This window comes from Poecilia mexicana, unplaced genomic scaffold (genome assembly GCF_051168715.1).
Source record: "Poecilia mexicana isolate PSO_F unplaced genomic scaffold, ASM5116871v1 scaffold_9, whole genome shotgun sequence".
Taxonomy (NCBI): domain Eukaryota; kingdom Metazoa; phylum Chordata; class Actinopteri; order Cyprinodontiformes; family Poeciliidae; genus Poecilia; species Poecilia mexicana.
In genome coordinates, this window is record NW_028263378.1 from 28,056,469 (window position 1) to 28,128,557 (window position 72,089).

The 72,089-nt window shown below is 38.9% G+C and overlaps 1 protein-coding gene across 1 annotated transcript; it reads left to right on the forward strand.

Annotated features, from left to right (window-relative positions):
• Positions 1 to 28,473: 28,473 nt before the first annotated feature.
• npffr1l2 (neuropeptide FF receptor 1 like 2) lies at positions 28,474 to 57,785 on the forward strand. Its single transcript, XM_088009086.1, has 3 exons — positions 28,474 to 28,936; positions 52,921 to 53,020; positions 56,609 to 57,785. The coding sequence occupies exons 1-3, from the start codon at positions 28,594 to 28,596 to the stop codon at positions 57,609 to 57,611; spliced, it is 1,446 nt and encodes a 481-aa protein (XP_087865212.1). The 5' UTR covers positions 28,474 to 28,593; the 3' UTR covers positions 57,612 to 57,785.
• The last annotated feature ends 14,304 nt before the right edge of the window (positions 57,786 to 72,089 follow it).

A 72,089-nucleotide genomic window follows, 5' to 3' on the forward strand; every position in this document is an offset into this window, starting at 1 on the left:
ATTTAACTCTAAGGCGTTTCAGGAATTAAATACACACTGAATTAAATACACAACGCAATATGACTGCAGCTGACGACAAAGGAATTGTAGAGGAGAAGGGAGCGCAACACTTGATCAGTATTCCACTAATGTCAAAAATAAAGTTTCCAATAAATAAGAAATGCAAATGAAATATGAATAAGTTTGCTCATGTGATAAATCACTAAAAAACCTGCCACGCCATGATCCTAAAACTACTTCCTGTCGTCGTCTTCTTCGTGGTTTGCACCATGTGGGAACATCTGGTTGTTGATCACGTGACTTGTGTGACGCGGGGAAAAAAAAGAGCTTCCACTGCAGTTTTGCAAAATTAACCAATTTCAATATGGCCAAAAAAAAACTACCTCCTCCTAGCGCTAAAATGTTTTATTAAAGGAACTGCTGATTTTTTTTAATTGATATTTGTCTTTGTGAAATGTCAAGTTGCACCATTCTGTGGTCAATGAGAACACAGCTGTAGATGCAGAAAGAAAGACGGGAGTCTGAGTAAAATGAGGGACTTTGACTTCAGATAAAGGAGAGAACTGTTTGAAATGACTGATTAAAGAAAACACAGTGGATGATCAGTGTGTGCGGGTAGAAAAGCAGGTGACCGATAAAAGCAGGGCTGCCTCAAAACATCTACTGCAACTTTTCTGCATCCCTTCTCCAAGACGCCTGAATCAAATGATTGAATTCCCTCATCAGCGTGTAATTTAGCTCGCTAGCGGCCTGGTAATGAGCCATTCGTTTCAGTCAGACTTGTTGGAGATGGGATGGATTTAAAAGTTTTCTGGAAGTTTGTTCCAGAAAACTACCTGTTGTTGTTCATAAAACAAACAACAACAACAACAACAACAACAGGTCTTTAATGTATTTTGGGAGAATTTATGAAGTCATCTGGGATAGAAAGTTATGGCTTTGACAGAGAAATTGCATGAAATTCTAACAACAACAAAAAATGACCCAATGGACAATGTAGTTTGGCTAAGAAGCAACATAGAAACAGCAGAAAAGTTGGTTAACGAGACTGAGATTCAGCAACGGTGATGAAAACGACAGAAAAGTGGATGAGGCGAGGAAGCAATGCCCAGAGCTGTCACAGCCGTAATGGAAATAACAAGAAGCTTTCAGAAGCGGGTGAGGTTAGATAACCAGTCTATTAAATCTGGATGCTACAGTAGCAGTGGAATAACTGAACCTATTTCTAAAAACAAAATTGGGACAAGCCAAGGACTTGCCATGTGTTATGTAGAATATTAGGTTTAATCTGAAATGACCTGCAGAAGAAATGCTGAATCAGAACCTGTAGAGGAATAAAGACATGGAAGGAAAACGAGGCAGGTTACTGGAACACAGCATGTCGTACTGGCAGCATCAGGATGTGGGGATACGACTCTCCAGAGAGGAGGAGGGAAAACTCTGTTAGGAGCTGGAACAGACCGGGTGATGGTTCACCTCAAACATAAAGCCAAAGCTTCATGTTAGAAAGGCTCAGATCTGAATCTGAGTCAGAACTTTGACTCAAAAATGTATCTTTACAGATTTTGTCCTTCCTATCAGAGTGAGCTGGAGTTATTGATGCAAAGACGATTGGACAAAAATGTATGTCTCCAAATCAGAAAATATGGTAGGAAGCAACTGTTTTGGAGTTTTACTCCACGAATCCAGAGCAAACTTCCAGAAAACCACAAATCAACACGAAACACTGACGTCCTTTAAATCACGGCTGGAGTCCCAGCTGCTTTCATCACTAGTGGAGCATCAATCAGAATATTTGAAGAGTATAGATGATTTTGATGTTCACACTCGACAAACTGTATGGTGTGTTTATGATGTGAAGCACTTTGAACTGCCTGTAATAAATTTACAGATAAATTTAATTGACTGTTAGGCTCAAAATGTCTGTAATCCGGCTAGAGGTAGATTCAAAGTTAATTTTGGTTTAACCAATAAATTTCTTTGTGATTTGAAAAATAAATTGGCAATCAATACTTCACAATCAGACACTTCTTATGAACACTGACCATATTTTTGCACCATATTTTCCATGCTACATGACGGCTAAATCGTGTTGTCTTAGGAGCCGGAAGGACCTTCTTGCCAACACTCTAATCTTTATCTCCTTGGTGCAAAACATAAATATTAACTTTGTGTTGGTAAATTTACTAAGTTGACTCTAAGCCTGTATCTGCCAGGGAGTATGACTGATTCTAGCCAAAGGGAATTATGAAAGAGCTGCAAATGAAGGAAGGTGGTTCAAGGAAAACTAAATACAAATGCATGCCACACTTTTCAGGTTTTTACTGTTTAAAACTGTGAAAGCCAATTTCATGGTTCTTTTTGTTGCTTGATTACTAATGAAAGAAGCAGAAGTTTGTAGTTGTATCGTGACAAAATGCAAACAGCTCCATGGGTGTGAATACTTTATCGGGGTGCGTCGTGTGTGTACCGAGTCCAAGCGCATGAATCAGACACACGGCCAGTTTCTGCGCTTCATCCGGTGCCGATTAGGATAAGTATTTGTCGAGATGCGATGACAGCCCATCATGAATATGAAATGAAACCGAACAGTGATTACTCAGACAGACACTCCTCGTCCTGACGTCTGGCCTCTTGGCACAGCAGAATTACTTTGAGAAACTCTTTTTTGTTTATAAAAAAAATCCAACATCTATTTGATTCACTTCATTATTTAAAGTGAAAATTAGACAGTTCGGTTCCTGGCGGTTCGGTGGTGTCATGCTTGACTTTTTTCCTCCTGAGTTTGACATTTCTGATTCCTTGAGGCAGAGCCGGTATTTGTCTGTCTGCTCTCGAGTGCCTTCAGGCAGACGCTTACTTCAACTCTGCTTCTCTGAATATCAACCAGCCCAAAGACGGCAGACGACGCGACCGCAGACGATGCCGTCGATTTGGACGTCGCGTTGGAAGAATGGTTTTTTTTTGCAGTAAACACACAGATTTCTTCTTCATGTAAATACAACTTTGAATCATCTGCTGGTCTTTGTTAATATTTCATCAGAGAAAATTTGATCGGCGGATAATTAAATTCTGAATCCAAGGTGCCGCTCCTCCTGGTTAGGAATGAAACAATTAAGAGCTTTTCATGATTGCCATGATAAAATCCCCCATGGCCAGTTTTAATCTAAAACACAATTAAAATCCCGTGTGATAACCACAACATTAATGTAAGTTTTGTGATTGTCTGTCTAACTCTGTGACAGACACTCTGTCATCTACCGAATGGACCCAGTGTGATATGAGGTTGTATTCTGAACTTTAAAACAGTAAGTTAACTTTTTCTGTGCCTATAAAAAGTAGCCACCCTCTTGGATGTTTTACACTTTGCATTGCTTTCTCAAATCTGTTACAAGCAACAAAATTGACTTTTTTGATCAAGAATACAAAAAAAACCAAAAAAAAAAAGATGTAATGTCAAAGTGAAAATGGGTTTCTACAAAATAATGACAAAAAAATTACATAAATAAAACAAGTGAATTAACTTACTTAATAAAACGGAGGTCTGGCCAACTGATGGTCGAAGTCTCACACTAGCTGTGATCACATTACAAATGTGCGTAAAACTTTGTCACTATTCCGCTAATGTAAAAAAACAACACAATTTCAGAATTGCATTGTTTCCATTGAACAAGAAATTCAGTTAAAATTACATGTGAATAAGTTTCTTCACATGATAAGTCGTTAAAATCACGATTCACCATCATCCGCCTGCCACTTCCTGAAGTCTTCTTTGTCGTTTTTGCCAGTGGTAACCTCCGGTTGCTGGTCATATGACTCCAGTGATGCAAAAAACAGTGTTTCCATTGAAACACGCACACAGAAAACCACTTGATCGGAGCGCAAGATGTTTTTCTCAAACAACTTTTTCGGGATTTCCTTGTTTTCAACACGTCATGTAGTTGTTGTAGCGTCTCTCATCGACCTACAATCAAAAGAAAATGTGCTCTGTTGTCTGAGACGTACTTCAATGTTTGACCATGAAGCCTTTGAGAAATTTAAGCTTAAAATATTAGAACTTAATAACTTTTTATGTCTTGATAAATGGAGTGCTTTTCTTTTAAAGACAAGAATAAATGAATGAAATAAAACGAACGTCTGGTGCCAGAAGATGCAACACAACTTCATCAGTTGACGAGACCTGAACCGTTCAGTGAAATATATAATTCTGCCAATTCTCTTGTGTTTTATCGATCACTTCATTTCCTGTTTCGTCTTTACAAGTTTTATATTTTTCAGAGTAATCAAACCAAAAAGCCCAGCAAAAAAAAAACAAAAAAAAAACTTACACCCACCAGGTCGGCTTTCTTCGTTGATGGTGGAGGACGGAAGTGAGCAGCCCCTGCCTGGGCCCTGTCTCCATGACAACACAAAATACAAAATACAGCCTGATTGAAAACGGAGCATGAAATCTTTCAACATTGATGACCAATTTAATACTTTTTTAATGAACTAACTGAATTACTTTAAATAATGTTTTACGAAAAATGTATTTCTTTATACGTTATGCTGTAAAATGGAAGTGAAACATTAACAGTGTACACTTGTAAAAGCAGTGTTTTATAGATCTACAGTGTTTGGCCCTCGTGCTGATATGCATTTGTTTTCCTTTCAAACTGACCTGTGGCCTCCTTTTAAACGTACGATGCAGCGGAAGATCAGCGTTGATGTTGCGTTCGGAGACATGCAAAGTTTCCCTCACGTGTCAGAACTGCAGCATGATGTTTAAGAGGACGAGGTAGGAGTGGGTCCTTTGTATAATTCAAAGAATGAACTTCCTGCATGGCCTCGTCATGCTCTGAAGATTTCCTCCTGTCACGCCGCCGTTTAATGGCTGGTCTCCACGGCGATGTGGACCTTGCTGACAGGCTGAATAGGTCATTAAGGGACAGAAAGTCTCCGGTTCTCAGTTCTTTTCCGACAGCCTGCACTCATTCCTGTGAGAAAATGACAATGTTAGGCTCTCTAGTGTGTTACATGCCATGCAGCGGAAGAGATCAGCAGAGTCTTTTCAGATGAAGTGACGATCAGGAAAATGGGCCTCAGGTATTTTTCTCTCCAGGTTTTGTGGTGTGAGTGTTTGCCTCATTCATTTTTCTCTCTTTTAAATTGTTTTGTACCAGTAAGCATACTTTACCCTTCAGTTCATTGCCTTCCTGTAGTGTCATTTAGTTATTTAGGGATTGAGACTTTGACTATGCTTTTGTTCTAGAAAAAGATGTGCATGTTCTCCCTCATATATATATATCTCGTATTCTAGCTTTCTTTCACAAAATATTTCAGGTTACTTGGACTGTCTAATTTACTCTTAGCAGTAGTTTGTCATGTCTCTGTGTTTTTCCTGTGTTGGGCGGGGAAACTTTTCCAACTTTCACCCACTAACCATTAGTCTTAAAACAGTTTAAATCTGTGCCTGTATGGGGGCTTTTCATTTTATTTTCTGCCTACAGACATTCGTTTTGTCCTGACCCCCTAATGGCAAAAGCAGAGTCTGTTGACAATCTTTTATGTGTTCCTGGACTTTGTTGAAGGAATTGGAGTCTATTTTCCCAAAAGCAGGATCGGTGGGATTTTCAGTTGCTATGAAATAAAATCTTTGTGTTCCAGGTTGAATCAATAGCTTCTGTGATGAGTTGCAGCTCGTGTATTCATACAAAACCAAGAATCGTAAATATCAGTCTGAATGTTGCCCTCCCTGTGCATTTATTCTTTATTTACAGAGGGGAAAATAAATGCTCACCTCATGCATCCAATCACAATCAATGTTTAACTCCACACCTTCTCCCCACTTCGCTTTCAGCTGAGATTATTATTACATGTTCCCCGGCATAATTATAGAAACACTCTCTTCTGAAATGTTGTTGAAGGCAAAGTCCTGCTGTGAAATCTCATAAGACGGAGCTGCAGCACAAAGAGAACCGTGCACACCGGTCTACACGGAGAGGAGAGCGCAGCAGGCTCAGGGAGAGAGTGAGATTATAGATTTGGAGATTTTCAAATGTAAAAAAAAAAAAAAAAAAAAAACACAATAGTGCCAACTTCAGGACGAGCCGCATCTGTCATGTGGACGGTAACAGACTGCTGGAACAAGAACGTCCAGCTTTACCAGAGGAAAGAAGGATTTCTCTTCTGGAGGTGGAGACAAAGTAAACCTGCTTCTATTAGGTATTTCAGAGTCTATGAAAAATATAATGGGACATAGAAAAATTCACTGACTAAAACACTGCATGCATTCTGCTATTTGTTGGGTCTGGCAGAAAAAATTAACTCAGAATAAAGCAATTTAAATATTTTTTATTTCAACTTGTGTTGCTTCGCTTAACGGCTTCAGTGCCAACAGCCTGAAGTAAAATTCTGTTAAATCACTAACTCATATAAAAGATGTTCTCACTTTTCTTGTAAACATGCTAAATGTGTCCCTGTTATCTGAGCTGCTAATGCTAATGCTAACGCTAAAAGCTGTGCTAACACTATGACAGCAACTACAACTAGCGCTTCTGTGATTACAACATAATTTCCTTTGTTAGTGCAGTGACTGACCCTACACCAGTGCTCATAAATACATTAATAATCATATAAATTGTGATTAAAGGTACATGTGGGACTTAAAGGGATTGCTGAATAGCCACTGTAGAGCTAATTCCTGATGTGACTGTCTGTTTTAGGCCGCCATCTTGGTAGTCTGTCACTCTATATAACCAGTCACTGTGACGGCTAATCAAAAGAACATTAAGAACCAATTGTCCAAAAGGTGTTCACGTTTCTGATTCAGCAGCTGATTTTTGAAATATTTCATCAAAACATTTTAGTTTTGCTCCTTTGCATTGTGAAGTCCAACATGTGAATTCACTCCATCTATTGGTTTATCATATCAAACCTAACCAGGAAGATGTTCATAAAACAATAATTCACAGAAACCATCCATCCATTTTCTGTACACCTTTGTCCCTTAATGGGGTCAATAGGATTGCTGGTGCCTCTCTAGCTAATGTTCCAGGTGAAGGGCAGGTACCATGCACATGGAGAACATGCAAACTCCATGCAGAAAGACCCCAGACAAGGAATTGAACCAGGACCTTCTTGCTGCAAGGCAGCAGCTCTACCCACTGCACCACTGATTCACAGAAACGAACAAACAAAACACTGTTTGGCTTTTATTTTCTGATAATCAGCTGGTACTTTTGATCTCAGTTCCTCGTTTCATTAAAAATGGCATTTGAGACTTATTAGTTATTCATGATCAAACCTATTGTTGCACAACAGCAGCACACCCATATGAAAACATAGGATGGTTCTGGGAGGATGGTCGCATCATTTGCTGCTGTCAATAATAATAACCAGATATTTGATATTTTGCTGTCAACTGTATAAAACTACATTACTTATTTAAATAACAGCAGTCAGTGTGAGAGGAAAAGCACAGACAGTGATTTAGATAGCTCATAAGCATTGGATAGATAAGTTCAATAAATCTCGCTTGTCTTCCTGTCCAAGACGTCGCAGCGTAAACAAACAAGTGGTCGTCACGTATTAATCACACAGCGTGAACCCGGTTAAATTAAAATGACTCGGAGATTACTGAATAATTTGCCAACATGAATAAATCTAACTCAGTTTGAATGAATGAGGGTGTAAATCAGGACGGTTTATTTACTGTACAATCATAAATAGAGCCAGGGGGCAGAAATGTATTCGGAGGAACTGCTGCTCTCTGTGGAGCAGCAGTTTGTTAAGAGCTACAGGATGCTGCAAGGATAACTGGGATTTCTTATGCAGCTCCAGTTAATGGGGATTAAATTGGATACAATCAGATTTATATTGTTGCAATATTAAGTCCTAAAGGCATCAGAAGAAATGATGTCCCTGCTAGACAGCTACAGGCATGCTGTCTTTTTACACTTAAAAAATATACATAATGTAAAGCGACTTGGATAAGTAGCTTAAATCTGATTACTGGATTGGAAATAGCACCTCGTCAGAATACACATCTCTGAAAAAATGTTGTTAAATTAGATCAAAGAAAAATAACTCATTAGAAAACCCTAATCCTCATCCAAAGAGTAAATACTTTTGACAGCAGTGCTGCTACATGCATACTAGGAGCAGACCTGTCATAATATGTAATAAAGCATGTGAGAAATTAAAACAAATCCGATAAATCCTTCATTTTCTCTTTCTACCAGAAACTGAATGACAGACGTCTTCAGTTTGGTGTGTTGGTCTCAATTAGACCCTTTTTTTTTTTTTTTTGAAGGACAATTTTGTTTCCAAAGAATTTATAATTAATTTTGCTTGTTTGTGTTGTTTTGATTTTGAAAATTTAAAATGTCTTCCAGTTCCAGGGTTAAATATTCATTAAAACTTAAAATTTGTTGATCTTTGAGAATCTTTCCTTGCATCATTATGCCACCGCCGTTATATTACTAGATGAGTAATGGTCTCAAAGCAACAATATTTATGGCAATGACTTCTATGACAATTTATCATCCAGGAAAAATGTGTTATTGCGACAGAGTAGGACTGTAACAGTGTCTCTTGGAACTATGAACAAAAAAAATCACAATATTTCTTATTGACAGGAAGCCTTTTCTGTTACTAGTTGGTCGTGAGCAACAAGAACATCAGCAGAAACTGCTGATCAGAAATACAAACACATCCAGTGTTGGAGGGACTTTTTTTTTAAAATAATCTTCTAACTTGTCTGAACCTGTTCCACTTCTCTGCCCTCCAGTAATGACAACGTGTTAATCCCCAACTAACAAGTCAGACTTTACCGATAAGTACTAGACTTGTCTGGACAGGAAAAGCTCAATAAAAGAACGAGGAAACACAGCAGGCAAACAGAATCGCTTAAAGATTAACTTTTTATTTAGAAAAAAAAAATCACTTTATATCATTTACTGGATTTGTGTTTACATCATCCTACTTTCACCCAGCTTTACTTATTTCCCTTTGGTGAAATAAGTGGAGCTCATATAAACGAGTGTCAAACAAACCAAAGCATAGAAAATAAATGAATACATTAGAAAAATATATTTCACTATGCAGTTATGTCAAAAAGCTTTAGCCCCTTCAGATTTCTTCTTTCTTGCTTTTAAACTGAGTGAATTATTCCAGTGACGATTTTAGTTTACAAGGGGAAAAAAAGCTATTCAAGCCAAACCGACTGCATGTGAAAAAGTAAGTGCCCCCTGGATCTGTCTGCAATCTGCAGCAAACATGTGGAATCACTGCTTCCTGTCAGTGGGGAGACAGAAATGTAACTGTTCATTGTATAATTAACAATTGTTTGGAGTTAAATGTGAACTTAAGGTTTTTGCCAGGTTGTTTTTCAGATTGCCTGGCAGGCCGGGCAGCTAGCTGTGCTTGTGACAGGAATGGTGAAAACAGGCTTTCTGCTGGACCGTCAGAGAACTTTGGAAACAGAGAGGAGGAAGAGAAAGCATCAGAGAAACAGTGCGATGTGTGATGCTGCACGCTTCCATCCGTTGTCTTTTGCTCGTCAGAAATCAGGAAGCAGCATGAGGGTTTGTTCCAGATCTACCGGCTTATTCTGGTGGATCCCTGGGTGTCATCAGGCTGGATGGACATCGTCCCTCCTGCGAGTTCTGGGTCTTGAGAAATTACCTAATAATTTTGGTAAAAAAAACAACATGTATTTTGGTTAAAAAAAGATGATGTAGATGTAGTTTGCAAACTGGAATGGAAACACTTTTTTTTTTTACATCCCAAGGATGAAAAAGACGACAGGAAGTAGTAGGAGGATGAGGGTTTGTTGGTTTTTTCAGACTGTGCAGCTCACAGAATCGCACATTTCATAAAAGCGTCGAGTCGTTGGAAAGTGTTCTGTAAAATGGCCGACTACAGTTTCCCCAAAACGCCGCTTAGGCAGCCACTCCAAAGAATAAGGGCTCGTCTCTCCAACGCCTGAATAAGACGCCGACGTCTCCTCTGATTGGCTGATACATGATGAGTGCTAACGTCATGGCTACATTATGAATATTTCTCATGCAACTGTTTTCATCTGCCATGACTTTTAATGACATTTTGAGAGAAGAGGCTTATTTTAAAGTAACTTCATATTTCACCAAAACACTGCAACTAGTGATATTTTTTGCTGTTTCGACATCAGCAAGGACATAGACAGATTTGAGCACATCTGTACTGGAAATCATAACTGCACCCATCAAAATAAACTCCATAACCTTAAAACTTCTCGTCACTTTTCTTGTCTTGTAACCAAACGCAGAGGGTTTCTCTGGTGAAACTGTGGGAAAGTCAGTAACCATCCCAATACGTTTTATATGCACACAAATAACTAACGCTTCATACGCACTCACAAGCGACACTGTGCAGGTATGGAGACCAGACTTTCTTTTGATTCCTTTCCAGATTTCAGGCATGTAAATTCTGCCTTCCTCAAGAAGCTGCTAACACAAAGTTAATTGGACAGCATGTTTTTGCATAATTGCAACCAAAAAAAAAAAGGGCATATGCTGCTGGCAAGTTTTGGAAAGGGATCAGTGGTACCAGCATCATTAATTCACTGTTCTGAGACAGCTGTTTATTTGGCCATAAATAAACAAGTAATTTAGAAACATCAATATCTTTGTGCAGATAATTTGAAGTCTGTCCAGCAACTATTTAAGGGTTATATTTGTTTAAAAAAATTAAATAATCAGTAGTTGGGAAGGAAATGTAAATATATTTACATATAAAATTCTATCAATCTGAGCCAAAAGAAAGATTTGAAAAAACGTGTGAAAAGAAAAAGACGTGTTAATATAATCACAAAAATTCCTCACAAATGTAGTCAAACCCATATAAGCAAGATACTCAGTAAAATACAGAATAAGTTATTTTTTCCCCCATAAGAGTTTATTCTGGTTTTTATTTGGTAAAACAAAGATAAAGATTACTTTGGTTAACATAAAAAGCATAAATCATGGCTCATACATTTTTATCAAAGTTGTTCAGGTCCTGAAGCAGCATCACAAGAACTACCACCATGTTCAAAGGGGCGATATTATTTTAAATCGACCTTGTTGAGATTTACAGTAATGATATGCTCTCATCAAAAACACGCCTGGAGTGTTGCTTTGATTCTTTCATGCATGTTTGAGAATTTTTTTAATCTCCCATAGCAACCATTCAGCTGTGCAAAACGCCTGGGTGGACCTAGCTCCACTTTCGAGGACAGAGCTCCTCCTCAGCTCCTTCAGACTAGCCAGCAGCAATTAGCAAACACCTGGTAAAACTGAGCATCAGGTGAGTTCATTATAGGAACTACTTCTCAATGCAACACTGGTGAAAGCATTATTAAAGGGTTAATAGAGGAGCCGTGCTGTGATGACTTCATGAAGGCGCAGATTTAGGAAAAACAGGAGTTCTTAAAGGCCCAATTTAAAGGTTTTAAATATCAAAGTCAATTTTAATTTAAGTCATGTTTGATGTATGTAGGATTTCTACAACAACTGAAGGTAAAATAGTTACTTGATTGTTCCACAAAATATATGCCTGGAAATACATAACACTGCCCCTTCACATCTAGACTTGTATTGAAACTGAGATTTCTTTTTCTAAAGTCCTGTGTTAGCTTTTCATTAGATGTGACAGGACACACACCTTCCCAATAAGACACACACCTTCCCAATAGGACACACACCTTCCCAATAGGACACACACCTTCGCAATAAGACACACACCTTCCCAATAGGACACACACCTTCCCAATAGGACACACACCTTCCCAATAAGACACACACCTTCCCAATAGGACACACACCTTCCCAATAGGACACACACCTTCCCAATAAGACACACACCTTCCCAATAGGACACACACCTTCCCAATAGGACACACACCTTCGCAATAGGACACACACATTCCCAATAGGACACACACATTCCCAATAAGACACACACCTTCCCAATAGGACACACACCTTCGCAATAGGACACACACATTCCCAATAGGACACACACATTCCCAATAGGACACACACCTTCCCAATGTCTTACTTCTGCAGGTCAATCAAGCAATCAGGTTGTAATGTAAACATGTGGTTTATCATGGCTGATTCTGGTGTTACTCTGTTTCCTGTTTCAATTCCCAAAACATCTTTGGCCAGAAAATGTATTTGTTGCTTTGTTTAATTCATAGAAAAAAACTTTTTGTTTGTATATATTTTTTTTCATGCAATGTTTCACAGGAAAAAGATATTCCAATTTCTTCTGTTCATAATAGGGGACATGGCAAAAGACCGCATGACTCCAAATGTTCTGAGAAAGCGAACAGTAACATAGCGTTAGCTTAGCTTAATGCTGCTGCTATGTTAGAAAAATATTTACCTTTTGGATTCATCAAACAGCTTCATCTGTGGACGTTATCTGTGCAACAAGCAGATACATCATCTCAAATTATAGTTAGAAACTGCAGAGCAGATTTGAGTTGGGAAATAATCAAATGAGTTCATGTAAATTAGCACCTCACAGATCAAACACTTCAATGTCTGTACACAACCTCTGGAAGTCAGGTTGTGTAATTTGCAGCCTCTCAATAGATTTAGTATCGAATGCAACAGAAAGGTTTGTGTCTGATTAGAGCTGACAAAGGCGCCTCCCAAAATATAATAAGACAATGTAGGAGAGACGATACCTTTGAACAAAAATGTATTTATCCCCTTCTGAGCAATCAGTGAAAGAGCTTTTGTTCTGGCGTTACAGCAATTACTTCAATAAAAGCTCTTGGCAACGGTTCCAGAGTCTTTGAGGGTGAGAGGCCTTCTCGTCATCACCCTAATCTTTAGCTGCAAAGTTGTTTCTTTCCACTAATACAAAGTGTGATGGTAAACTGAGAAAAAAAAAAAAAAAAAAATGTTACGCCTAAAAGCTGAACATGTTCAAAACGCTTTGGATCAACGCTGTTGTACTCAGAAATAACTAATGCTGAATTTTATGTTATTCTCTCTCTGCGTATGTTTGAGACGTTTTGAGAATAAACAGAAGTCACAGCTTTGGTGCAGAGTAGGGAACAGTGGAAATTCTTGTGATGGCGATAACGTTTGTGAATATGACAATGATGATTTTTAAGGGCTATAAACAATTACCTTCTTCTTTCTTCTTTTAATCATCTAAGTTTCCATCCCAGCCTTTAGCCTTTTGACCAGTAACATTTATGTCAGATGTGAGTAGCTGGTGTCATAACGCTTGAACTGGCTAAGCATTACATTAACATTTTAGTCAGCAACTCAAAACAGTCATTTGTGGTATGACAGTCGCTGCATCTCCAACACAAACGAGCACAAAACATTGTTGATATTCCGCTAATGCCAAAAAAACTAAATTTCACAATATCTGTGTTTCAGTTAAATAGCAAATTAAATTAAAATCACATGTGAATGAGTTTGTTCACGTGATAAGTCATTAAAAAAACATGTCGAGCCGTCATCCTCCAACCACTTCCTGTCGTCTTCTTCTTCATGGTTTTCTCCAGTGGTAACGTCCTGTTGTTGATTATGTGACTCATGTGATGCGGAAAAAAGCATTTCCATTGCAGTTTTGCAAAATAGACCAATTTTGACGTGATGAAGAAAAACCTAGACCCAAAACGTTTTATCAAAAAACGAGATCTTCCTCTGCACACTCTGCCAACTGAGCCACCGAATGCCCAGTGTGAACTTTTTACCGAAAGAAAACGTCTTGATGAGAATTTCTCACATATGAATAATAAATGGCTCCGAGGACTCTGGATGGTTGGCTGAGTTTGGATGTAGAAAAGTTGCACAGGATGCAGGTGGTGTAGAGCAGAGGGGCTCAGGAAGAAAAAAGGTTTGGAACGCCTTGTTTACCCCATTCCTTGGATAACGGATTCATTATTTGATTAAGATTACTAAAATATGAATCAGCAGCTGCCCTGCGGGGTTCTCTCACTGGTCCAGGTTTTATGGATGGGGTTTTATTTCCCTTAATAAATAAAATAATCATTTAAAAACCATTGTTGATATTTTTTGAGGTTAACTTTGTCTAATTTGTCTGAAAATCTGAAACGTGGCAACGCCAGAAAGGCAGAAGAAACACTTTTTCCAGGCGCTCAACGTGTTTTGTTCGCATGAGGATAATGAATTGTGGCTGTTAAATGGATTCTAAGACATAAAATGGTTTCGACTGATTGGTTTTGATCACATGGCGCTCAGGAGGCTTTTGTGGGGGGGGGGGGGGATTGTGGAAAATTGATATTTTTAGAATGTTTCCTTTCCATTTATTTATTCATTCTGCATTGATTTGACAAAACGAAGAATTTCCCAAATGACTCGGAGAGTGATCCCAGCTAATTATCCAAGAGATTACATTAGGATACAGCGTTTGTCCCTTTTGAAGATGCCATGGGCATGAAGGAGGGCTGATTGTGAGACAACACAGTGAACTGATTTGTAGATTAGAGCATTGTTTGAACAGCCATTACCCCCCTGATGGAGGATTGTTCTTTTCCTTTCCTGTCAAGCTCAGGAGGAGACGCGTCATATGCAGGGATCACAAACAGAATAAAGCTCAACCAGGAACCTCCACTCATCTTTCTAATCTAGGCTTCCCTTATTGTTTTTCTGTACATTTTTATTTTGTTTGTCTAAGGCGATTAAAGTGTTTCAGAATAAAGCGCAGCGTTAAGATTCTGAGGGTCAAATTGAGGCTTATCTCGTTTGGCCTCACAGGTTCCAACAGCTTCTCTATAATTATGTTTATGATTATAACAGTAGTTTGTGACATGGACACATGCTGTTTATGGCAGTCAGCAAGAAAACACTGTATTTTCCAGAAGTAATTTTGCAGCAGTGAAACTAGCTGAGGAAAGGTGAGAGGGTTGCTAGGGGATTGAGGTGATTTAAAGGGGCAGCGACATGTAAAATCAACCTGTATCAAGATAAAAAGTTATTTCCTCATCAAAAACATTCCTGGAGTGTTACCTTGATTATTTCATGCATGTTTGATGCATGTTTGATGCATCAAACATGCATCAGTGAAATGCTGGTAAAACGTCGTTAAAGGGTTAATAGGGAAGCCATGTTGTGACGACTTCCTGAAGGTGGAGTTTCAGAAAGAGCTGTTGATTTTAAAGACACAAAGGCCCAATTTCAAGGCATTAAATTATAAAATAAAAATCATGTTTGATACATATGGTATTTTTTAACAACTAAAGGTAACATAGTAATTGTGCTATAAAATGGCACTATGTGCCTGAAAAGCACATAATACTGCCCCTTTAATAATTGGGAGGTTTTTGAAATGGCTTGGTTTCCAGACCAACAACAACATATTGGGAAAAAGCAGCTTGGTGTGTGGTCCAGTCAAAGCTTGGTGGCTCTGACTGGATCTAAAGACTGAAATCAAAGTACAAATTGTGCAAAAAGACACATTGTTCTCTTTAACTCCACGCAAAAATCTTCAGTCGTCATCATTTTTGGTTCAGAATGGACTGAAGGGAAATGCTAAGGAAGTTGCTACTGAACAATCTGTATGACAGACTCACAAGAACCTTGAAGCACGAGGTTTAGTCCCAGTGCTAAAAAAAGCTCAAGCTGAAAAGTGACTATCCAGCTCTAAACCCTCTGCTTTAGAGCGTCCTGCTGCTGCCAGGATGCAGACGACATTGGCAGCAGCATGATTGTGAGCACCATCTGCATGCAGAGATGTGAAATCTTCTGGACAACGGTTTTGTGAGTAGAAACACACTTTGTCTGGGGGAAAAAAAAACATCGAGGACTGACTGAAAAATCCTGGTGAAACAAAAAAAAAAAAAGTAAAATTATTCAGCGAAACTAGCAGGGTAAAAAAAAAAGGAAAAAAAAGAAAATTTCAGAGAAGTGTGTCTTTCAGCATCATGCAGGAGGAAGGTGTAAATCTCTTGATATTTACAATAATCCTCCACTGCTGTGTCCAGAATCCAGCTGTTGTAATCTCACTGTGTTTTGTCAGTTGCTATAACCTCTTTTCTTCTTGTTATTGCAAAACTTGATGATTGATGTGAATGTATTATTACAAAGCCTCAATTATAATAATCAACACTCAGGGCTCCTTTCCTATTACGACCCTGGTTGGTGCAGGAATGCAGGCGCAGTGAGAAACCAGCTGCAGGCCTTCTGTTAGCAACCAAAGACCCCCGCCCTCCTTTGTGTTTTGACTGGAAATGTCAACTAAATGGCTCTAGATCGATAATTTTGACCTGCGCATTGCTTTATATTCACTCATCAATCTGCAGCTAGTGATCAGGGAGTGATCACTAGCAACAGTGATCAGGGAGTACGGTCTGTCAGTTCAGACAAACTATGGCCGAGTGGAAAGCAGCAGAGCTTCAGGGAAGTGGCAGCGGCGAATGTTCAGAGGGAAACGCGGGGCAACAGACTTTACCCTCTGCGTTTGGCTGTGAGCCTCCATCTCCAGCAGAAATTCTCCTGCTGTGAAGCGTTTGTGTGAGAAGCTGCTGTAGAAAAGTTGCACAAGGAGCAGGTTTTCCCCCGTGTCTTCACTGTTCAGTGGAAGTTTAACTTAAAAACAAGCGAGTATAAAAATGCCACATTAAAGACGTGTGTGTATCTCTGTTGCTGGGGCAACGTGGAGGAATAGTTTGCCTGAAGGTTTTAGATTAAAGGGGGTAGCATTATGTGTTTTCCAGGCACGTGGTGCCATTTTATAGCACAGTCAAGAAACCATTTTAACTTCAGTTGTTGTAAAAGTGCTACATATATCAAATATGAATTATAAGACATTTTATTTATAATTTAACACCTTGAGAATGGGCCTGCATCCTTTTTCTGAAAACTCGGCTTTCAGGAAGTCCTCACAACGTGGCTCCTCTACAACGTTTCTACCACTGAGCAGTAGCTCCTATAATGAGCTCAGCAGTTCCACCAGGTGTTTGCTAATTGCTGCTGGCTAGTCTGAAGGAGCCGCGTGGTGGAATCATGGAGGAGGGCTGCTCTGTGAAACAGAAAGTGTCTCAGTGCAGCCAGGCGTTTCGCACAGCTGAATGGTTGCCAAGGGAGGCTAAAGGATTTTTCACCACAGGCATATTTGTGATGAGGTAACAACACTATAACATGATGTAAAGCTCAAAAAAGTTGATTTCACATAACAGTGTCCTGTCTATACGAATGTATAAAACTAGGCTCTAACATTTTTTATTCAAACTCGTGCTGTTTATTCGTTTCCTACTCGAGTGTCTGCATCCCAGCCTGCAGCCTGTAAGCATCTACCTGAGGAGAGACGTCCTGAGGTTATGCTTCATATATTTATTTTACTGTACACATGCTGAGGTGATGCTTGTCAAACATAATCATTCCGTCACTCACAATGCCAACATCTGCTCAGAGGAGTTTCCTTCGCCTCCACCAAACTGGAGCCGTGCTGTGGGGTTAAAGTCCTGCTCTACCAGCTGCTTTATATTCATGATGAGAGTTTTTAAACAAGCTGCAAAAGCTTTCAAAAAAACTTTTACGCTTTATTTATGGCGTGCAGTGCAGGTTCAACAAGCGCCAGTTTTCTCCCACATCAACCATTTGGTTGCAGGTCAAAGAGGCATTCTCATATAAGACTCGACCCTATTTGCACAGTTGAACTATGTGAGTATTATTTACACTATGTATTTCCATAGAGGGGTAATATAAAGTAAATTATTTCATGAATAGGACTGCACATCACCCAGTTTTCCTTTTGAACGATATCAGGAAGATAAGAGGAGATTGTTTTAAGAGGATTCTGACTGACGACGTCTTTGGTGACTTTCGTGACCGTGTGACTTGTGACGTGTTGCGCTGTGCCGACCCTCTGTCTGCACACCGGAAGCATGAAGCTGCTCCAGCTGACAGCAGTCGGGGCTGTTTTCCAACTAACTGGACCGGCCGTTAATGGAGGCAGGCATGTTTAAAAGATGGAAGTTTCATTTCCAGATCCATTATTTTTGGACAAAGACGACGGCACCAAAGATGCACCAAAGATGATGCAGCTGAGCACTGTGAACTTCATCTCCTTCACCACACTTTGAATGTAACGGAGTCTTCAAAGTCATGACTGGACTCGGTGTTTTACAACATGTGCTTCATTATTTTGTGTGTGCACCTGTGTGAGTTGCATTTTTAGATGTATTAAAATTCATGGCAGAGCAGGAAACGGTGTGACTTTTCTGTCTTCTTCACAGAATCTAGAGGGAAGGAAAGAATGTTGACATGGACACGTGAGTAATTATGTTGCAGCCATTTTCTGACGGGTAAAGATCGACGCACGAATCACCTCCTCTCGTCTTTGTCGTTCATAAGGGTCACTGTGAGAAACGGACCTGTGTGTCACATCATTTATGTACCCCACTGAAACAAACATGGATTACAATTTTAAACACAATCTAAAAAAAAAAACTTAAATTTTTTTCTTCTATTTGATAATCTCAAAATTCAAAACCTAAGAATATTTAACTTATTATTATTATGATTATTAGAAATTAAGTGTGTTACAATTGATTTCCTTTAAAAGTAAATCTATTATTTACTCTCAGTAAATAAATGAATTGAAATTAAAGGCACAGTTTTTCTTTGTTTTTTTTTTAAACGTAAGATTGTGGCTGTACTACAAAATGTATTTACCCAAAGGCTTTTTTTTTTTTTTTTTTTTTTACATCTTTACAATGGGTGTAAATAAGAGTGGAGAGTCCTACAATAAGGTGACATTTTGAACACAGCAGAGCCTAATTATAACCACAAGTAGGTCTGGAAAATGTGCAACAATGAATAATATAAAACAACCCGAGTCGTGTTTAAAGCAAAGCGTGTGTGTTATGTCAAGGGCTGCCTCCTCTGAGATGCTTTTAAATTAGTGTTTGCTTCTCCTCTGGGAAGGTTTTATCTAATACCTGTGCTGGTAACTTCATCAGGCGGTCATTAATCGTGGATGTCAGCTGTTTTGGTGCAATGCAGGTCATGAATAATGGGCTTTTAAACCCGACAGAAACTAGTACTGCTAAGAAAAAAAAGGTAGCATTGAAGACAATTTGTCAAACACTCAGACACAGACAGGCTTTCTAATGTTGTGCCCATACGGTGTGAAAAACAAAGCAACTTGTTTGTGGTTATTTTGTTGTTTAGATGCTAATCGTTTATTCAGCCAGGTTGTGGTGAGTCGTAAAACGTACATTTTTGTTACTCGGCGGAGATAAACTTGTTGAAATGTCTTCTCTAGAGCGCCGTTGTGATGGATAATCAGATGCACCGTCTGATGTGTCTAATAACGAACATAAATGCGCCACTGAGGTGAAGGTTCTCCAACTTCTTTCTAGTAGAGCTCATGATGGTGTTATGGTGTCATCTTCACTGACTAATTTTTGTTGTTGTTTTAACACAACTGATTATTTCGAGCGACACATTATTGACATGAGAAAATAAAATGTTTGTAACTGATCTATGATCTAATAAAAGGAGCGATATCGGTGAGATTTCTGTGGAAGCTACATCCCATGGATCTTTATTGTCAACATTTCCAGAGAAGATGTCGGCATTAAAATGACAGAAGACCAGCTGCAAGGCGGTTCTTGGACTGCTGATCTATAATGTTCATAAAGACAAGATAACATTTACTAAAGTCGTTTTGTTTTGGTTTTTTGGCAATATAGTATATCTTTCAGGGTAGCTCACCTACACCATCTGATGTAGGAGAGTAACGGGACACTGGCACTTCAAGTTCTTTCCACCCAGTAACACGGCTCTGAATGAGAATAATAAACCATGTATGTACTGTTTTTAAACCACATATTTGTGCATTCTTTAAAAATTTAATGCCAGACTTATATGTACATATTTGCACAGATTTTTCAAACAGGTTTATTATAATTTAAGAGAACATTTCTAACAATATTACATTTTATATGAACTTAACTCGATACAAAGTTCTCTGATGTTGGACTGTGTTCCCTAAAAATGGTGTAGGAAAAAAGAATCAACAACCAAGATGATAACATGGCTGGTCATAAGAAAACACTGATTGGATAATATCTTTGAACGACTTCCTGATACTTAGGTATAACATTCAACACTTTTGTAAGACCACAAAACATGAGAGTCTGAGGCCTTCGTCAGAAATAGACAATTAATTCTGCAGTTGTTTGCAGATTACTGCAGAATAGGCCGTTGCATTGCCACAAGGATTAGGGAACCTGTGAGAAATCCACCCGACAAAGAAATTAGATCAAAACAGCACTGGCCTTTGGAGACGGAGCGTTTCTGACAGCTCTTTGTATTTACATTGCCTGGGTCTTTAGAGCCGCAGTAGGGGGTGTTTTGCACAGGAGGTTTCTCTCTGTGTGAAGGAGGCTTTGCCATGAGAACAGACAATCCGCGTGCTAACACATGCTTGTGAATATTTCTGGCTGGATCTTTCGCTCCACATGGGCCGGCATTTTCTTTGACTCTGCCCATGTAAACTGTCTCAGTTGCAAACCTTGAAAAATCCTTTTAATTCAGCGCGTCAGCAGCCGTCACAGCAGTACCACACGACTCTAGAATAACAGCAGACTGGACAAGATAATTCAACTCTTAACTTATCTAAGTGAAAATGAGAGGAATGTCTATGTTTAAAAGAAAATGGGAAATACTACGAACAGATGACACTTTTGTGTTTGATTTTCCTTTTGTACTGCGTGAGTGTTGTCGAGCAACTTAAAGGCTCAACAACACTCACTATCAGCTGGTGGTGGTAATGCACCAACACGTTATTTGCTGATCTTCCAAAAAAAAAAAAAAAAAAAAAAACAGAAGAAGAAGAAAAGAGAAACTAGATAGCAGGAGAGTGAAAATGTCTGTAGTTTGGAGATAATTCAAGGTAATAAGCTTCCTCTGCTTTGGTGAGTTAAGCTGTGAAGAGTAGGGATGAACAAACAAACCTTTAAACACTTGAGAACTGATGAAGAATTTGACAACCTAATACAACACAGGATTCAAAGAATTTGCTGCTGCCAGCAGCACAACCAACGTTGCAGCAAATAATCCAGGAACAAGAAGAGCAGAGTGAACAACCGCATGAAAATCTGCCATCATAGCGATGAGCTACAGCTTACACTTCAATAGAAATGCTTGCAAGCTGCATGACTAGGAAAACTATACTTGTAAAAAAAAACAAAAAACTTGTATTATATTTAATTTATTTTCATACTTACTTATACTCAGTCTACAAAAAACTGATACTCTGACATTCCTATTGGTAACAATCACAAAGACCCAGAACAAATGACTAATATGTATGATAAATAAAAAAGAAAAACTGAAACAACCTTAGCATAGTGCTTTCATTCACAACTCTCAGGATGCGTCATCGCTTCACAGGACCAAAGTATACTCCTCTTGATTCCGTCGTTCCCTCTTGGGACTCACTCCTGCCCAAACTGTTGTATTGATCCGTGATTATCAGTTGATTGTGGAGCAATCGTCACCCGAGTGTCGCTACTATAATTGCGTTAGCAGGAGTGAACGCTAAAATATGTGATCAGCAGGAAACCTTGTGCCTATTCAATGCCTCTGCTGTTCTATGAATCTATTAAAAATATAAAAAAATAACCACAATAATAACAGTCACACTGGGAATAGGCTGACCTTTGATGACCTCACGGCACATGCTAGTCACGTGGAGACAGATGGAAAGAAAAAAGCACAATAACTGAGAATAACAGTGGGGACGATTGAACTGGAAGAGACAAAATAAAGTGAGACCAAAGGTCTTGGTGAAAATGTAGGGCGGTGGGGGTTGAAAAGTCTTGATTAAGGCCGTGTCATTAAGAGTCTGAAAGATTGGATCTGAAGTCTGGAGTCTGGTGAACGTCAATGTTTGAGTCTACAAACTGAGCACAGGGTTTTTCAGAAACTGGGAAATGTAGCGATGGTAACTACACCAATACTATGCCATTTTGGTAAAGTATCAATGAAGCTGAACCCAGTAGAACATTATGGTTGTTTAGCCATGAGACATTAGCATGCTAAAGCTTGGTTGGAAAAACTGGGAATTTCCCACCAATATGCTAAAACTGAGAAGAGATGAAGAAGGAACCTTTGTTCAGCATTGATTTGAGGGATAAGCAGTGGAGCTTTATTGAGACTGGTTCAGTGAAAATCTAGATGAACAAATCCTTGTAATTCTTAAAACCTTGACATGAGCTTCGGTGTTGGTGCGTACGAACAGCCTGGACCTTTCACCCCGGTTCACGCTGCTTAACTCACCTGAACTCGCACAAATTGAGTTTTCCCTGCAGCCTTTTATGATGGAGCAGTTCACACGCCTAGAGCAGGAGAACAACGGGACAAATGAATGGATTTCTCACTAAAATAATAATAATAATAATAATGCTGTTTTTTCTTTTCTTGTTCTACAGAGATGAGCTATCCACACTGGGGGAAGTAACAGATTTTGATGCGTTTCTTTTTATTCTTCTGCTCCATTCAGACCTCTATATGAGGTCTGAATGGAGCAGGTCCTCTATAAAAAGGACCTGTCAGGTCCTTTTTATAGAGGACCTGTCAGGAGATGAGTGTGTTTCACTCCAGTGGACAAGGAACACGGAAAAAATGTGTTCAGTTTGCAAAAATGATGGCAGCATTTGCATAAATGTTTTGTCTTTAGTTCTGATCAACACTGTAACACTGATAGGTACAGGCGTGTTTTTTTTTTTCTGTCACCACGTCGTTCAGGAAGCCATGCAGCGATTGTGCAAGTGTCACTTCTGTTCACTCCTCAGAGTAGAATAAAATAAACTTAATCTTCCCCTATGGCAATAAAGTGTTTGCTCCTTGTTTTACCCTTGAGTGTTTAAGCACACCTCAATAACATAAATGTTTGAAAAGTTTCTCTGAGGACGTCGCTGTTCACACTCTGCAACTCGGTCTATTTAGTTCAACCAAAAGACGTTTGGTCCTGAAAACTCATTTGGAGCTGCTGCTGCTGCACATATGGAGGCTGCAGGAGGAACTAAAATACTGCTGTGTAATCGGACTACAGCTGCAGCCAGAAACAAACTCGTTCGTTTTGCACAAACATAGACCCTTTTTGCTGACAATGAAGTAAAAACTGCAGTTAAACAAAATAATTTTCATACCTGATAAATTCAAAACCCATAAACAGCTCTGTGTCCTTCCTCAGGTTTTTCTTCTTCCTTCCCCTAAATCCAAGATTTGAGTTCCTTTGTAGTTCGTAAATGTAAAGGTCAGGGAATGTTCTTGTTTCTTTTTTTAACTGAGAGGAAATTCATCATTCTATCTCTTTACATCCACTGGGCTTAGCCACATGTCCTGAATAGATAGTTGCTGTAACAAGTTGTTTTTCTATGCCCCAGTGTGGAAGCTTCTACACATCTCTTAAACTTTAAAGGGGCAGTATCATATAAAACCAATGCTTTTGAGCTTTACGTCATGCTATAATGTTATCCCCTCATCAAAAACATACTTGGTGTGTTGCTTTGATTCTTTTATGCATGTTTGAGAAATTCTGCTGCTCCCCCCAATCAGCACCTTCAGACTAGCCAGCAACAATTAGCAAACATCTGGTGGAACAACTGAGCTCATTCTAGGATCTACTTCTTAGTACAACGCTGGTAAAGACATTGCAAAAAGGTTAATAGAGGAGCCATGTTTGATGGCTTCCTGAAGGCGGAGTTTCAGAAAGAGCAGAAGTTTTTAAAGAGACAGAGGCCCAATTTCATGGCATTAGGCTACAAAGTAAAATTTATTTTAAGTTGTATTATATATATCATTTTTATAAGAATCTGAAGGTAACATTTTTACTTACTTGTGCTGTAAAGTGGCACTATGTGTCTGGAAAACACATAATACTGCCCCTTCAAAAAAATGCTAGTTTTTCCCCCCCCAAATAACCTGTTGTTTCTATTGATCCCTGTGAGAGATTTACAGTTGCTACATCCTCCTGAACCACCAAAACGCCTTCCTGTTACATAACAATGTGACTCAAAAGTTAGTTGGTAACATAAAACATATAAGCTGAAATTTCCAAACAAATGTCAATGAGGTGCTCAAGGGTTCTGCTCCTCCTTCAGCCCTCAGCAGTGAGGTTTCATCAACCAGACAGACAGACAGACAGACAGACAGACAGACAGACAGACAGACAGACAGATGTAATGAGGTAAGGTAATTTTAGCACATTTTCAGCAACAAGGCAATTGAGAGAAAAAAACAGAGCAGTCAGAAAAGCTGCCAGAGACCTGGCAAAACCCCAATGACAGTGTAAGGTTAATTCAGCAGGAGAGGATTATTTGACTCATTTGCACGACACATTGGGAATTATGAGACACGGTTTTTCTTTTAAAAGATCTGGAAACCAAAAGACGAGAGATGTTTCTGAGGCAAACCAGAAGTAAATAAATGGATGGATGGATAGGTAGATAGATTTTCTTCATATCCTTTCCTACATAGTTCATATTCAACAGTCTTGTAAGGATATTAATGGTTTTATAACTAATATTTACCAATGCTCTACTTTTTCAACACCTTTGGAAAAAATGCTCAGAAACAAAATAAAAACCAGTGTTGGTTGGATTTGCCTGACTGCTACCAATATGTCAAAAAATTCCTAATTTCGATGCAGATGTTAGTGCCTAAAGTAAAATCTCTGTGTCGTCGATCACACCAAGTTTGGAGACAGGATGACTCAGCGCCATGCCATAAGCTGAAGGGCTTTATATAAGTTAAGGAAGAATGGACCAGGACATTCTTGATAAAATTTTAAGGATGAAAGAGTCGAGACAACAGACCCAAAGTCACAGTGAAGAAAAAACAATCACTGAAGTTCAGAAGGACCCCCAGAACTTTAAAGATTTGAAGACAGTTTATGTGGAAGAACGCAGTCAGAAATCACTGCTGTGAACCGCTTCTCTACCTGGAGTCTTTGAAGCTGCCGTCTCCAAAAAAACTGTCTTTTCCATTTCTTACGTGTGTCCAATACTTATTCACCAAGCCTCTCCAAATTCCACCCATAATCTCATCTAATGACTCATTTCCTGTGATTTTTTTCGAATGTGTGGATTACTTGGTTTGTTGTTGATACCTGGTGGGAATTTGATGCCGATCAATGGACATGTGAAAAACTTTTTTTCTTTCACCCTGCTGTGTGTGACTGCTTGGTGCTAGCTTGTCCCCGTCCTGCTCCTCGCTGTTTTCACCAGCCTTGTCAGCCCCTCTGTGTATTTATAGGTCCTGTCTTTCTGTCTCAGTTTGTTAGTCCATCTGTTTACCAACCCTGCTCTGTCTGTCTGTCTGTCTGTCTGTCACACTCCTTAAGTCCTGCTACTAGTCGTCGTGTTGTACCATCGAGTAGAAACATTGAAAGAGGAAGTCAGCTTGCAATCGTTTAACTTTATCTAAAAGGTTGAACCAAGTTTATTTACAGGAGAACTTTCATTACTTTTGTTCGCTGTGATCACAAAAACAAGTGACTGACAGAAACTGTGGCTGATTTCTGTCAGTCAACAAAAAGGCAGAGACATGGCATCTGACAAAACTCCAGCCATAGGTGACAGTCACCTCGGGCTCGGCATGTGACGCTGTAGTAAATGTATCCTGATGTCACGGCTCTGACAGCATTCTCAACATTTTGAGGCACATGTGTCACCACTACCAGACTCAAAATGCTGAGTGGTTCCTCTAAAGCTACAGCCAAGTTCAGTAACGCGCTGTGGGAAGAAATGCTAAACACAACAACAGTCGACTCTGCAGCAGTCTGTCTTCATACGTTCAGAGTTCTGGTGATTTATCACAGGGAAATACCTAAATGGTTAAAAACTCGGTTTCATTAAAATATTCTTTATAAAAGTATTCAACTTTTATAAAAAATGTGTTTTTTGTATGTTTGTCAAAACTGTCACCATGTCGTGACGTCGTAATATGAGACAGATAGTCTGTAAAACATCGACCTCCTTCCTGAATACACAGGTCCTGACTAAAAACAACCAATCAGAGCCAGGAGGCGGGTCTTAGCGCTGTTGATCATTAATGTGCTAATGCTGGAGAAACAACTTAGTGTTACAGGAAAACTGTTTATCCGACATCGCTAGTGGTTATGCTAACTAGCTTTAGCATTCCTAACAGGATCTGACCAAAGAAAATGTGTAGAAAATTGTAAAAACACAGAAAAACCTGATGTGTCAGAAAATAATTCACAAACAAGTTATATTAATTTTAATCAAAAGAAGAAGAAACTCGTGTCCCCTGGGTGCTTTCAATTCACCAATTTTGGTATACAGTTCAAAATGTTTGAACATCCTGCATTGAATCCACATTTTCCTCTCTGCTGTCTTGCATAAAGAGGGGAGAAGTGCTGTTTGACACAAAGTGAAACTAACAAGTTTCCCGTTGTGTCAAACACACCTGGAGTGTTTGCTAAATCCCAGCAGATTTAAGAACTCCACATGTTTTGTTCCACTTTTCTTTTTCCACTGTTTCGCCTCTTAAACAGTCATTTTCAGAACCTAATCAGTCCTTTGAAGGAGGCAGGAAATCAGTGCTTATGAGCACATCTTCAGACCATCTGCGTCCACATCGTCACTGGACTCTGCTTTGCATTTGCTCCGTCTCTGAGTTTGGGTTTAATGACTCAGGATGGTGCCATTGTGAAATGATTTTTTGAGTCTGCTGGTAGTCGATATGTGCCTGCGGGTGAAACTGGTAAAATTGGAAATGTATTTTTAGAGATTGTTTGAGTAAATCCTAAATCGTTGCCGTTATTTATCTTTTCTTCAGAAATCTTTACTCTTTCACACTGTTACTCAGTTAACCTGTATTAATAGAACAGATTAATACTGATCCAAGTGCAACACACTTTACACAGAAACAGTGTGATTTTTTTATCATCTAAAATATTGATGATAAAAATATTTAATTAAACATAGGAGATGAATTATGAAAATTCAATCTTACAGATAGTGATCTCAACCCAATAAATATGGACTACAAAAATGTTATTGCTAGAAAATGAAATCTGAATCAAAACACGAATAGATTGTACTGTCACCTTCCTAAAATAAGTTTTGTTTTTTAATTTGCATAAGTAATTTTGTTTGTTTTTGCCTAAATTATCTTTTTGCAAAAAATAACATGGAACATTGTATTAGTACAATGATGATATAAAAGTTGCTCAATTTGTTAGTAACTGAAAGTGAAATAAAAATACTGAACTAAAAAAACATAAGAAACTGATAACAATAAACTTAATCTAAAAGACTGAACAGATGTATCATTAGTTTGCATTCAAACTATCCAAACTCTGAGCTGCCCCCTGGTGTTCAGGAGGGTCGTGACAGGAAGAGGAATTAACTGCATGTTTTAGTTCTCACCTTTGCTATCAACCGAAGACCTGAGGGATCTGGAGGACATGAAGGAACAAAGTAATCTGAAAACTAAGGCTGGACTAGTATTATTATAGCACTGTAGCTTTAAGTTTCTCTCTCGGCTTCTCTGTGCTAATAACACACACACACACGATGCAGAGCAAGCAGGTGGCAGTAATGATGACCAGTTCATAAATTAAACAAAGTGTTGATATTTCTGTAAATTACTGAGTGAGTCAGTTGGGGAATTGTTTCATGTCAGCTGTATAAATATAGCATGATGATGCTAGCTTAAGCACCACAATCATCTGCGGAGTAGCGTTTTCTGTTATTTCCCAGAATTTTTTTTTTTTTTACATCTTTTAATACCATTTCACATCTTATGGTGTCTGCTTGAAGATTTTGTTGGCAAAACTATATTAAAATAATCTGGAGTAATGTTGCTGGATTGGCTTCCTTTTCTAGATGTAAGCAATATTTAGTGTAAAAAAAAAAAAAAAAAAAAAAAAAAAAAAATTGGACCAAAGATGATGCATTAAAAAAAAACAACTTAATTTTAAAATTCAGACCACTTTAACTTTTGCACAATTTGTCACCTTAAAACAACTGCGTGTTTTATTGGGATTTTATGTAGTAGACCATCTGCCTAGTGCATAGTTATAAAGTAAAATGAAAAGTATAAATGGTGTTCAACATTTTTTGCATATTAAAAAGGGAAAAGTTTAAATGGTTTCAGATCAATCTCTGTGCAAAATGTTAATCAGAGGTGCAAACATGGTATAAAAATCAACACAATTGTGGATGTAACTTGGTGAGGGGGATTGAATTACAAATAGATACTTTTCAGATTTTTAATTGTTTAAAGGTTTGAAAACGATCTAAAGAATGTTTTCTACTTCACAATTCTTTTTGTTGATGTTCTGCAGAAAATCTCAATAAAATACAGAATTGTGTGGTTTCAGCATGACGAAATATGAAACACAATGTGTACATTTATCCAAATAAAAAAACAAGCAGGCTAACTGACCTTCTATTCAGATAGAGAATAGATACACATAGATAGAGGTTGCTGTTAGCTGGCAAGCGGAAACTAATATTTTTTCCCCCACTCTGTCAGAACTTAGTTCAGATTATATTGTCAATCGTCTCCTGTTTTCTCTGTTTCGCTCCCGTACAGTTCGTGCTGCCACATGTAAAAGATGGAGATCCTGGAGAACATGGGCGAGGAAGCCATGGAGACCGAGGGATCCGCCGTCATAGCAACCCTTCTTAATGGCAGCTTGGACGGCACTGCCAACTTCACCAACCTCACCTTCTTCCCCTACTACCAGCACTCCCTGTACGTAGCAGCCAGCTACATCCTGGCCTACTCCTTCATCTTCCTGCTGTGCATGGTGGGAAACGTCCTGGTGTGTCTGATCGTCCTGGAGAACCGATGCATGCGCACAGTGACCAACCTCTTCATCCTCAATCTGGCGGTCAGCGACCTCCTCGTGGGGATCTTCTGCATCCCTACAACTCTGGTGGACAACCTCATCACGGGTAAGTGTTTGGTTATCAAACTTATGGATTTCTTACTGGTAAAAAAAAATACAATTGAAAATGTGTGTTTGATCATTTAAAGCTGCAGTGTGTAACTTTTATATATATATATAGTGACAATTTTAACAAATATGTAAAAACTATGTATGTAAAAACTTTATATATATATAGATATATATATATATATATATATATATATATATAAAAATGTATGTATGTAAAAACTTTATATATATATATATATATATATATATATATATAAAGTTTTTACATATTTGTTAAAATTGTCACTATTTTACAGACAATCTGTAAAAAGACAAAAAGGTGCTACAAATATCATCTGAAGAAAAGAACTGCTCCAACCAATCAGAGCCAGGAGGAGAGTCTTAGCGCTGTCAATCATCCTCATGTAGGCGATTCTAAATGTGCGCAGAAATAAGTTACTGTTACAAGAAAACCGATTATCTGCCTGTATTATGCTAACTAGCAATAGCATTATATACTTAGTTTTTTTTCTTTTGCTACCTTTTTGTCTTTCCTTTGGTTTGTTGTATTTTCTTCTAATTCATGTAAAGCACCTTGAACTGCCCTGTTGCTGAAAATAAAAACCTTACCTTACCTTAGCGTTCATGGCAGGAAAGAAGCTCTAATCTAGCTGAGAGCACAGGGGAGAGAGTGAGCAGCGCATGCATGCGATGATTAACAGCGTTAAGACCCTCCTCCTGGCTCTGATTGGTTAGTGGCTTGTTTCTACAGCTAGTACTGCAAGAAGGCAGAGGAGCTCACGTCTTTCATTATCTGTCTCTTACTATATACATTTTAACAAATATGTAAAAAAAATGTGAATAGCATTTGCATCTTGTAGATTTAAGGCATTGAAAAGAAAATATGTCGTGTTTTATGTTGTTTTCTTGCTGCACTACAGTTTTTACTGCATTACAAATGCTGAGATCCACCAGGACATTTTGCATTAAAGAGAATATTTTTTTTATGTGAACATATTTTTGCACGGTTAGGTGCAGCCCGGCCTTAAAAGGGTTAACGCCAGCAGTGCTTAGGCGGGTGCGGTGTTTGCAGACAGCCTGGTGAGCCGAGAGCAGAGCTGATTACGGTGATGAGAGGAGGAGCACTTTCAGGCGTCAGTGTTCCTTCCCGCGGAGCTCTGCTTAATGAGACCTGAGCTCCTGAATGGCTGAGTTAGTGTAATTTAAGAATGAAACGAAGCACCAGCAGGTGTCTGGCTAAGCTAATCCTTTTCAATGGCTACCCTGAAGCTAACCAAAGTGCTTTGAGTATGGGGAGCAGTGATTGGAAGTGATACCAACTTCTGTGAACTTTAAAACTTGCTGCAGTATCTCAGGGAAGTGCAGCCTTGTGAGACCGACCCGTTTAATTATTAATGCATACACTGATGTTATAGACATAATTAATAACTCAGATTTTTGCAAAGATATTATAAGCAGTGTTAAAAACTCACTGACAGTATTTTTAGCAAAACTGTCAAAACTAAAAATCGCGTGAGGACTTATTAGCATCATGTGACGCCTGTTCTTTTATTCTGGTTTAAACTTCAGAGCTGAGGGTGTGACATCACACACAGCTCACAAAACCAGATATAAAATATTGGGTTCAGGAGACGAGATGGGAGCTGAACAATAATTTATTGGGAGAAAAAGGAATTGCTACTTTTTTTCTTCACACTATTTTTTTGTTGCGATCACATGTTTTATGACATTTGTTATAAGTGTACAATCATTTAGTCCTAAGCTTGTTTTAGAATGTCAGAAAAGTATAAAAAATGATCCCTGTCTGTCTACTTGTACGCAAAACGTTTATATTAAACTGTGTTTTAGGGAAGAAGTGTAAACTCCAGACTGTATCGATTTAATTCACACTGTAATAATGTGCACAAACATTTTTACCAACAATTTGAACGGCTTTAGCTTAAATGGTTTCTTTGCCAAGATAAAAGTCAAGCTGATCAGTCGCACTGCACAAAGGTTTGAATGTGTAGCTGGGAATCAGTTTTCAGTTCAAACAGGCTAATGCAAGTATTTTAGGAAATCCAGTTTTAAAAGTTGCAATGGGACAGAATTCACCACTGAAACTACATTTGGTGTTTTAAAAAACCCCCAACAAACTTCTGTTTTGGGATTATGTTTCTGCTTCCTTCAATTCCCACCAGATTACGGTCCAAACTTTCGACTTGAGCATTGCGACGTCTTGATTCTTTTCCCACCGGGTCCGTTTGCAACGTGTGGGACCGTTTCTCCCGGTGATGACTTAACTTAAGGCAATCCTTCGGTGTCAGACAAGCGACATCTAATTTGACTCGTGAATAGTTTGTTGAGGTAGAGAAGCTGACGATCAACTGTTCGGGGTGCGCGCGTCCCCCGGGTGCCAAATGGGCTTAATAAGGGCTTTTCTCCAAAACTCTGCTTGTCTGTTTGAGATGGCAGATTTTAGTGGCGCAGCTCAGCTGTCATGGCTGTCACCGCCTCTCAGTTGCTCATGTCAACTAAGTACCCAGCAAACTGAAAGGTAAGTTTCAGTAGCGGCCTGTCAAAATGTAAACTTGTACATTCAGTCAGCCAGAAATAATCATGAAGGCGGAATCTGATGCTTTTCACCAAGTGAACAGCGAGGCTGTTTGGGAGCGAGGGGATGCATCGTCTCCTCCACTCTGCCGCTTAGCTTCTCGTCGTTAATTGAACCTTTTGTTTCCTCATCATTGTCATCAACAGCACCTCACCATATCTGTACATATAGCTTGGTTTGTTGCAGTTTGTAACTTTTATAAAAAAAAAAAAAGTTTGACATATTTGCTAAAACTGTCACTGTGTGCTGAGAGCATATTATCTGTGAAAAGATCCAACAGCATCTAGAGGAATCCTGTTGGATCAGCGATAGGGGAGACCGGGTATGGTTGTAACATGGGGAGAGTTGTAACACCACCAGTTCCACCAATCAGGGACAAGATAGTAGTCACATGATCATTTCAGAATTTACCCGCTTCCTCCCCAATCCCATATTGTGATTGTCAAGGCTGGAAACAGGCACATGCAGATACTAAGGAGAAAAAACAGATTTTGAGGTAAGAAAGTAAATTTTTTTATCATGACTATATTTTGTTTAGTACTTATACTGTTGCAGATAAAACCATATGACTTACTTAGATGAAAGTGTAATTTCTCAGGCAACATGTGGTGCATTTTCCCGTGCTAATTTCAAACCGTTATGCTACTACAGCTAGCTAAACATGGCTGACAGGGTTGGGGTGGGTTGTAACACATCTTTAAAAATTGTTACAACCATCCCCTTACATACAACTAAGAATATTTTTATTTTAATAATTTTACAGAATGCCTAGGCAGTGGATACGAAAGACTGATAGAGGTGTGCCTGCAGATGTTTTAAAAAAAGCATCTGATGAGGTCACAAAGAAGAGCAAGTCAGTCAGATCAGTTGCGAAGGCGCATGGGATCTGCCATGTAACACTGAGCAGATACTGCAAATCACTGCAGAAGCTGAGAGAACAGGGGTCCAGTGATCTTCCCAGTGTAGGTTATTGGAGCAGCAACAAAGTCTTCTCTGAGGTGCAGGAGGAAGTGTTGGCTGACTATTTGACTCAGGCAGCAGACCTGTATTATGGACTGACTCCATGTGAGGTAAGCATATGACAGGTTAGTCACTGGAGACAAGAGAAGAATTGAATACCAGGATAGGTGCTAGACAAATTTAAAAACTTTTTGTGTCTATGTACTCTGATTTTCTATTCCTCTTTCTTTTAGGTCAGAAAGTTTGCATATCAACTGGCAGTAACATATAACATCAAACACCCACAAACATGGGATGAGAAGCAGATGGCAGGGCCTGACTGGTTCACATTATTTATGAAGCGGAACCCTAGCCTGTCAATAAGGAGTCCTGAGGCAACCAGCCTTACACGGGCCACAAGTTTTAACCGCCAAAATGTGGAACGTTTCTTCAACAGCCTTGGACAGGTCATTAAGAGATACAACTTTGACGGGAGCGATATATGGAATGTAGATGAAACTGGTGTAACAACAGTTCAATCACCAGACCGTGTTGTTGCTCGTCGTGGTGTCAAGCAGGTGGGTGCGATGACATCAGGTGAGAGAGGTGTGCTCGTGTCAGTAGCATGCGCTGTGCAAGCGCTGGGAAATACAATCCCTCCCTTCTTTGTATTCCCCCGTAAACGTTACAAGGAACTCTTCATTCAGAGTGGGCCAACAGGGAGTGCAGGAAGTGGTAACGCCTCAGGATGGATGCAAGAGGAAGACTTCCTCTTATTCCTTGCTCATTTTGCAAAACACACAAAGGTCAGCCTAGAGAAAAAGGTTTTACTTTTGCTGGATAATCACTGTTCACATATATCTGTTAAAGCTATTGATTTCTGCAAAGAAAAGGGAATAGTGCTACTTACCTTCCCCCCCCACTGTAGCCATAAACTTCAGCCCCTAGATCGCAGTGTCTACGGCCCATTTAAGAAAATGGTGAACACCGCAAGTGATGCCTGGATGAAGATGAATCCTGCCAAGATGATGACGATATATGATATTCCAAGTATTGTGAAGACTGCTCTGCCTGCAGCTGCAACACCGAAAAACATTCATGCCGGTTTCCAATCCACAGGTATTTGGCCCTTCAATCCTGAGATTTTTGAGGAGTGTGACTATGCACCCTCACAAGTCACTGACCGTCCCGACCCAGGTACATCACTGACATCTGGAGCTTTCCAGCCGCAGTCTCCTCCAACTCACCTGGGGACAGCCTCCTCTCCTCCAACTCACCTGGGGACAGCCTCCTCTCCTCCAACTCACCTGGGGACAGCCTCCTCTCCTCCAACTCACCTGGGGACAGCCTCCTCTCCTCCAACTCACCTGGGGACAGCCTCCTCTCCTCCAACTCACCTGGGGACAGCCTCCTCTCCTCCAACTCACCTGGGGACAGCCTCCTCTCCTCCAACTCACCTGGGGACAGCCTCCTCTCCTCCAACTCACCTGGGGACTACTACTTCTGGCTCCTCTGCAGTTATTGATGTGAACATGTCCTGTGCTCCAGATGAGCCAAGCACCTCGGGGGTGTCTCCTGATCAGACATTCAATCCTTTGGCTATGCGGCCATTTCCAAAAGCAGGGCCAAGGAAAACAACTGGCAGGATCAGGAAGAAAAGGAAATCTGAAATACTCACTGACACACCAGTGAAAGAAGCACTGATGGAAGAAGAACAGAGAAGAGGAAGCAAAAATGTAAGGAAGAGTTTCTTTGCAAAAAATAAAGGCAAGCAAAAGAGGAAGAAGAGAAAGCCTGCCAAGAAAATGTTAAAAGCCAGTGCTGAGGATTCTGAGACCTCAGACGATGAATATTTTTGTGTTGTCTGCATGGAGCCATTTGGCAACTCAAAGCCACAGGAAGTGTGGGTAAAATGTGCCTTATGCAGTCTCTGGGCCCACCAAGCCTGCACTCCTGGGCTACCATCATTCATTTGTCACCACTGTGACTCTGATTAAGGATACACACACATAGACACAAACACACACACATATTGACATTGTTTTTGTTATACCTACATGTTCAGTGTTCTTTAAGCATGTTAAGAAAGTTTGTTCTAGTAGAATAATTTACACACATGCACACACACAGAGGATATTTGAGTTATGGTCAGTCACACACACAGAGAGAGAGAGAGAGAGAGAGACATTGTTCTTGTATTGTTCTTTTAATTCAGTAAACATCTTTTTGAAACATATCATAGGTTGTGGCCTCTGTTTTTGCTTCTTTTGTCTAATTGTTACAACTTACCCCAGCAGGTGTTACAACCTACCCCACTACCGGGGTAGGTTGTAACAAAGGAACACCATGTATTTGACATGAACTCATGAGGTCTGTGATATTCTTGCAGATGTTTGAATTGGTGCCATTTGTAGTAAACAAATGTGGGTATTTTGTATAAAAGTTTGAAAACTCTAGCTCAAAAATTCTGTGAGTTAAAGGTGCTGGAGCAAAAAGTGTTACAACCATACCCGGTCTCCCCTACTGAACCAACAAATGATGCTGCAGATTGTAGAAAAACCACTGGGGTGATTCTTCCTGCAAATTGAATCATTCTGAAATTAACCCTTTCATGAATAGTGGTCACTTCAGAGGACAACGATCGAAAAGCCGTGTTTTTTTTTTTTTTTTATTTCTTGTGGATTTTTTACGCTATAAATGCACACAGAGCACTGAAGTGGACACTAGTGCTTCATACAATACACTATCAACTACTGGCCATCCAGTAGTTGATCCAGTAGTTCAAGAAAATATTAGTTGAAAAAATGTTTAACAAAAAATGTGTTAATTTTTTTAAAATATGGCACTTATAGAAAAAGGCAACTCAAGAATATTCAGTTCCTCCTTCCACTTTAGAGGACTCAAAAAATATTTTGACATCAAGTAACCTCTAAAGAAGAATACTACTGACGTTTTTCCCTAATTACAACTGATCACCTAGAAAAAAACGTATAAGTTTGTTCATGCAGTAAGTCACTCAAAAACACTCTGCATCATGATCCTCCATCTACTTCCTGTCTTCTTCTTCGTGGATTTGTACCAGTAGTAACATCCGGGTGTTGATCCGATGATGCAAAAAAAGTGTTTCCATTGCAGTTTTGTGAAACAAACCAGTAATTATATGATCTACTGACAAAATTTGTAATGTAAACACAGCTAGAGTGTGTTTCGCGCTGCTGACTTTAAGAAGAGGGAAGTCGTCTCCCGGACTGCGGCCGTATCTTCAGCTTCCTGATTTAAATCAACCCTGTTGTGAACACAGAAATGCTGCTGCAGGTTCGGTTCTTCATGCTGCTTTCTGCAGAGATTGCCATAATAGTAATAATGTGTGTGAAGATTGTCAGCAGCAGTAAGACATACCTGTGATGCCAAGCAGTGAAAGAAAGGGATGATATCTCCAACCTTTTTTTTCCCCCACGTCAATATTCCATTTCACAGCAGTTCCAGTCACACGTGCAGCACACACGTCGCAATGCACAGCCGTCGTAGATGTGCAAAAGATAAATCTGCAGCAGGAAATGGTTTGTGGATCATGACATGTTTTTTTTTAGAGACTTATCGCGTGAACGAACATATTCACGTGACTTTTATTGCATTTCTTACCAGATGGAAACATCACAATTGCAAATTTGTGTTTTTCTTTTCAATATTAGTGGAATATCGGCAAAGTTTTACACACATTTTTTATTTAAATGCAGCCAGTGAGACATGTTTCCTGTTCCTTTAGCTGCAGGGAGAGGCTTCATGTGAATACACTGACTGGTGTTTATCCGGCTCAATCGTTTTTGCAGATACTTGAAAAAGAAAAATATTTCTATGACAAATGAGGTGATGCAGAGCAAATGAAGTGTGTAGAGTAGACAGGACAGCGTAAGATCTGGATAGACAAGGATGTTTCAACAAGACATAAAAGGTTTGTCAGATTAAAGTCACGCTTTGTCACAGAATGGAATGAGGAGCTATTCTTAGACATGTTTGTAGATAAATTAATTCTGTTTATTTTTTGTTGTTTTGTTTTTTGGAAAATATATAAAAATTTCAACATTTCCAGGTTTAGTTTAGGTCTCTGGTATACGCAGATGATTATGTTGTTTTTTTTTCTTTCCTAATTACAAATGATTCATGTTTAGATTTTTTTTAAAACAAATCTCTCACACCAGAGGAGTACGCTCTCAGTGTTCCTTTCAGCTCAGACACGTGATCCATGTGACAGTTTCCTTCTGCTCTCGTTAATGTTTAGGGTAAAACCAGGTGACCATGAAGTCCTTCATCTGCACACTGACAGAGCAGATTTATTCATTAACGTCTTAAATTATTTTAATGAGTGCCCTTTCCTTTGTCGTCCTTCTGGAACATTTATTTATTTATCAGCCGAGTACAACAGGCTGAATGGCTCTCTCTCCTTGCAGTATTGAAGTCTCAGTATGTTATTGGGTTTAACAATGCTTTTCGGTTCAGATTTTAAAAATTCAGCTGAAAAAGTAATGTGCCAGGTAAAGTTCATAGTTATCAGAATCTGCATTGCATTTACCACTAAACCTTAAAGCAACAAAACGGCACCACAGGAGGGACTAGTGGTGGAGCTGGAGTTTTATATAAGAGATGGCCAGAAGGAGGGCAAAGTTTTATTATCAGGTTCATATACTCAAAAAAAAAAAAAATTCTGTTTCTATGACCTGGTTTCAGGGACCGAATGACCATTGGGAGCACCGGGACATTTCCCGGAGGCCTGGCTGCTGCAGTCACTCAGCAACCAGGCAAGAATTTGACCTCAAAGTGCATTTTATTACTGTTAACTTTTATTTAACCGGGAAAATCCCGTTGAAATTAAATCAGTGATTCTTGAGAATAGGGACAAAATGGGTTTTAATTTTCCCATATTTTTTTTAAAATTATTTCTCAACCTTATGTATGAAAATATGACAAATAATGTTTAGGAAATGTAAAGATGCTAAGGTGCAGGCTCCCAGTTGCAACATTTTTTTTTTTAAATTACATTTTTAATTGACCTGACCCAGAACTTTGTCATCACCATCTGATAAAAATAAATATAAAAAGATTTTTAAAATACCCTATTAGTGATATTTTTACTCAATATACAGACAAATGCTTCTCAAGAAACAAAATAAATATTATTTAAAAGAAAAAACAACAAAAAGTCCATCTGACGGAGTTGACACAGAACTGAAGGTGGTGACAAACTAGTGAGTAAAATGAAAATGTGAAGTAATGCAATTTATGTAAAATACATTAAAATGAATTAATTGCACATTTAAGTGAGATTTGACAACAATTTCACTGAAAGAGTCACAAAAACTCTGATGGAGTTGACATCTGACGGAGCTGACGAAATGCCAAACTACCTCAATTTATATGACGTTATTCTGAAGGAGGCCATATTGTAGCTCATCAGGTCCATGAAATCTTTACATTATACCAAAATTAAGCATTTATTTCACAAAATTTCATCAAAGTTTTATAAACTGTCAGTTATGGAGTTGACACATTATGGTTGTGACAAGCAACTTAGGAATAAAACAGAAGAAAAAACTAAATGATAACTTAAGCTAACCAGAGCTAACTCGCCCTCTTAGCTAAGGAAGAGAAACGGACATCATGGGGTCCTCAGAAGCTCTGGTGCCCCCCAATAATGCCTGATTTTTTTTTTACATTCTTTTCATTTCTGACGGTGTTGACAAAAACTAGGGACAAATTTCAACGGAGTTGGAAAATATCTAAAAATTATTTTTAATTCAATTTGTCAATACTTTTATAATTATTTATATGACTACTTATACTTAATTGTCATAACATATAATTTTAGTATTTCTGTAATTGTTTTAAACTATTATAATGTATTGAGTTCTGCTCCGGGACAAGGGAGCTGAATGAGGCCACAGACAGAAAGGGTCCCCTGCCCCACAGATCATTCAAATCCACCCCATGTAGATTGATGAAACTGATTTTATTGAACAGTGAGCTGGAACTACAACCAGAAACAATGTATTGTTGACTTTTGCCCACATCCAACATCAACCCACCGCAGCGAAGCGTCTCTGATCGCCTGCTGCTTTCACATCGCAAGTACAGATATTTTATGTTTCTGCCATAATTACATCCTCTCCTTCTTCCTCATGTCTCTCCATGTTGTTTTCCATTTCAGTGTTTTTTTCTTTTAAACTGCTATGAATAACTCTCTTCTAAATCACTCTGCTAAAAGTAATAACATTTTGTTTATTATGTTCATTTTCTGTTTGAAATACTGAAGCAAATATTCCCTGTAGTTCTGGCTTTATGAGGGGCACCGATAACCAACTAATTACGCCTGACAACATCCTGTGATTCCTTCTTATTCTTCCTGAAATGAGCTCGACTTTACTGCAGCAGCTCATCATATCTTAACCAGACGTGTGAAAAACAATGCTGGTATCTGGCCCACGACTCCAGATTCATTTTTACCTGTCAGAGCGGTCCACGGCAGTGCCTTGTTGTTTCGGACAAAGATTTGTTTTGTATTAGTAGTTCTTCAGTTCAAACACACCGTCAGGCTAACATAATTTGTTCCACTGATGCCAAGCTTCAGAGGCCGACTCCGCCATGACAGACGTCAAACAACCCGAGCGCTCGTCAACTCCTGTGACGCTTGTCAAAAAACTGCATGATCAAAAATTTGACCCATGTTCAAAATAATGCTGGAATGTTCAGCTTAGTGTTCAAACATTTTCTATAGACACATTGCAACGTAATGTCATGCACACATGATCCAAAAGAACGGCTCGTCAACCATGATTACCACTGGTTTTAGCAGTCAAGTTGTCAACACGTTAAATCTTAAAGATATGTGTGATGGAGAAAAGAAAAATGGACGCTGTACTTTGCTATTGATTATGAACAATACAACAAAGCCAGATCCTAGGGTATTCACATTTCACCTGTCAGTAAAGCTGGTCAGTTATGCTAGCTTGACTTTGACAATGCTAACATGTAGATGTGCTGCAGAATTCTTTGTGTTTTACTTTAGTTATAACCCCCCCCGAAAACATAACGGATTAAATGTTCTGTTCTTTGTGTGGAAAATATTTGTTTGTTTTTAGGTGTTGAATCCTGAAACATAAGTGAAGTTGTTGTCAGTCTGTGCATAGCGTATCCAACACATAGAGCCAGAAAAAAAGAATGTGAGTGGGTTTGAGTTATTCTTCAATGTTTTTTTGGTGTTATTTTCCCTATACTGTTGTGCACTGCACTAAATTAATAATCCCCACATCTCCAGGTTTTGATTTTGTTAGCAGAATTGTTCTACCGCAGAACAATGGATGGTAAGTAAAAGAATCGCGTTGTGCGCTTGCATGAAATTTCTGGACATAAACAATAACATGTATTGTGTTTATTTAGTGAAACCCAGTTGATTGCATCGAGGCACTGATTTTGTAGCAGCAGTGGACAGCTGATTGGATTGAGTTGTTAACTTTGAATCAGTCTCTTGTATACTGAACATCTGAATGGACAATCTTGCGTTTCCTGCCAGTCACTAATTTAGCTGCATGGCCTCTGTTTTTTGACCGTTCCATGGCACAGACCAACTCCTGCCTGAAGTCAAGTTTTGAGGACTAGTGAACTACATCCTTTGCCACTACATGATGTCTCAGCATAAATTGCATTTATGTCAGATGTTAAGACTAATAGCAGTAATTTTATTGATCTACAACCAAGATGTTCATTTACTGGTGCATTTGGACTCTTGTCCAGATAAAGCACCCATTTCTAGGCCTTTGTTATTCTTCCACGATTTTATGGTTTTGGTTTAACTTAAATGCATTTTAGTAGAGCAGGTAAAATTTAATAAAAAAAAAAACCACCTCAGCATGTACAACACCTGTATTTTTTTTTTTTTTTTTTTTTTTTTTTAATGTTTTTTAAATGAATGACCTCAATAATTAAACTCCACAAATTGCCTGCGGGGTTCAGGGCTTGTTTTTTTTTTTTTTTTTAACGCCTTTGCAGAGGAAATATGTTAGTCTGCACAATAGATTCTTGTCAGTGTAGAGTAATTGTCTATGTTTATTCCCCTCGCTGGAAGACTATTTTCCCTGCCAGGACAATAATAAAGTGATGATACTGATATCACAGTTAATCCTCTCAATTAATCAAACACTCCCGCCTTCATACAGAGACGTGTAAAACAGTGAGCAGTGGGGTCAGAGGCTTACCCAAATACATTTCAGGTTGAATCCCCTTGGCCACAGCTGACAGCAGTGTAATTAATCTTTTTTTATGCAATTGCATAAAAAAAGGTATTATGCTCCAGGGATGGGAACGTTTTCCTTGCCATGTGATTGATTTCTCATGCCAATCAATCACATGATCAACATATATATATATATATATATATATATATATATATATATATATATATATATATATACATATATGGTGGCTGGTAAGAAAAACAATTTGGATTATGAAGTTACTTTTCTGAAAGAGTAGCTCTTGTTGATTTTTGTAGTATTTGAAAAAATGTTAACTATTGATAACATCAAGTCTAAGGTATATTTGCTCACCACTAAATAAAATACTTTTAAAGGAGCAATATTAAGTGTTTCATAGCAGAATCAAGTAACTATGTTACCTTCAGTTAGAAAAATGTTATATACATATCAAATATGAAATTTTACTTCCTAATTTAACGCCTCGAAATAGGGAATCTGTCTCTTTTAAAACTCCTGCTCTTTATGAAACTTCGCCTTTGTTAAAATTTCGTCCTTTAACAACGTTTTACCAGCATTTCACTGAGAAGTAGCTCCTATAATGAGCTCAGCAGATGCTCAGTTACACCGGGTGTTTGCTACTTGCTGCTGGCTAGTCTGAAGGAGCTGAGTGAGGAAGTCATGAGGGGGAAGGAGATGCTCTGTGAGGCAGAAGTGTGGAAATTTGGAAACTGCAGTTCTGAAGGCGATGCTATGTCTCCCCAGGCGTTATGCACAGCACAATGGTTGCAACAGGAGATTAAAGGATTTCTCAAACATGCATGAAAGAATCAAAGCAAAACTCCAGGTGTGTTTTTGATAAGGAAATAAGATTACAACATGATGTAAAGCTAAAAAAAAGTTGATTTTAAATAATACTTTCCCTTTAAAATGAACAGAACTCACATTCCTACCACATGTTCTCCTTTTCCTCCAGAAAGAGCCGAGCCTGATCAGCATCCAGCTGTTGAACAGATTACAGCAAGTTGTGGAATTTATTCACTTCACTTTGAAACTGAAATCAGTGTATCTTTCCCTATTATGTATTCACACAACTAAGCTATTCCTAATCAACAGATTTTCTAGATGGTTCAATGGTGATGTCTTTTAGCATCTCCAGCAGCCACACATACAATCACATCTCCCAGCATGTAGAAATCGGCTTATCTGCTTGTGAACACAAACATCTTTCTTTTTTTTCCCGAGCCACTGAATGGGACGTGGGATCTGACATTCAAGGCTGCTTTCTGCTCCTCCGACACTTTTATAAAGATGACTGATTATTGCAAAAAAAAAAAGTCTTTCATTCTCTTTAAATATCTTTGTGTCTCTTTATTACATTTTTTTCCCTTTTCTTATTCATCACTGTCGACATAAGGAACAGATGTCAGATGTGTCTTCCTCTGGAGAAAAGTTTCTTTTCTTTCCGTCTTATATTTGTCAAAATAAAAGCAGAAAATTTGATAATGTTGTGATTTATGAGATACTTTGTGTAGCTGTGCAGGGTTTGTGTGAGTGACTGAGAAAAGTTGCATTTTGTCAAAATGACTTAAGATGACTCTGACATTCAAGTCTTTTCAATAATGTACTGCCTGAGACAAGAACTGTAGTTATTTCTTATACAATATCTTCATAATTATTTTCAGCTTATTATTAGGCCTATTAGACTTATAATGCGAAAATGGGGCTGCATGGGGAGGAAAATTACTCCTTGAGACAAAAGTCGGACTATGACATTAACTTTTTCTTCGTTTCTAACTGCCGTGCATGGCAGTCGCTGAAGCAAAGACTTTGGGCGAATGAGTCGTGTCTAAAAACCTCTCCCCTTTGTGGATCTTTTATATCAAAAAAGATCCACAAATCATTTGTGTCATTTTTACACAAATTATTTGTGAAGGCAGTAAGAGATCATGGAGCTGAAGTCCAGCTTCTTATGAAAGCAGACATCTAATCCAAAAATACTTTGTTTGTTTTTACACTGAACAGAGATTCTTTAAAACCCAGTTTAAAATGTATGAAATTTTTCTTTAGTTTGTAAAAGCACAATGTGCATTTCTTCAAATGGGCCCGCCTTAGATTAAGATTTGCGTGAATCAATATATAAACTTTACAAACTTTGAGGTATTTTAACCCTCTGAAAGATGAAATATTAAAAGAAATAAAGACAGCTAGATTGGAAGTGTTATATTATTTGAACTTTTTTTTTTGAAAGAACAAAAAGACTGTGAATGAATGATGAATGATGAAGATAAATAACAAAAGATGATAAAAGAAACTCAACCCTGCCGTTTCTTTGTTGTGCAGAGCAGCAGCTTTAGTTGAGCTGTTTTGTTCCAGATCCCCAGGTGGAGAACAAACTGAGTCGCAGTTGCTTTTGTTCCTCCAGGTGTTGCACCTGAAAAGTTGGCAGCTCTTCAGCTATCAACCAGTCCAATGGTGTTTGGACTGGTTGCGCAGAAGTACTCTTTCAGGAACTAGAAATCGTCGTTCTGGCATTGGCAACTTTCAATTCCACTTTTGAGCCTGACTTTAAGATGTTTTTTTATGATTTTGAATTTGTGTCATCATAATATTGTGTTATGATCCACATTGTCATGGATTCATGGGTAAAACGTTGCTGGATGCCGTTTTAAGATTCATCATATCTCTGCGTACTTCTGAGATTGAGTGCAGTGAAGTGCAAAGTCGTGTGTCTGACTGCTCTGTGTTTGGAGGACGTCATCAGCGAAACCCTCCTCTTTCTTTGAAGTCTCAGGTTTACTCTTATCCCAATTGAAAAGTAACTTTAAAAAAAGTTTTCACCAAGTTCAGTATCTTGTGGTTTCATTGTTGAAGTTTGAAATGTCACTCATGTCACATTTGTCACAGTGTTTATGAACTTCAGAGTTATTAAGAACCTAATAGGACAACTACTGCTTAATATTGCTCTTTAACACTTAGCTTTTTAATTATTTGTTGCAAGTGTTTTTTTCACTTTTCTAATAAAAAAAGAAAATGTAAGATATCATTCTTCTTCTTGAGCTGAATAAATCTGGGATTTGCCAGATTTCTGACGATGCCTTTGATAAAGTTTTAAGATCACTCACTTTGTAGAGTTTTGATTAAATCCTTTTTTTTTAATTAGACATTGTCTTTTCTGATTTATTAGGAAAATTTTGCTTTCATTAAAAATCGATAAAGACGAAAAGTCTCGTCTAATAAGTTCATTTAATCTCAATAGAATTAGTGAGATTCAACTAAATGTACCGCATAGTGACTTTTTGCAGACTCCTTCCATTATTCCACCTTTAACCAATTACCGTATTTTCCGGACTACAGAGCGCACCTTGTTATAAGCTGCACCCACAAAGTTTTTTTAAAAAGCTGGACACATAGGGATATAAGCCGCACTGGGCTGTCGGCCGCTGATTTCTCCGCCGCTCTCGGTTTTCCTCAAGGACACAGCAGAGGCTGCAACCTGCCGGACAGGGAATGGTAATCCACCGTGACCTGATCTTGGACTGGGACTTTTGTCACATTTTCATTCTTTTCTTTTTCAGTCATTTGATTGTAGATTTGCTCCTTCTCTAATTAAGACTATTCAATCTTTTTCCTAAATGGTCTGTCATAAACTTTGACTTTTCTAATGCTTATTAACATCTGGAGAGCATATGATGGAGCTCTTCAGCCATTTTCTTTCTCCAAAGTTCGACCTTGTGGGTAATTTACTGGAACCGTCGCTCCCTGGGAGGATTGACAGCTGATTTCAGTAGAATTTGATTCAGTTCATTTCACTAATACTTAATTAATCCTAAAGGTCAATTAGATGGTCAAGTAATTCTCATTATGTATGTTTCTTGGTAAGCTAATAATGGTGATGGCTGTGGGTAGAAAGCATTTCATGCAGGGGTCTGTGTTGCTGGAAATCAGAAGACGCCTCTGACAGAATGCACTATGTTGGTGAACTTGTGAAAAAGGTTCTTAGGATGAGCCCTCTTGTTTTTCAGTTTATGAAGCATATTTAACATAAGTTATGAAGGTTTTAGAATAGCCCAAGTATCAGAGCCCGGTTTTATTAAATCTCATTACAATCTGTTTTTGAAAGAGGAAGTGTGAGAATCCAAAGAGGCCTCTGACAAGCTAACAGGAACTGGGATGAATAAATACACAAAACTGGGAAATAACAGGAAGGCGAGTCCAAACCCTTTTTAAATCACTACTAGAAGTATCTAGAAGTATCTGTAATGAATGATACACAGAGTAATTTCCAACAAAGAAATCCTCACTGTAGAAAACACATCTATAGCCCATAAATGAAACAATGCAGTAGACAGAAGTTGTGTTTCCATTATAGGTGTGTGCAAAGCGACAATGTTGAAAAAACAAAATTTTGCAATTGCGGTGATTCAATTAAATAAGAGTTTAAATTAAATTCACATGTGAATAAACTTGCTCACATGATAATTCATTAAGTATAAAAACAATAACATATATTCAGAATTCAGCCATCATCCATCAGAGGAGACGTCAGCGTTTTATTCAGGCGTTGGAGCAACAAGTCCTTTATGCTTAGGAGTGGATGTGTGTGCGGCGTTTTGGGGAGGTTGCAGTTCATTTTACCAAAGATCTATGGATTAAACACTTGTGTTTAATCCATAGATTAAACACAAGTTTAATCTATGGATTAAACTTGTGTAGAAAATCACAGCCATTGATTTTCTACCACTTCCTGTTTTCTTCTTTGTGGTTTTTGCCAGTAGTAACATCCGGCTGTTGATCACATGACTTGTGATGTGGAAAAAGTCTTTCCATTGCGCTTTGGCAAAATAGATCAACTTCAATGCACCTCATCTAAGTGAAAGAACTTTTTATCAACAAACTTGAGTTCTTTTCAAAATTGTTGCATTTCCATTCGGCAAATTTATTTTCATAATATCAATTTGTGCAGTTTTATGGTTACTGGCACGTGGAAGTTGCTCGAGCTTCTGTCTTACTTTTAAAGCTGTGTGCAAACTGTTACAGATAAACAACACGGACTATTATAGTTTTAAATTCAGATTGGCATTTCATATTTATCTGCAGACGTCCTTTTGCTATCTCAGATTCACACTTGAAAGTAAGAAACAAAAGAACACCAAGCTGTTCAACTCCAGAACACACAGTTCATGTCTGACAGCTCTGTTTCAAAAGAAAAAAAAAGCAAAAGAGAGCAAATGAGGTCTTTGGAGTTGAATGAAAGTGGGCCCGTTAAGTGAGCGCTGCATTTAGCAATCGAAGTTGATGTGGATAAAGAAATGTCACAGATGAATGGAAGTGCTAATAAGTGCTGATAACACTGAAGTTGTTGAGAATCTGCACCGAGCAGAAGAACCTGCATCTTCATCTCTGCTTCAATGACTGGCTGATCCAACGGGGCTTCATAGCTTCATCGTTCATTGAGTCTCTATTCCGTTACTATAGCAACATGAAACTACGCACATGAGCATGCTCTCCACGGTCGACATAAGCAGCGGCATGCTGAGGTGTATGTTAATTACGTCGAGAGTGCCAAAGTGAAGTCCTGGCTGCAGACGCCGAGGTGTTGGAGGTGTAATACTGGAAATCATGAACTGGAAGCAGAACCAAGGGCACAAAAACCTGCTCTAATTTAATTACAGCGAAGGTTCAGTCTGGACCAGCTACCATGATCTGACCACAGTAAAGTCCTGTGTTTTAATGCATATTCTACTTTTATTTATTGGTATACCTTGTATGATAATGCGTGTTTTTTCCTGACTTCTGCCTTGAAGTGTTTAGATTGAACTCTGCTCTCTACTTTTTGGGTAAAGTGTCTGCAGGACTGAAACCAACAGTCCACAATGATTAAAAATATATATTTTTGTTTTCTTCGTCTTTTACGTCTTCTAGTGCAGAAAGAAAAACACAATATTTAACATTTCTGCACAATAGTTACTGAGCACTGCTATCAGCGATGTAGGGCGATATCATATTTAGCCGTAGTCAGGCTGAAGGCTGCAGTAGTTCTGTCTGTCTTCGGTCTGGGGTATGCAGAGCCACACTTGGACGACTATGGAAGTCTGCATCGATGCCTGAAGTGAATAACGGATGGTGTTCCCAGCCTCTCGTCTTATAAGACTTCCAGCGCTCCTCAGTCTCAAACCATCCTCTAATTGTCCTCTTCGGACATTGCCAATAGAAATGAGATTCTGCCTGCAGACCAGTCAATCAGACACGCTTTGTGTGATTGACTGGATAACACAGTTGGAAGTCTTGCAGAAAGAAGAAGTCTGCAGTTTCCCCACTGAGACGACACCAGATGGACATGTTGCCCAGAAAAAACTCTGGTATAGTCTCCTGAGTCGGGGTCTTTATAGATAAGCAGGCCTGCTATTGCAGGCGCCGATGCAACCCACCAACACCTTTACAGCTTTTCATACAGCCGATATGGCTTTCGGCCCGCTCAACTTCCTGCTGAGGCTCGGCAAAAGTAGTCACAAGTTTTTCTTTCAGTTCCACCCCAAACACTTTTCCTGTCTTCTAGCTGCTTGTGCAGTGAGTGGCGAGGTGATGCACCAAGTCCAACACTTACATGTGTTCTGCAAAGTGTAAGCATTGACATTAATGTTTTAGATTTATCGCTCCTGATTTGAGGCTGAAGTAAACTAGGCTTTGAGTTTTTTAATCAGTTCAGAATACAAAAAGACCAGAACTCCAATGTTCTTAAAGTACAGTTTGAGAATTGCTGTCAGGAACAATAATTCAGTTTATCAGCAAACAAAGACAAACATTTTAGGAGATTTTGATCCAAGTTTAAGAGAATGACTCAAGCTGCAGCGTGGTTATGGGAAATGACTTCTTGCCTTGTTTTGGAGAAGTTAAGATAAGAGGTCAGAGAGAAGAGCGGTAGAGTTAAGGAAATAAGGGACATTTTGTAAAGTAATAAAGCTGAGATTACTGAGTGAAATGGAACAAACAGCAGCATGTAATAAGATAAATATTAAGTTATTTTTAAGAGTGTCTTACTTTATCTAGGCTTTTGATTTTGAAAAATTTTTTTTGATCTGTGTATTACTTTTTTTTTGTTTTTTACTGAACTTTATTTTATTGATTGTGGGCACCAAGTGACTGAATGCATGTTTTTATGTCTCATAAATATACTGTTTAAAAAAAAAAGAAAAAGAGAGAGGACAATAAGAAGTGCAATTTTTTGGGACTGAACTATTTTACATATGTTTACATCGCAGAACCAAAAGATGTTAGTCACTCCTCGTCATGTGAACCCAGGTTGGTCTCGGTACTCGTCCAGGATGCTGTTGACAGATCTGATGATTTTTCTCCTCTTCGGAACAAGGAAGCAAATTTCCATTTTTCACCGCAACAAACTGAAGCATGGATTGCTTCAAGCAATACATACTTAAAAGTTTTGCCACAATATTTCTTGTTGGTCATGACGACAATCAATTCAAATCTTATCACGATAAAGAATTTGTCACGATAAATTCCCCAACACACAACCACACAAACGTCCGTGTGTGTTAGAGACGGGCGTCTCTCTGCAGAGCTGAGACTTCGCTCATACGACCACTTCAGGAGTTATTTCTGGACGCTTCAGCAGAGCGTGAAGTGACAGCAGTTTTCCCGCTGGGATTTTATTGATTGTGGTTGCATGACAAGTTCACAAGCAGGGCTGTTTGAAAGCTTGAAGGTCACACAGATCTATGTGTGACTCCTGACTTTGGCCTTTATGCATGAAGATTTCTTTAGAATCTCTTGATTCTCACCAGACACACGAAAAGAATTTGGTTCTTCTAAACGGTTTCTTTCCAGCTGACGGATGAAAAATCCTCCTCGCTTTTCTGTGCGCTGGATACTCTCTCAGTTTCATTCAATTCAGATTCTTTACATTGCGCCAAAGAAGTTGTTTTATTTCAATCACACATACATTCTAATTATTATTAGTCATTAAACGGTGATTTAATCTCAGTTTATTAATCAGCAAAGCGTGAAATTAGCTTAAAAAGTTTCTAAGGAAACCCAAAATAGTAGAAATACACTAAAAGATACAAATAATTCAGTTACTTCATAAGAATTTTTTTTTTTGCCCAAAATGTAATATCACAGCATTTCTTTAGCGAACACTTGATAGTTTGTAGCAAAAAAAAATCTGATTTATTGAAAATGTTTTTGAGCAATAGATAGCAAAATGATTCATAGATTTGTTTTTATGTAGAATTTGAACCAGGTGAAGCTAAAAATGCCTTTTGAGGAGTTCTAGGTAGAAGATATTTACTGACAAATATTTGGTTTTCATCTTAAATCCAAAATGTATCTATTTTTTGTACAGTTTTGGCTTAATTTAATGCTTTGACTGTGTTGTTCTTTCAAAAAAAAATGTCATTTTTGGAGGTCTGTGCCCTACAGCTAACGACTAATCGATTACTCAGTTAGCTTACAATTCTTTCAATAACCGATTAATCACAACTAATTCTATTAATCGTTTCAGAACTAGTTTATCTCAGACGATGACGAAGAAGTTACCACAACCAAACAGAACGACAGACCAGGTGAGAGAAAAAAGTCAACAGCAAATAACACAAACTGGAGAGTAGTAGGAGAAGAAAGTGTGACTGAAGAAAGTAGAACTCTCTTTTTCCATGCGTTTTTCCCGCCATCGAATTTTAGATTCGTTTATATATTCTAAATAACATGAGATATGCCACTAAAGGAAATCATAGGTTGTTTGTTTTTTTGTTGTTCTTTTGGTGTGCTAGAAAAACAAACGAACAAATGTCACGCATTAAGCCAGATTTGTACTCAGCGTCGATGGCCCCGTCTGTGGCAGCTTTGACCTTTCCCATCAACAGCAGATCAGAGGATCATTAAAGCCCCGTGAGATGTCAGCCATATTATTAAAACAACCCTTCAGGTAACCTATAATTAGTCTAACAGGCCTGACAAATTGGTTTCTATACATATCTCTAAAAAACACAGAGGGTGTGTGTGCAAAAAAAACAGGTTCTATCAAATGCCTTCAAATAAATCCCTGAATCTGGAGTTACGTCGTTTTCTTGAATAATTCAATAAACAGTTGAGGATTTAAAAGAAAAATGATAGACTTCTGCATGCTGTCCCACTGAGTGGCTTTGCTGCAGGTGGTTTAAAGAGACACAATCAATAAAATGCGTTGCCTTACAGTGGCAGGGATGTGTTTGGTGAGGAAGCTGCTGTGACAGAAAAGGCTCCACTTTCCCACAGCACAAACAACATAATGAAATTCTCCACCAACAGCAGTTCTTTTCAGGTGTCGTTGTTCTGCACAATAATGTGCCGTTAGCTCAGATTCAGAGCTATTTCAACTTTAATGTTGTGCACCGTGCAGTTCATAACTCTCCGTTTTTAAAAGGAGAACGAAGAATAAGATCCAACGCCTGGATAGCAGTGGCAGAACAGCAGGAACGTTTAGGATTTGGAATCAAGTTAAATTTAACATGGTGCCACTCTTGAACTCTTCCACATTGTGTCACGCTACAACCAGAGAACAATGCCGTTGATCATTTTGTGATCGACTACAGCAAAGCAGCGCATTATTTTAGTTTTTTTTATAATATAAATCTGCAAAGTGGGGCGAGGATTTGTATTCTCTCACACTGGATCGATATTTTGTAAATCGACCTTTGTCTGTGTTAAACATGCGTAAAGCTGGTGTGTGTCTGCCAGCTTTACGTCCCCTCAGCATGATGCAGCCACAGCTATGCTTCACAGTGGGGGAGGTGATTCGGGATGATGTAGAGTGACAGGTTTCTGACTCACAAAGTAGCTGCGATTTCATTGCATAAAACTTTGTTGATATTCTGCTAATGTCAAAAAAGAAAAAAAAACTATTTAGCAACTGTGGTGTTTCCATTAAATAAGAAAATCACACATGAACAAGTTTGTTCATGTGATAAGTTATTAAAAAGCATGCCTCGCCACCATCCTTCAACTACTTCCTGTCGTCTTCTTCGTAGTTTTTGTCAGTAGTAACATTTGACTGTTGATCATGCGGCTTGTGTGATGCAAAAAAATTTCCATTCCAGCTTTGAGAAAAAACCCGCCTCATCCAAATGCCAAAACTTTTTAGCGAAAACAAGATTCTTTTTTTCAAAATTGGTGTGTTTTCATCAGGTTCATTTATTTCCAATTTGTGCCATTTTAAGGCCGATGGATATGCACCTGTTGACCATAAAACTGTGTAAATTGAAATTACAAAATTAGGCACGCTTTATGGAAACAGTTTGGAAAACACTAATTGTTCGAGAACAGTTTTTGAGAATTATTGGATCGAAATGTGTGTATTCTGCAAAACTGCAATGGAAACACTTTTTTTCCCCTCTTCACACAAGTTTGCATACAGAAGCAATGAGCTTATTTGTAGGCACTGGCTCCTCCAGAGCTCTCTCAGCATCGCTCCGTTCAACAAAAGTTGAGTTTGTCGCTCCATAGTGTTGAACCCATAACTCTTCTGTAATATCACCAACTACAATTTTTCCAAAGAAGCTGCATGAGAAGCCGCTCCCGAGTATGAGAGGTTTGTTGCTCCAACGCCTGAATAAGACGTCGACGAGTGGTAGCGCTCTGTGACAAGTTCACAGACCTGAATACAAATTTTTAAGAAAAAATATTGGAAATCTTGAATCGTTCTTCAACTTCACAATTATCTGCTACTTTTTTGGTGTAAAATCTCAATAAAATACATTGAAATTTGTGATTTTAGTGGGAAATCTAATATAATCTAATGACTTCAGTACGTTGATTCCTAGCAGCAGGTGAAGAATAATTGGCCAGATGGAGAAAACGTGAGACGTAGAGGAAGAAATAATAATAAAAAATCTAATTGTGAATGAATGTACTTGAATGAAAGACATTAAAAATGGTTTTATAAGAACCTTCCAAGGAAACACATTATTTCTTCAGATAACCTGAATATATCCACTCAAGTTTGAGAAGGTGAACTTGAACACGAACCACGTCAAAGCAACAGTTAAAAGTATATCTAATGACGCACGCATGCCTTCTTTTTACTACAAAAATATACACCTGTCATGTGTTCTACAACACGACAAACAACAAGAACGCTTCAGATTTCTCCCCAATTAAGCACCCAAATAACAAATGACTCACAGCCAAGCCTCTTTTTGAATTCAATGACATTCTAAGGAGGTAATTAATCCTTTTGATTGGTGCGATTCAGAACACGCCACCCCTCAGGGTCCGGATTCAGACCCCTTGCTGTTCAAAGCCTATTAGCCTGCTCCTTTAAAAGGTGCTATTATGTGATTTTTGGAGTGTTTTATTTTATACTCTACTACCTATTTAGTCACTTTAAGCTGTTCTTTAAAAACATTTTGTTTTGTTTCAGACATGATTCACAGGTCTACAGGATTTTTAGATGCAATGATCACAATCAAATCACTACAGTTTATAAGCGTTGGAGTGAATGCTACGCTAGAGGAAGAGCAATATCACTGAGACCACAGCTACCTCAGCCACAGTCCTCTGCAGGTAGCTGTGTGTGAAGAAGTGCTGGTTCCCTGTTGAACGATAATCTTATCTTCGCTGAGGTCAATGTCAATTCATGTACATTTTTCTCAGTGTGTCGGTGCTTCAGCATATTTTCCCAAGATCTATTATGGTATTAGCTATTAGACCGTGTTCACACAATATATTTTTTAAAAATCATCTGTAAATAAAGAGATTAAGTAATGTATGTGACCACCAAGTGGACCAGAGGTCGCTCCAAAAGCAGGAAGTGGACTACAGCGTGGGGCATCCTGGGTAAATACAACTAAAGCAAAAGCGCTAGAGGGAGAAATGAGTAGTAGTTTTTTTTACCAACGACAACAGAGAAGTCCTACAAGCGCTAAGATCTGACGATACTCCATTTTCTGTTTAGATTTTGAGAAGAAGGAAGTTGCACTTGTCCCTTTTTCAGAAGTTTGTGTCGTTTCCTTCAATGGCTCTTGTTGCAGCACCACCCCAGGTGAGGGGGGAAAACAGGTTTTTCAAAGGGTTTGGTTGGTTTGACACACAAAACACACCAGCTGAAAATATAACAAACATTGTAGTTTTGGTCCCCAGTAGAACTGAGTCTACTCGATCATCAGGTGTGAAAATGTTCTTAATCTTCTTTCTCTGTCTTACCTGTAGGGTGGCCCTTCTCCAACACTGTGTGCAAGATGAGTGGGTTTGTGCAGGGCGTGTCCGTGTCGGCCTCGGTCTTCACCCTGGTAGCGATCGCCATTGAAAGGTGAGTTTGACAGGTGGCTGGAATCCCACAGGACAATAATTTAACAATAATAATTCAATGGAACTGTGATTCTGCCAATTTAATTCCCTGAAAAGTTGGGTGAGTGAGTTTCAGATTAGTTCAGATTAGTCACAGTAAATATTTGAGTCTACTGTTGAGAGATAGTAGACTCAAATAGTAGACTGAAATCATTTCTGAGTTCGTGATAAATGGCTATAGATAGTCACCAGCCGGCCTGAAGCCCTGCAAGGATAAGAGGACAGAAGCAATAGATAGGTGGATTTTTTTAACAGAACATTCTCCTTGATCTGTGCTTTTGTATTTTTATTTTATTTATTTATTTTGTGGGCTTTGATGGCATTTTCAGATCAATTTTTTCAAATATAGTAATTGTGGCACAGATAATTGAAGACGTTAAGCCAGACTTTGCTGGAGGTTGCTTGTTAAAACAGAGTTTTCCTCTCCACCGTCGCTACATGCATCCTCAATGTGAGAGACTGCTGGAAAATCAGAGACTCAACGCGCTTAGCGGAGTTTTCCTAAATATAAACCTTTTGATTTTTACCTATTGGTATAGTAAACTGAACAAACCACCTGTAATTGCTTAATTTTTTTGTTCACATAAAATAGAGGAACTATGTTTTAATATCGTCCTCATTTGCGCATTTCTGCATGGATTTTGAAGGCAGTTAAATAGGCCACCGAAAACTCTGCTAATTTAGTGTCATCACTAGTCGCTCCAACTCATTTAGGAAAAATATTTCATTAGGTCTTGGAAAGCCAGTTAAAGCAGCAGTATGTAAATTTTATGAAAAATATATTTTTTTACATATTTGTTGAAATATCTGTCATGACAGTTTGGTATGAGACAGATAATCTGTGAGAAACGGTGAATCTCCTTTGCCTTCTCCCAGTGGTATCTAGAAACAACCAATCAGAGGAGGCGGGTCTTAGCGCCGTCAATGACCCCTCTGTGTGGCGCTGCTCCGCCCTCCCTGCTTGCAGAGTTGTACTGAGTTAGCATGGTCACTGTTGACAGTGGATAAATAGTTTTCCTGTAACGGTAAGTAGTTTCTCCACCATTAGCATGTTTAGCAGTGAGTACATGAGTATAAATAATAGCGCTAAGATCCGCCTCCTGGTTCTGATTGGTTGGCTGTGGCGCATTTCTTCAGACAGCAGTAGTTGCCATAGGAGGAAGTGGAGAAGATTTCTTCACAGGTTGTCTGTCTCATAACATTTTGTCATAACGGTTTGAACAAATATGTAAGAAAACTTATTCAATCTGGAGAGACTCAGACAGAGAAAGAAAGCAATTAAAAAAGTTTAAAGACAAATAAACATTAAAGTCCTTTGGCGTTCAGGCCCTGGCCGAGGACGTCGAGCTGGAACTTCCATAAGCTCGATAAACATTCCTGATGCTGCATAGGAATGTAATCCCCCCGGGGCCTGTACTGGTGGCGAAGGTCGAAGAAGGATGTGGCCTGAGAGCCAGGAGCTGAAGGTAGAGATGGGGCGGAGGTGGGTTGATCGCAGCTGGTAAGCGGAGGAGGCCATGGATGAAGGTCCTCATAAACTGGAGCTTGATCGATGATTGGCCATGACGTGGCTTGATCCAGCGCCGATAGGTTCAGGGAGATAAGAGGGAGGCGCTGATTGATGAGGCAGGTGAGGCTAAAGAGTCTTCCAATTGAATTTGAGCCGAAGCTTCATTTCTTTATAAAAGTCGCATACTGCACCTTTAAAGAACCAGTTCTTAAACATAGAAATGTGCTGAAATGGGATTGTGTCTTGAGCCTTCCTAAGTAGTAATAAATTACCAAAATCAACCATAAAAATAATTTTTCTAAATGAATAATCCCAGAGAATACGGTTCTTGAACCAGTTGTAGCAAATATTGTGGAAAGATTCACACATTCTAAACATATCTTAGCACAAAGAAAGGCCAAAACCAGAACTACTGTAGGATAACAGTGACCTTTCAAGTCTGAGCTGACAGTGTTTTAGAAACTGTCAATGCATTATTATCAATATCAGACTCTGAATCCAAGAAAACAAACATGTTATTCATCACAACTCTCCCACATCCACATATACGAAATATGTGCCGAAAATCCAAATACAGATGCAGCAAATATTACGTTTCTTCATCTAGAGTTTAGAGAAACACATTATTCTCAGAAGTCATGCCCTCTATTTGCCAGGGATCTAAACTGATCCATCAACTGTAGTAAGGAACTTAGATTTCCCCTGACGACTGAAAGAAAAAGCTGGTGATTCCTCCTCCTTGCTCTTCACACATCCATCATGTCTCCACTTCTGCCGGGATGTAGAGCTGTAATCAAGGCAGGTGTGGGAATTTGGTGACCTGAAGATGCTGCCTCTCAGTGTAAACCGGGCCCCTTATTATCGCCATGGGAACGCTTCATAAGAGATGTAAAGCAAACTGTAGCTCAACAAAAAGTCAAACATTGTAAATCATTATTTCAAGCCAAAAAAAAAAGAGAGAAAATATTACAAATGTTACTGTGGGATAGCATCCAAGGACCATACTTTAGAGAAATCTATGATAAGTAAGAAAACCATAGCAAACTTTTTAGAGAGGTTGCATCATCACCGTCCTAAACTAATAATAATAATAAAAAAAAATCAACACCTCTTTCTTTCCAAAAGATGTTTGTTTTTTAGGCAAAAAAAAAAAATACTTTTGTCAAAAAATGACTGGACATTATTTTAGGAAGGTGAGGACATTAATCATTTATACAGGGGTTACAAAGAAGGGTGCACTGATTGCAATTCCCTAACCAACTACTGAGCTTCAAAAAACCTGATTCTGATTTTGGCCGATATCGATTTTTCCTTGAAAAGTTACTAAATTGGCAACACTGAATTGACTTTTGTTAACTGGGCACATTCAGATGTGGCCTGGTGGGCGGGTCTGTTAGTCAACCCTCCTCAGTAGCTGGTTTTCAGACTATTGCAGAGGAAGATAAAATCGGTTTCTCATGTTAGAACCAGCCGATCACAGATCACCCAAAATGAAGAAAATCTATGCTGATTTTTCGGTGGCCCCTTGTCACAAACTTAAATCCTAGAGGAACGAGTTCAGATGTGTCTCTGCTTCATCACACCAGACTCCAAAAATGGCCATATTAGCAAGAGTTTGTGGAGCTCAACTACTTGGTAAGGAAGTAATTTTTCCTTTAGACTCAGGTGTGCAGAACCAGAGGCACAAATAAAACTTGAAAGACCGGACCAGAGTTTTATCCATCCAGCCATTATCCAGCTCACCAGGCCAACACAGAGACAGACCGGACAAACAACCATGCTCACACTCACTTCTTTCTCAAATCTTTCAGGAAATGGGTTTCTGCAGATGAGGACAGTCCTGATATAGCAGAACTCTTGTTGTGGATAAGCAGGAAGACATTTGGATCATGAATGTACAGAGAGGAAGTGCATACATTAAAGTCATGTACAAATACAACATTGACTGTAGTTCAGTATTTAACTCCATTTTTTCCTAACCTCATATTCTTGTGTCCTCACTAATTAGCAGCATTGCTCTTCTCTGCCTCTCCACTGTAGGTTCCGTTGCATTGTGTATCCTCTCCAGCCCAAGCTGACTCTGCTCGTTGCCAAGGTAGCCATTGTGTCCATCTGGGTGTTAGCCGTGGCTATTATGTGTCCCGCGGCAATAGCACTGACTGTGGAGAAAGTCCCTTTCCATTACATGGTCTACAATGATGACTTCAATCACACGCTGCCCCTTTACACCTGCTACGAAAACTTTGCCAATCCCCACATGAGAAAGGTCTACACGGCGGTTCTGTTCGCCCACATCTACCTGGTTCCCCTCACTGTCATCACGCTGATGTACGTGAGCATCGGCGTCAAACTCTGCTCCTCCGCAGTCGCGAACCGAGAGCCCCAGTTGGGCAACATCACGGTCCAGGCGGGAGGCAGAAGACATGCTCAGCAAGTGGTATCCCAAAAAAAGATCAAGGTCATAAAGATGCTCATCGTGGTGGCGTTGCTGTTCATGCTGTCCTGGTTGCCCCTCTGGACCCTCATGATGATGGCAGACTATGGTGGACTGGACAGGAACCAGCTGGACCTCCTCACCAGCTACATCTTCCCCTTCGCCCACTGGTTGGCCTTCTCCAACTCTAGCGTCAATCCCATCGTCTACGGCTACTACAATAAGAACTTCAAGAGGGGCTTTCAGGCTGTGTGCAAGACAAGGCCCTTCTGCTGCGTCGCCCGGCTGCAGTGCAGAATGCCTCGATGGGGACAGAGAGGAAGATCTGCGCAAGCGCTGTCGGAGGGGACCGAACTGAGGGACGGCAGCAACAACCACAGCAACTTTCTGTTGGGACTAAGAAACCGAGTCCACAATGACAACAAACTGAGCGAAACGCCAGAAATAAACAGGAGCTCGAGAATGGGGTGTATGGTGGTCCACAAAGGCAGAAGTCTCTCTGATCAGGGGATAGAAATGGTAGCCATACATAAGAAAAGCAGTAATGACGAAGGCTCTGAGAAGGTGAGCTCACTAGCGGTTTCAGTGTATCAGGCATGGGATAACTGAGGAATACCTGGAACAAAATATGAACCAAACAAAGCCATACAAAGGTGCATTGGTAAAGACAACGGCATTATTAGAAGAATTCTCACTCAAAGCCCATAAAACCTGGATCGAGTCTAAACATTCCAGCTAAAGCTGCAGTATGTAACTTTAAAAAAAATATACTTTTTACATATTTGTTAAAAGTTTAAGACAGATAACGTGAAAAAAATCGAACTCCTCTGGCTTCTTAGTTCTCTGTGGTAACTACAGAAATACAACGCTCAATCAGAAACAACCAATCAGAGCCAGGAGGAGGGTCTGATGGTGCGTTCACACCAAATTCGTTTTGAGCGTCAGGCGCGTCTGGTTTACATTTAAAGTCTATGTGGAGGCGAGTCGAGGGCCTTTGCAGCACGTTTCGAGCATCTAGCGATTTGAACCGTTTTGACCCGTCCAACACGTACGACGCTTCACATAGACTTTGAATGTAAACCAGACACGCCTGATGCTCAAAACACGTTGGGCGCGAATGCACTAAAAGTACACACGCGTCGAACTTGAAGCGTCAGGCGGGTTTGGTGTGAACGCACCATTAGTCATTAGTACTGTCTATCAGTTTCAACAAATATTTTTGTAAAAGTTACAGCTTTAAGTTGTTTCAGCTGAATATTACTGCATCTTTGCACGCATGGTGAAAATAAGGGGTAAAATACTCCATTGTAAGCATATACCTGTAGAAGAATCTAATCTTGAATAAAACCCAGATCAAACTATGATCAAACTAGATGTATGAGGAATCAACAAGGCGACTGGTCGGAGCTGAAATCATCAACTACTTCAAATGGAAACACAAACTAAACATACATTTATGTAGTTCTGAGATATTCTTAGCTGCCATATTGTCAAGTACGATATGGCTACGGCTAAGTACATATTGTCAAGTTTCAGCTTGGCTACGAAGAGCCTTCAAGAAGAACCGCAGAACCTTTGAGGTTCTTGAACAAAAGTAATTTTAAAGAAAATGTGCACATATTAAACATTACATGACCTGTCCCCCAGGCTGCTTAATGGACACAAAATGACTAATAAAAGGATTTAAGGTGACCTTAAGATGCACTGAAGTCGGTGCAAAAAGAGCCTCATCGCTCTGCCACTATCCTTTGTATCAAATAATTCTCCCACTCCATTCATGTATATTAAAGATCGGCATCAGTCTCACCTGTACATTATGAAAACGGAGCATTTACGTTCTCATTTCAGCTGCCATGCCTTCCTTTCTTCTCTGACAGCTGCGCTACAACCATTTCATTTACCGCTCATTTATTTTTAACTCGTACGTTAAGCTCACCTTGTTCTCTGTCGTGAAACTATGTCAGATACTGTAACATAAAACAGCTAGCATTCACTGAAAAATGTGCCTTTAAAGAAAATAAAACTACCTCTATTTGTAAATGCACAAAAGTCAGTGAAAACTCTGCTTTCATACACAATCAAGAACTCAAAAAAAGAGAAAAACCTGTTAGCCTACTACCTCAACTCACACCAGGGTAATTTGTATATAAACTCAATCATCAAGCTAATTTAGCACCACCAACTTAAATTTTTGAAGTAATAATAAAAAAAATTTCCGTTGAAAATGAATCAGAAAATCCTTGTTATTCATAAGAACTTTACATAATGTAGTTACCTAAGCCTCCACTGTAACGCTGAGCTGTTCTGACTTAAACAAAGCTTCAATCCCAAAATAAACTTAATCTCATTTAAATAAAAAACATTGCTTTAGGTTTAATAAATACCATTCTATTGTTACTGCTGTCCTTTCTGAAGTTTTCTACAAGTAATTCAGTGCTAAACTGGAGTAAGTGATCTGCAGTATGAATACATGTAAGAATCTGTGCCACGAACGTTGACATGTTGTTGCAGTCTGGATGCAGTGACTGCCTTTAGAGCCAGCTGCTCTCAGAGTTCACCCTTTCAGTTGAATAAGTTAGCTAATATTTATTTGACCACTGGGGGGCAGTGGTCACAGCTTGTGCGTGTGTAGAGTATCGTACTTTAATCCCTAGTCAGGGGTGTCCAAAGTTGGTCCTCGAGGGCCGGCATCCTGCATGTTTTAGTTCTCTCCCTGGTGGTGGTAACAACCTCCTCAGCAAGTCAGTGTTCTGCTTAGGCCTTCTAACGAGCCATCATTTGATGCAGGTGTATAAAACCAGGGAGAGAACTGAAACGTGCAGGATGCCGGCCCTCGAGGACCAACCAACACTCCTGCCCTAGATGGTCGAAAGACAGAAAGAAGGAAAGAAACAAGTCAAGAAAGAAAGAAAAACAAAGAAATGAAGAAAGAAAGTAATGTCATCAGTCTGTAACAGATTACTGTAAATTTCACACCGTACCAAAACTCCCACAAAATACTAAACAGTGGTGGATCATCAGCAGCTGCAATTCCATTGACCAGATAATTGCACGATTTGACATTACGAAAATAAATTAGCTTAATCGAAACACGACAATTACGAGAAAACTAATTTTTCAATTGCAGATTTTGGGTTTTCTTTGGCCGTATCAAAATTTGTTTATTTTGCAAAATAAACAATGATTTGCGGTTTCTTGACAAAGTCATAGCACAGCAGAGGTGAAATCTATTGACTGGTAGAAACATTTTGAGTGATTTAACTATGCCGTGGTCTGTTTGTGGAAAACCAAACCCATACAGATTGTTAGAGCCAGCTCCGGTTTGGCACTGGAACTGCATTGGTGATGGGAAAAATATGTTAAAATGAAGGAGAATAAAGATTCAGTGACATTGTTCTTAATTTGACTTTTCATCCTGCTGTTTCGCGTGAGAATCAGCAGAGAAAAGGATTAAGTTGAACCCTATTTTGCCCAAGTATGGAAAAAGAAATCTCTCTAAACTAGCAGTCACATAAACTTTGCAAAGATTTAAGGTGCGAGAACTAAAAACCTAAAAAAGTTCTTGGACACGTGACAGAAAATTTGTCAAAAGAAACCAAAGTAAAAAAAAAAAATGAACCAAGTATTGCAGTAAGAGAGTGAAAATATGAGCTGAAGCCAACATAAAGTTCAATTTATAAGACATTTAAACAATACAGTTTACCAGGTGTTGCCTAATTTAATGTTATTGCTTGTTCTAATGGAAATGTCTTCTGATGCATGAATAAACTAACTGTACATTTGGATAATATGCAAATTGCTGTTTAAAATTAGATCGCTTCATATTGATTAATGATGAATAACTCGCGCTTATTCACGTGCAACTTTATTACACTAAGCACACTAAAAGGCAGTCTAAACTGATAATCATGATTACTTGCTGCTTAAGAATATTTTTCTTAGAACCTGGATGGATTTAGACTGTATTTATGTTTCAGTTGACAAATTTGCACCAAGATAGCTCTTGCGGTGAAGATGTAAACAACCACAGCCCGGCACACCAGGAAACTCACACTTTCACAGCAGAATTTACAAGAGCCAAAAATAAATAAATAAAAATAAAAAAAATCCTCCCAGTTAACTGACAGGGCTGCTTGAAGTCATGGTAAACGGTTGGAACGGTGTCACATGTTTTGGTTTTGGGCTGAATTCCAGCTGAACAAGAACTCTAAAGTGTAAAACCTTTCCATGGAGGTTGTCAGCTTCTATTTTACTTCAGTTCGCTGAACCCAGCTTTCAAGAAGTCGAGGTTGGTTCCCTTGATGACGGCGGCAGAACATCCAGGCTGTCTGAAACTGCTCAGCTCAGACTGGAAGCATCGCTGCAGACTTGCAGGGGAATTTCTCAGCTGTGCACAAAGTCTTAGCAGACAAAATGGATCAGCACAGTGTGGATGTACCAGCACTATAGACAATCGACATGACATTTGGGTAAATCCAATATACGCTGCTCACAAAATGTTAGAAATGTTCTGCTTTCGGGTGAAATTTGAATCTAAGATTCACAACAACCTTTACAGGTGACCTTAACGTGACCTTCTCTAAACAACTGATGTCCCATGTCCAACTGTTCAACGTTTCTCTACCTTTTGCACAACTTGATGTTCTTTAACAAACAGCCGAACAACAAAATTCACAACAGGTGTTTGATCCATTGATCAACCAATACATTTCCTAGTTCGATCAGAATTGGTATTTAAAGAGTCCTCCTTATCATACTATTCACATTTTAACATCTTAAGACCAACCCGTCACCTAACAACTGGTCAACAGTATTCGAAACTGTTTACATCTGTGTGCTAGATGCACCTGCATGGGTACCAGACCACCAGGCACAGCCGTCATCAACTAGCATGGGCCAGAGAGTTGACACTGGCCTCAGTATTGCTCTCTGATGAAAGTCGATTTATGTTGAGCAGAAATTATGGGCGCCAATGATGCTGGACTTGTCAATGAGAGTGCTAAGGATCAGCCACTGTTTTTGGCAGATGAGCCTTTGGTGATGGTGTTGGTACAAAGCGGGCAGGTGTGTCTAGTCAATACAGAACTACCCCACATTCTGTCAAAGTAACAGTGACAAGCCCATACTACCTGAATAGCACTATAAATCTGGTCATCGTACCCCCGCATGAACAACACAGGCCTAATTTCCTCTTCATGGACCACAACGCTCCAGCTCATTGAGGTTACATCATTAGGGACGCCTATGGGGGACTGGAGTACCTCAAATTAAGCGGTCTGCACTTTCTCAGACCTGAGTCATCATGTAGACGATCATAACTCTCTACCCCAGAACCTCAATGACTTGAAGGCCATGCTTCAAGAAGAGTAGGATGCCTTGCCTGAACAGACAATAAGTCAACTTGTGAACATCATGAGACATTGCTGCCAATCTGGAAATAATGCTCCAGAGCATCAAATCCATAATATTTTTTGTTGTGGCAAAAAATATTATGCCACATAATATTTTTTATGTGACGCATTTATGGCATAAATGCGTCTCCATTTATGCCATACTTTTATAACATCATAGGAACATGGGCTTTTTATGGTTTCTATGCATTTTACTCAAAAGTCAGGTATCCCTAACTTTTTGTGAGTAGTACATGTTTGCATTAGCACAGGCAGAGTGAAAATAGACATTAAATTAGGACATCAACATGCCCATAAAGCTGAGTGCAGTAGAAGTAAGAAACCCTTCAGTCAATGTGATGAATGGAAAACTACCGACCTCAACTCACCTTTAGATAGAGTTCCTCTTATCATCATGTGAACCCCCAGCCTTTCTCACAGAACCCAACATTAACTATGCACCTCAAAGTGGTTTTCCCAAATCGTGACACAGGGTTAAACCCGTTGCCAGTATCTATAAGGGTGAACAGCCAAAAGGCCTGTGTGGTGTTAAGAAGTTAGTCATGTGTTGATGTGGCTTAGTGTTGGTTAGCCATAAACTTAAAGCCAGATTCTTAATTATAAATGCTTTGGTAATCTGGCTGTGCCTTGTTGTGTTCCCAAAATGAACAGGGATAAAGTGCATTGAAAAAACAAAACAAAACACAAAACTGAACAAATGTGAAGCATGATGACATTACCTTTATTGCAAACTCTGAGCAGATGTGATTACTGTAAAAATTGTATGTTTCTAGTTCTATGTTTTTATCATAAAGATGATTGTAAAAGTGAATAAGGTGGATAAGCACAATATGTAAAAGTTCTGAGTGAAGAAATGTCAACCATTAAACCTTATTGCTTTTTTTCCCCAAATTGTGCAAAGAGACAAATGCAAGGTGTTCGAAACAGACGACTGGAACGTAAACGTAACAGACTAAAAGTCACATTAGAGAGTCATCTTTTAAAGGCTTGATTGTGATTATTTGTTGTGGTTATGCTCTTTCATTTTTTCTCTTAATCATTTATTTATTATATTTAAGTTTTTATATTTTTTTTTATTTTTTGGGAGATAGACTAAGCATAAATTAGACTCACTTATTCATATAAAATTGCAAAACAACAGCGATTTGACCATTAGCTCTGGAAAATTGAAGTAAAATTTTACACAAGTTTAGTTTATCCAATAAATTACTTTAACAGGTCAGGAACAAATCAGACTTTTAACATCCATCTAATATGTCGATCCTCTCAAAGGAACATTTGTCACAAGAACTCTGCCGCTGTACAGTTGGCATTTCTCGGATGAAATAAGCTAACATGCAAGAAAGCAGTTTATGTTTATGCGTTTCTATGTGATTTAGGAGGGAAAGACCAGTGCAGTGTGTGACACACGATGTGAAATATCAGCAAAATTAGCTCCCTGTTCCTCACGATGCTGCTTGTTCACTAATGTTCTTTAACGAAACCTATTCAGGGGTGGAAGAGTAAAGAGGAATGACTATAAAAAAGACTGCAAAATATTTTAGATTTTTAGTTGTGAAAAAAAAAACATGATTCTTTTCTGTTTCCCTGGACAATAATGTCAATTCTTTGATTTTTGGTTCTGTCCTGTACAATTCCAGTGAGGCGCATCGAAGTCGTCATGTGACAAAACGTGGAAAAGTCGTAGGGATGGGAAAACATTTGCAAGTCTCAGTAATGTTGAGGTCAAAATGGTGATTTTGTTGGTTCGCAGTGGTGCAGTTTGTTGTCGAATGGTGACTAAATGTGGTGTTAATATTTCCAGGTCACGTCTGTGTCTTCATTAGCAGAATAATTTTCTATCAAAGCATGGAGCAGACCTGTGCCATCGTCATTGTTCGAGTCAGCTCACTGTCCGCACAATGTGACAAAACGTCTGTCTGTATTTTTAAATCAACGTGTTACTTACTCCAGTGTTAAAGACAAAGAATGTTTAAGCCACAGTGGGCTTCGGTTTTGTTATCACTGTTGAACTTTTTTGTGAATGTATTACAGATGTCAAAAAGAAAGAAGAAAAAAAAAGGAGAGAGAGAAAAAAAAAAAAGGCCCGTATGATTTATTTTTCCCCTCCGGTGAGTCAGTGTTCCCTGATGAAAACTCAGGAAAAGCAAACGTTTCAGTCCGTGTCTGTGGCTTGCAATGCAAACTTTAAACAGTGTGTGCTGTGGTTCTCTGAGCTTTCTTGTGTTGTGAAACCTGTGTTGTGAAGCTTGCAGCTGCTCTTCGTATTTGTCTCAAACGATTCAAACCCACATGCTATTCTTAGTGTTACTTGTGTTGCTGAGTTTCTGACGACAACAACCTCTTTTTGTTCATGTTTGAGGTCTTTTTATTTATAAATTTATTTATTGATTTATTTATTTGCTTTAATGACAAATGCATCTATGAACAAATGTTTGACAAGCTGCAACCTCTAATAAACCAGCGATATTCACTTTGACTGATTTTTTTTTATTAAATTTTTATTTAAGATTTTTAAGCAGAAAAAAATGCACACATTCTACTGAGGGGCGTGGCCTACAACCACTAAAACCTGACGCTGTGGCTTTTATTTATTTATTTTTTTACATTTTGCGTAGAAGAAAGTTGCGCTGTGTCTTCTTCAGAGGTTTTTATATCATTTACTTCAGTGGTTCTTGGTGCAGCGCCCCCACAGGCAAGGAGAGGGAACAGGTTGGTTTGTGCTAAAGCAATGTGAAAGTGAACCACACCGGATGAAAATCTAATGAATATTGCAATTCTGGTCCCAAGTTGAACCAAGTCTGCCAGACTATCAGGTGTGAGAACACCCACTGGTGCTTCACATGTAGTTTGTTTAACTAAATCATAAATACACCCGTCTCCTACATCCCGATGTCACAGACAGGTTGAAGGAAGTGATTGCTACAAGTCTCAAGACTGGACAATAGATCAATAACAATACATATCGCGATAGTTTATCAATATCAACAGACAGATGTAATTTGATCAACAGATATTTCATCATAACCTGTTGATATAAATATCGACAGGATACTGATACCACATCGTCCAGTTCTACAACAGAACCCCTGTTAGCTGTTTCATATTACCCAGATGACTTTGAATTCATCCTATTCCATTCAAAGTGACAAAAACCTAATCTTCCCCACACACACGACCACTTTTCTTCTTCTTTTTTTTTTTTTTTATTAAATCAAAATCTGGATGCTATATAAAGTGCAAAATATGTTCAGAAATAAATTTAAAAACCAATATTTCTGGCAACAACACACCCCTAACATGATTGCGGTTCCTTCTGCATTGTGCACTAAAAGGTTTCCCACCTGGATCGCACACAGGTGGGCTTAGCTCCAGCACCTTTCTCCTTTTTGAGTCAGGCAACTGCAACAGCAGCCAGATGCATATATGTTTGGATCTGCATAAATAAACAAGGCCATGTCTGTGCCAGCATGCAGTATGTCCCTTCAAACCATGTGTAGTGGCTTGAAGGGACAAAGATATATATCTTTCAGCAATAATGACGCCTTCACAGATGTTCAGGTTAGTCATGCAGATTGCGCTTGCCGTGCCCGCGCGCCATCGCTGTTCATAACAAGCCAGATGGTCTCCAATCTATGAATTACATATGTCAATACTTCGCGACCAGAGGTGTTCTCCGCTTTCCGCCGGAGCATGCTTTCAAAAGTTTTCCCCTCACCGGTCTGAAAGTCTGAGATAACACAGACTTATGGAAAAAGGCACCACGGGTGACGAAACCTCCCAAACTCTATCAGAGATACTTTGAGACAGACGTGTTACATCGACAGACCTGCATCCAGAGCTCCGCTTAGAAGTATGTTGTTTCAGCTGCCAGTGGAAACTCCCTTGGGCCGGACGTGTCTGGGATGGACTCCCCAAAGTGAAAATGTGGATTAGATGAGGCGACTTGGCACTCAAGTTTTTTCCAGAGTGCTCCAATTTAAAAAAAAGAAAAGAAAAAGATGACCAAAAGCCAAGCTCTCTGGGACTGAACGGGAATGTCCTGGTGGTCTGCATAGCTCAGGAAGGAGACGAGGTTCAGGGTCCCAGACAGGAACGTGTTTTGGAGCAAACTGAGTGGATCTGCCTCAGAGCAAAAGCAAATGATCTTTTAAAAGTGGTTGGCTGAAGCCAGGAGGAGTGTGCTGCTATCTGAGGTGAAACAAGTCCAGGGAACTCAGTGAGCAAGAAGCTATTGCTCTGTAATAGTGGTGTCCCAAGGGGGCTAGGGGGCCATTTGTGGCCCCTGATTGCAACTCCGTGTCTGTACATATTCTGATGAAGCTGAAATTCAATGTTTGGTTTTAACGACATTTTGGGAACGTCATCACAGCCGTAAAGTACGGGGTGGCAGCATAGAGTAACTGGTGAACTTCACAAAATGGATGACAGACACAAGAATCGGCTAAAATTCTAATGAACAATTGTGAGGAACTTCTTGAAGAACGCCCAAAATGTCTGAACAAAGTCACAGAGATTAAAATGTAGTTCTACTAAAATCAGAGGAAAAATGCTTCTGAATTCATTTACTAATAAAATAATCTGACACTTGGCAAATAGAAATCTTTTTTTCCTTAAATCATTACTGTCTTTATACCAGAAGTGTGTTTGCAACAAGAAAAAACACACTAACATCTTTAATAATCCTTAATCTCAGCATAAATCCCATTACAAAAACAAGTTCCATTCATTATTTTTCTGTTATTTTGACACTGAAGAACAGGAGCTGCAACAAGATGCTGAGCTGGCACAACAAAATATGGAACATGTTAGCCTCATAATGGCTGTAATGAAATAAAAGTTAAAAGCCAAATCTACAAATCATCACTTTATTGTCTGGATTTCCTGATCTGGAGATGTGTTTCCCTTAATAAAGCAGTGAGCTGCTCTCCAGCTGTAGCTCTGAAAAGATTCAGTCTGTTGCCAGTTAATCTACATAACATTAAGTCAGGCGATGCAGCTGCACTGTACCGCCTGACGGAGCAGCACAGTGCTGCATACTAATTCAATTCAGGATTAACATTCTTTTAAAGTTCGTCATCCTTGTCGCATAAGCATATCTGCTTTCATACAATTTAAATTGATCAAGACGCCAAGCACGACAAGAACACGTCGCAGTTCCCCGACTTTCTCAGAAATGACTGAGTGGTAGCTTGGAATGGAAATGGAAATAAAAAACCCTGCAGTTTTTCACTTTCATGGCAAAATCATTTTTCAGTTTACTGTGCAAACATTTGAAGATATTAAAAGGATGATTGGTGAAGTCAGAAGGAACCATCATATATTTCTGAAACAATCCATCCAGCAGATGGGTTTTTTCAGGCCTCCTCAGAATCAGAAGGGCGCAAACATTCACTTTTAGCTAAAAAGGTTGTTGAGAAGGAGCTGTAAATTTCACCAGTATGATTGTTTTTGCTGTGTTTGCATCTTGGCCACAACAGCCAATCAAGAAGCAATCAGTAGCCACGTTTTCATTGGCCCTAAAATTTAACAAATTGGAATTATGAAGATAAACTTGCTTAATTGCACAGCAATTTTGAAAATAAATAAATAAATAAATAAATAAATTTTGATAAAAAGTTTTAGTACCAGATGAGGTGTTTTTTTTTTTTTTTTGGCAAATTAGTATATTTCCAATGTTTACATTGGAAACACTTTTCTCGCATTGCACGATCAAGGTTACAACTGGCGGAATAGGAGAAGAATATGACAGGAAGTAGGACGATGGTGCAGCGTGTTACTTAAAGACTTATCAAATTCACTTGTGATTTTAATTTATCTTTCTTATTTAATGGAATCACCAAAACTGTGAAATTGTGTCTTTTTTTTAACATTAGCAAAAAAGTTTTGCTCACATTTGTGACGAAAATGTGATACGTTCCTCGTATCTCTTTCTGACGGAGCTTTTCATCTGTAGTTCTAGATAAATTGCTCCTTTAGCTTGTTTTCCCTGTCCTCATGTGGTGAATCAGACCTTTCGAACCAGTGCAACGTTCTCATTAGCCTGCTGGAAAATAATTTGCTCTGGTTGCGAGGATACATTTCACTCAAAGAATCTCTCGGCTGCATCACAGATGGTAGATGTATGGAGGAATGTAGGTGCGTAATTAAGGCAGAGTGACACTCAGCACCTCAGTGTCAGTGAAAGGCAGGACCCAGAACAGGACAACTTTAAAAGATCCACCATGGTCTCTTTTTTTTTTTAAGGGTCCTTGAGTTTTCCCTTGTTTTTCTTGTTCCCATGGAAATGAGTTGGTCTCCTCTTGCTTTGTCTCTAAACATATTACAAGCTGACCTCGACTCGTCAGGGATGACGGAAAATCATGACTCATGAGACGGTATCAAAGTAAGAAAAATAATATGACACAATGAGACTTGCGTTTGTAAAAAAAAAAAAAAAAAAAAAAAAAAAGAACTCAAGCACAGATAAGTTATTATATGTCAAGCAGAATATTTTATCGCTTTTACACTTTATGTCAATGGGAAGCTTCTGAGGTGTAAACAGCTGATTGGAATAATTCATGTCCTACCTGTAACGACCTGAGGGCAGAACCAGAGTCACTGGATTAAGATGAACATCACCTTGCCGTTGCTTTCCTGTGAAATTCCCCTAAAAAAAATAATAGTAATAATAATTATCGCTTGTCTGGGCTTTCTCCCTTTCACTCAGATTGTCTGCGGTCAAGTTTTGACTGACCAATCAGCAAACAGAAGGAGAAATAGTGAACGATGACGTCAGTTTTCTGCGCTGCGCTGTTTTAGAATTGTAGTCTGCCTGCAGTTTTAGCGATGGCAGCAGAGGAAGTGAACGGAGTTGTTCGGTCCGTGTTGGTCACGGTTCCAAATATTGTATTAACATCACCAGGCAGATAACTACCCCACAGAATAATGCTACCACCACCAAGCTTTATGGTTACCTTGGTGGTGAAGGCAACTGTCAAAAAACTCACTGTGACAGTTGCTTTAGCTGCTCATAGTGCAAAGTGAGGCGTATTTCAGGAGAAACTGGCCTCCACGTTAGACAAGTTTTTTTTCTCTTTCTTGTTCTATTACAATGGCACCCGTTCGAAGCAGCTGACTGCTTGTTGCATTTTTTTTGCTGTTACTTCAATAATCATACAAAACTTTACTTGTGGGTTCAACATTTTAAACTACTTACTCTCTATATTTAACCTATCAAACATATTTTTATTAATTTATTTGTTTATGGGTATTTTCATAAGTAAAATCTTTGATTTTCACATCTATGTATGAGTTGGAAAACAGAACAAATACAAACTTAAATTTATGCACATTTATTGACTTACGTTCAGCGATATAGATGTCTACGCATGCATTTTTAATTGACAGTAGTCTTACCTGATACATAATAACTCCTTGTATTTCCATAGCAACTAAAACAAACAAGAACCTGACACAGGTTGTTTGACATCATCATGTCATGTTCTCATCGATGATGTCATAAAGGTTCAAAAGATTATTATTATCATTTGGAATACAAGAATTCTCAGTTTGCTTTTCAACTTCGCTGGAGGTACAACACTTAGAGAGAGAGAGAGACGATTTTGAACGGTGAGTTTAGAAACCATCTCAATTGCAGTCAAAATGATTCTTGCTATCGGTTGGGGCCTTGAGTATCTTATCACGAAGGGAGTAGAGAAGTTGCTAGGATATAGGATTAAAGATGATGACGTTTCAGCAGAGAGCTCATCTGAAGATGAAAGATTTATTAAGTACTTTGGTTTTGACATTGTCGGCAAAGACAACGTAAAAGACGATGGAATTTTAGGAGAATGCGAAGAGGATAAGAGATGGAAGTACTTTTGTTTTGACATTTTTCCTGAATATCAGAAGGACATGGAAACGTCCTCTAAAGTTGAGGAAATTACCATCAATACAGATTTAACAGTCAAGACATCTGAACACACTGTTGCTTTGGAAAGCGTCTGTGTTCCTGAAAACAAAATTGTGCTGCACTTGGAAGCTTGCTCTGGAAGCACAAATGCTGAGAATGTTGTTTCACATTTTGATGAAGTTTCTGAGTATTCTTCATCAGAAGAATGGTCTTCAGAAGAAGAAAGCTCAAAAGATAACATTCAAATTGACCCTAACCATTTCGAGAACATGGACGCCAAAGACATGGATGCTTCCTCTAAGGATGAGGAAGTTCGTCCTGGAAGCACAAATGCTGACAATATGTGGACACATTTTGGAGAAATCTGTGAGTTTTCTACATCAGAGGAATCGTCTTCAGAAGAAGAAAACTCAGAAGATGGAAATCAGAATGACACTGATGATTTCGACGGTATGGACGTAAATCTTGACTCAGCCATGTACTTTTGCAAATTTTCCAGCTCCATTTTTAACTGCTGGATGAATGCCACAACACAAAGCATTATGAACTTGACTACTGTCAGAAGGTTTGTGGTTCAGTTTCCTGAGGAGATGTCTGAACTTGTAAAGCTTTTGCTGATTCATATATATGTAATTGAATTTTCTTTTAGTGTTTCCTCATTTAGCTGGGAGTTGTTTGTTGTTGTTTTTTAACTGACGTTTTGATTTGAAAAGAGTTTTTTTTTTTTTTTTTTGGAAGTCAGAGTTGCTAAGCAATCTATACAAACATCTGACAGTATCTGACTGTTGTCTGTTTAAGATATAGTGCAGAGAATGAGCAAACATACAAGTCGCAGTTCAGTGAAGACAACTAAAGGGTGGTTCAACTAAGATCCAAGCAATTAGTTAAATAGCACTCGGTTGATGAGGGAACAAGGTGGGTGTTTTATCGAGAATATTGTATTTATTGAACATAATTTTTGTATTTTGATATAAAACGATGTTAATGTTTGATTAACTGTCAAACTGTTAAAACAGTTGAAATACATTTTGGTTAATTTGTAGTATAGAAATGTAGGTTAATTAAATACACGTGATGTAGATGTAATGTTGTTGCATAAAGTAGGTTTTTTGAGTTAAAAGAAAAGGTTAGAACCTCTAAGAGCTGCTAATAGTGTTTTGTTTGTGCATTTGTAGCTCTTACGGTGTGTTCACACATAAAGGCTGTTAAATAAAGAGGAGTGAACCATCAGTTAAAGAGAACATCTTTTCGACCGGGATGCTACAGAACTTTTTGCAGAGACACCAGCGATTCCTTTTTCAATGACACTGATGTGATGACCCTGATACTGCCATGGCCAGACAAGACAATATCAGACATCCTGTGATACCTGATCCAGCACTTGAAGTTCCTGTAAAAAGTGGTACTCAGTCATATCATTTGTCCTCCGTCTTTTGCTGGAGACAGGCAACTACTTCTGATCCAGCAGTCTTTATACATATCTGATGTGTGGAGAACAGGTGTTTACGGCAGAGGATGAGCGGGTGTCACTAGCAAATATCGACTGTGGAGCTGACATTTGCAGCAATGGTACATCTACATCTACGAAAAAGCCAGAGAAGGACAGGAGGAATACAGTGTAGGGCTCAAAGTGACCACCGATCAACAACAAAGATAGTGCTTCAGACACATTTTGGAGGAAGTGGGTGGAACATAGCCCGCACAGAGTGGGACATGTCCCTTCTTACATTGTGCAGGAGTTGTAGCCACAAATTTTTAAGTGCCTGTTTTGGGATGCTGTCA

Bases quoted from the DNA above. Each gene is read 5' to 3' on its own strand.
- npffr1l2 (XM_088009086.1), top strand. From the start codon at position 28,594: ATGGAGATCCTGGAGAACATGGGCGAGGAAGCCATGGAGACCGAGGGA. The intron at 28,937-52,920 runs GTAAGTGTTTGG...TCTTACCTGTAG, and splicing joins GGTGGACAACCTCATCACGG to GGTGGCCCTTCTCCAACACT. The intron at 53,021-56,608 runs GTGAGTTTGACA...TCTCCACTGTAG, and splicing joins GTAGCGATCGCCATTGAAAG to GTTCCGTTGCATTGTGTATC.